Source organism: Lissotriton helveticus, chromosome 1_1, assembly GCF_964261635.1.
Source record: "Lissotriton helveticus chromosome 1_1, aLisHel1.1, whole genome shotgun sequence".
Lineage (NCBI taxonomy): Eukaryota > Metazoa > Chordata > Amphibia > Caudata > Salamandridae > Lissotriton > Lissotriton helveticus.
In genome coordinates this window covers 1,345,589,876-1,345,661,964 of record NC_136057.1, presented here as the reverse complement: position 1 = coordinate 1,345,661,964, position 72,089 = coordinate 1,345,589,876, and positions in this window count along the sequence as shown.

The following is a 72,089-nucleotide window of genomic DNA, read 5'->3' as shown; positions in this document are numbered from 1 at the left end:
CCTCAAGGAGCGCGGTCTCGGTGCTACGATTTGAACGGAAGCCAGACTGGGAGTCATGTAAGATCTCATGGGTCTCCAAAAAATTGGAGAGCACCGACTGAACGTGCTTCTCCAAGATTTTTACGAGAGCCGGCAACAACGAAATCGGCCTATAATTGGCTGGGACCTTCGGGTCAAGACCCGGTTTTTTAAGCAGCGGGATAACCATTGCCTGCTTCCACACTGGCGGGACCACTCCCTGACTCAACGAAAGATTGAGAAGAGGGTTCGCCAGTGGATTGATCACTTCCGCCAACTTACCCAAGAGCTTAGCTGGGCAGGGGTCAAGTGGAGACCCAGATTTCAAATTGCCCATAAGCGCTAAGGAGGCTGGGGCTGGCAGAGATGGAAACACAGCCAATATGGCGCCCTGCGAGGCGGAAGGGAACATGCCAACCTCGGATGTAAACGGCCTAACGGGTGCTCCCGATGGAAAAGAATCCTGTATGCGTTTTATCTTGCTTGTAAAAAAACAAGCAAGGTCCGCCGCCCAGGATTCTGAGGGCGCCTCTTCCGATGTGATGGTCCGAGGGGAAATGAATTCTCTGACAATGGTAAAAATCTCCTTGCTGGAGTTTGAGGCCGCTTCAATTCTCCCCGCGAGATAGGCTTTTTTTTCAAGGCGGATATCCCGGTGGTAGGCCTTAACCACAGCCTTGTAGGCCGACCTGTCCGTGCTATCGTAGTGTGCCCGCCAGGCCCTTTCGGCTACCTTACACTGCTGCCGCGTAGCCCACAGTGCAGTGGTAAACCAAGGGGCCGAAACCCGCTTTGATGTCAGGCGGGGGGGCAGCATCGGGGCCAGGTCATTAAGCCTATCAGAAAGCCATGCTTGCAGGGCCTCCAAATCTCTCTCCAGCTCGCCGGAGAGAAGACAGGGGTGATCCGAGGCAGCCTGAGCCAACATCTCAGGGGTCACTCTGTTGAACGCTCTGAACGCTCGTCCCCGTTGCTGTGGGACAGGGATGGACGACCTGGCGGTGCCACTGATTGCAAATTTGGCAAGCCAATGATCCGACCACAGGACCGGGAGAGTCTCTTTCACCACCAAAGGGGATGTGGAGAAGACCTGGTCAAGAGTATGCCCCTTAACGTGAGTCGGGCCCTGCAAATGGGGGATGAGACCCAGCGGAGTCATGGCCTCGGAAAGTTTTATAGCGGCGGGGTCAGATGGATCATCCATCCGAATGTTAAAATCCCCCGCTACTATACAATGTTCTGCTCTCAGGGCCAGTCCCAACAACACCGAATCGAGGTCTGCAAAGAACGTTCCGAGCGGACCAGGGGGTCGATAGACCAAAAGTCCCTTCACTGACTGGTGCGGCGCTAGCATGATTGAAAAGGCAAGCGACTCCGAGCCGCGGATGTCCTCCGTAGGCAGGACGGTACACAACGTGCCCTTCTTCACCGCCAGTGCGACCCCTCCGCCCCTCCCCTTGGCTCTATCCTTCCTGAAGATGTTATAATCAGGCGGGATTGCCATCACCACGTCGGGGTTAGAGGATTCTCCCCACCAGGTCTCGGTCAGCATTAAACATAGTGGCTTCTCTGTCTCGAGAAGCTCAAAGATGTCTTGCGCATGACAGCACGCCGATCTGGTGTTAAGCAGCATGCAGGAATACTCTGCGCCAGTTATGTTACTAATAGGGGCAGATGACAGCGCCCGGTTAGGACGCCAGCCACAGCAAGGGCAACGAGACTTACCCCTATGGCGACCGGGGAAGACAGAGCAGCAGCGGCTCTCCCGATGGTTTAGAGAGCACAGCTCCTCGAACGTGTACCGCACAATAGGTGCACCGGCTTTGCACATGCTGGAATAGCAGAGCCCCGCCCGCCGACCGAAACGCCACCGGGATGCTGACGGGCGCAGACGGGCAGGACTCTGGCTTGACTCAGGCGCGAGTCAGGCGCCTCCGCTGCGCGTCACCGCTGCGCGGAGGAAGCGAGCTTTAAGTGCAGCCTCCTCGTTCTCCACACGGAGAACTAGAGCGCTGAGTCAGGTGGCGCGCTGCAAGGCAGCAGCCCCAATATGGCGGCCCAACTTCCTGCCCTGAATAATTATGCCGGTGACAGCGCTCCGCTTCTGCAAGCGGTGGGGGGGGCACAATTATGGTGCAAGAATGTGGGCGCTACCGCGCTGTTAAAAATCAGGTGAGAAATCACATTTTTTACAAACATACAAAAACGAGTAAAAATGCCAATTTAAAAGCGCTGCGCGCCTACTGCAGCCTAGAGAAGAAGGCGCCAGAGCGAAATGAGGTGTCTCCTTACCGAAAGGTCGAGCAGCTCCCACCAGCTCGCCTTAAGTGCAGCCTCCTCGTTCTCCACACGGAGAACTAGAGCGCTGAGTCAGGTGGCGCGCTGCAAGGCAGCAGCCCCAATATGGCGGCTCAACTTCCTGCCCTGAATAATTATGCCGGTGACAGCGCTCCGCTTCTGCAAGCGGTGGGGGGGCACAATTATGGTGCAAGAATGTGGGCGCTACCGCGCTGTTAAAAATCAGGTGAGAAATCACATTTTTTACAAACATACAAAAACGAGTAAAAATGCCAATTTAAAAGCGCTGCGCGCCTACTGCAGCCTAGAGAAGAAGGCGCCAGAGCGAAATGAGGTGTCTCCTTACCGAAAGGTCGAGCAGCTCCCACCAGCTCGCCTTAAGTGCAGCCTCCTCGTTCTCCACACGGAGAACTAGAGCGCTGAGTCAGGTGGCGCGCTGCAAGGCAGCAGCCCCAATATGGCGGCACAACTTCCTGCCCTGAATAATTATGCCGGTGACAGCGCTCCGCTTCTGCAAGCGGTGGGGGGGCACAATTATGGTGCAAGAATGTGGGCGCTACCGCGCTGTTAAAAATCAGGTGAGAAATCACATTTTTTACAAACATACAAAAACGAGTAAAAATGCCAATTTAAAAGCGCTGCGCGCCTACTGCAGCCTAGAGAAGAAGGCGCCAGAGCGAAATGAGGTGTCTCCTTCTTCTACTGTTTCTTCGCATTCTTTTCATCCTCTGCCTGAACATGAATCCATTAGAAGATTGGAATTCGTTAATAACTCCTTTGTTCAGCTTCTGCACCAACACCAACTAGTAGTGAACACGACTAACTGTTGGGTGTGTGGTCTTATGCCTCATACTACTGATAAAGGTATTCCTTACCTGGTCCTGCCATTCAGCTACAATGGTTCTGTGTGGGCATACCGAACGATGTTCATCTATGCTCGTGAAGTCTACCCCCTACGTTCTGTGAAGGACAATCCAAAGAATAGTGCTCTAGTTAAGGGTATAGTCGATATGATTAGAGGAGTTAGCTCCAATGAGACGATCTCGAGAGATGAGACACTAGCGTATATTGGATGGAACGTGACTGGATATGGAGTTAGTCTGAGTGAGAACCAGCGAGAGAAAAGATTCTCTCCGATTTGGATCGTACCCCAATCGGGGTCATCTTTGTCTGCAAGGAAATGGCAAGAATCCGAGAGCTCAGTTAGGGAAGAGTATCTGCACTGAGACGTATGTTTTTGCGTCCCAGACTTCCCCATCGTTTCTAGCAGCTAAGGGTACCTATTTTGTCTGTCACGACACATCATACACATGGTTGCCCCCTGATTTCTCGGGCACCCGTTTTGTCTCGTTCCTGTTGCCTCCTACCTATACAGCTGCGGCAGATTACCACAAGACGAGAATTGTTAGAGGTGTCTTCAGTAAGGAAGATACTGCAGGACAAGAATTTGGAGATTTCTTGAAGGGTTTTCTGCCATTTTGGGGACCGATGGTTAACAGCAGGAACATACGGCAACTGACGAGAGTAGTTGAGTCCACCGTAGTTGAAACTGCTGGTGCCCTTAGTAACTTGACGGCTGAGCTCCAGTCGGATCGTCTTATGACTCTTCAGAACAGAGTTGCGTTAGATGTCATACTTGCAGATAGAGGAAGGGTATGTAAACTGATTCAATCGAGCTGCTGCGTTTCATTTCAGACAATGCTCCGACAGTATACCAGGCCATTTACAAGTTACATAAGATCTCCGAATCTATACACGTGGACAAAGGAGATTAGGCGTTGATGGGATGGTTCTGGGAACTGTTATCCACCTGGGGATGGAAGATTCTGACGATCATTGGGATGGCTTTGGCGATTATTTTCCTGTTCTGTCTTTTTATACAATGCGCTCCTGCTATATGTGGCCTCTGTGCTACTACGTGTGCAAGGAGCCCTGTCCCAAGAGAGGTACTAAGCAATAGGATTATGCTTCAGCAACACCTTGATAATTTGATGAATATAGACCTGGACTCAGATTGACATGAGTGTAGGTTATTGCCTATGTAAGGGCAAAAGGAGGGTCTGAGGTTCCGTGAATCCTGAACCCGTTTCATAAAGGTTGCGGTTTCGCTACGAATTTGGGTTTAGTGAACCGTAACCAGTTAGTACGGCAAGCATGAGTGTTTTCGTCACATTACACCGATGGATTCACTACGTATTTAGGGATTCGTTCTGAACCCTTTGGTTCCATTTTGTGTTTGGCAGCCATTTTGTGGCTGCCCTCACATAGGCCGATGACTACGGCCGAACGAGTCTTTAGCACACGTACACTTTAGCTGACTTCTGAATGACCCGAGCGAGCGACCCCCTTGCCTGAAGCCAAACTTGTTAGGCCAGTTCCTTTCCCAGTAGCTGATCAAGATTGAGAATCAAGGCACAGAACCTTCATAAACCTTTTATTACACACAACTATGTCTTATCTTACTCACACCTGTCTCTGCTCCTTTCTTTATGGCCTGTTTACGATGGGGATGTGCCCGTTTTTATGATGGGTTCGATCGACCTGTCTGATGAAGAATGTTGGGTTTGACCAATGATCGATTATGGGCTGGACAACTGAAAAGTGGGTTTTACCGTCATACAATACCTCTGATCTGGATGCATGTGATTGGACAGTTTGTAAAAGTAAAGTATTTGTCTGGAATGTGATTTTTGGCATAAAAAGGGATGGCTTGCTTTGTAAAATTGAGCAGTCTCCTACGAATATACAGCCATTGTACTTCGTGGACCTCTGTTTCTGGTTGCAGCCAATAAATTCGATCTTTGACGTCACCAAGAAGATTCCGTGTCTCTGTTTGCCAAGACAGGTGAACTCGGAGACATCGGGCGTTTCCCCTGGCGCCGCCGGGTCCTAAATAACCTGGTTCTTCAACTTGATGTACATATATCTTTTTACTTTAATATCTCCAAAACTACTGAACATATTTGCACCAAATTATGAAAAGCACTCATTCTGGGCCATGATCTAGATTGCTATTAAATTTGGTGTCATTCGGTTCTGACGTTCGGGCTGTAGTCGTGTCTAAAGTCCTTATAAGAAATTGCATGGGGAAAACACATTTTGGAACCCCACTTTTTCTCGGCCCCTGCTTGACGGATCACCCTAAACCTTTACAGATAGCAGCTAAAGTGATTGGCACACTAGTTTTGAAAATTTTGAGAAGATTCATCAAAAGGTACCAAAGTTATTAGCAAAACAAAAAATGCCTGGCTACAAGAGCTGTGCTGTGGGTGTCCTGGGTGGGAACCAGTGCATCCACTTAAAAAAAAAAAATGAAAAAAGGCTGTCTTATGCCAGCATCGCAATGGGTGCCTGGATGGGGTGCCAGCCGGGGCCTTAGGGCTCTCACCGTAGCACTCACCGTTGGCATATATTGTGGGTGGACACCGGGCCAAACTCTTCAAAACCGAAAAATCAAATTTGTCAGCTCCCTCTGGCAGCCAGTGTGAGTGCTGGCTGAGGAGCCGGCTGGGGTTGCACAGACCTTCGGGCTCACCCTGCAGCCAACACCATCTGGCAATGTTATGGGTGGGCACGAGGCACACAAAAAATAATAAGAAAATAATATACAAAGATTAATAATCCATGACCCCAGAAGAGTTTACCATATTTTTTAAAATATTCCAAGCTGGAGCTGTATGCACTTCAGCTGGAGTGCACGTACCTCTTGTTGTGGGTTCGATGGTTGCACTTTGTGGCTTGAAAAATGTTTTAGAAAAGACCCAAAGGCCTGTTTAATGTTTTACTGTAAACAAGTAAACTAAAGAGGGTTTGGCCCATAATCAGTAAGGCTAGGCGTGATCATCAGATCACCGGTGACACTTGATGTGACGAAAAAATGTTTTTTTTTAATTTCATTTCTTTCAGTTTGAAGAATTCATTTTCTCATAAAAAATCTATTTTTTGAGGGTTTAATCGGTTTTCACAAGGACAACATATCAAACAATTTTCCAACAGACCACAAACTTGATTTGACAAATATTACATATATTTAACATCATAATTATAATGTTGGACAAAACCTGTACATGACATAGACAACAAATTCAAAATTACCAATGTATAAGCTCGAGTTCAGTACTTCAAAAAGAGAACAAATTTAAAAACAGAAAAAATTATAAATAACTAGGGGGAACAGAAAGAGAGAGCCCAAACAGGTTGAGACTTTTTTTTGACTGGATTTTTTAATAACCTTGATATTGGCAGCAACCAGACAGTGTACTATTCAGGGTACCCAACAAAATGTTTTAGGCATATTTAACAGTCCTTCACAAAAGTTTCAAAAAGTGGGGGTTAGCCTGATAGTATATTTCCACACACTTGTTTGGTCACATAGCGGTCGACTCGTTTCGAACCCAAATATAAATTAATAGGGTTCTCCTCAGGACCTAGAACTCATAAAGAGCTCTTTCTCGAGAAGAGCCAATCTCTTTTGTTAAAAGACTCCTAAGCCAGTCTTAGTATTCTAGTCTACATATTGTATGATAAGAAGTGATTTTGTGCAATCTTTTCTGGGCAGAGTGCCAACTTTGTCTTAGGCAATTGGGTTGGTTGTTCCTCTAATTGAATTATGCCAATGCGAGTGGAGCTGCTTGTATGTTGATTTTATGATGACTTTATGAGCAAACTTTTTGAAATCATGGGCACAATGTTTCAATGTTGCGTTATCCCTTAAGCTTCTTTTGTTTAGCTGTGGCGCCCAGAACCATTCGGTTGTCGCTCCTATTTTTTTTAAAAATTGTGAAGGACTGTTAAATAGCCTAAAAAATGTTGTTGGGAACCCTGAATAGTACACTGTCGGGTCGCTGCCCATGTGAAGGTTGTTAAAAAATCCATTCAAAAAAGTCTCGACCTGTTTGGGCTCTATCTTTCTGTTTCACCTATTTATTTATATTTTTTTCTGTTTTTTAATGTGTTTACTCTTTTTGAAGTACTGAACTTGAGCTTATACATTTGTAATGTTGAATTTGTTGTCTATGTCATATCCAGGTTATGTCCAACGTTATAATTATGATGTTAAATATATGTAATATTTGTCAAATCAAATTTGTGGTCTGTTGAAAAATTGTTTGATATGTTGTCCTTGTGAAAACCGATGAAACCCTTAAACATTTTATTTTCTCATGAGAAATCAAATTCTTCAAACTGAAAGAAATTAAATAAAAAACATAAATTGTTTCGGTAACATCTAGGGCCCAATTCTGATGCGGGTTGGAAAGCTTCCCGACCGAATCGGTTTGGAAATGGTTTCCGACCCACTCGGATTGGGAGAGTCCAACTCACCAAGTACAATGCATCCGGATGCTTCCAGATACGATTTGGTTGGACTCCCATTGACTTCAATGGGAGCATATGTTCCTAACCACATCGTAATTGGGCCCGCGGTTGGGAAGACACGTTCCCGATTTGATTCGGAAGGAGCAAATGCAATTAGGAGGCCTTCCTAACCGCATCATAATCAGGCCCTAAGTGGGAATGCTTTCCTAACCGCATCAGAATCATACCCCAAGTGTCACGTGTGGTCTTATGAAATGATGAGTAACTAAATATTAGTACTGGCATGTGTGTTGTTGTGTGCCTACTTTAAACAAAGCAGTACTGAAAATATGATCAATATTATTAAACATTGCAAAGTGTCAATTTATAAAATATATATTTGATTATAGTTATTATTGACTTTTTGACATAGCAAATAGGTCTGTTTTTATATATGTTGATGCACTGACCCCAATAAGCCTGCTCAACTTTTGACAAAGCCTTTGCTTTTTTAGTACATTTCTGTGGTAGCTTACCGTAAAGTAAGTTGTCCATGCCGTGCACCATTGGCCAGGCCCTGCGCCCAAACCCACTGGGTGCATTACCCAAGGCTGTCCACGGCTGGAAGGTGGGTGCCCGCAGGGAGTTGGATGCAAGTCCTGGCCACAGGCCAGGCTCTGCGCCCAACCCCATGTCTCACACGGTGATGGAGATCTTACTTTACGCAAAAAAAAAATAGAAATTCACTGAAATTACAAAAGGTGACAGTGACACTATAGTTAGGAATGCTAATAATATGCTTCTTTACATTTAAAAAAACCTCAGAAATTCATTGAGAAAACAAAGGTTAAAGAGATGTTATAGTTAGGAGAAAATGGCAGTTAAAACATACTGTTTTAAACAACATCACACATGACATGTTCTATGACATCATTGATAACATGACTGCAACATCTGACATGACATCATTGATGAAAACACTGCGCCTGGTGGAGGGTGCACGTTATACTTATTTGAGGTAACAATAACTAAGCAGGACCAAATTCACAGACTAGAAGTCAGCTAAAGCCAAGAGCTAAAAAACATAATAACTTTTGCTACAGAGCGACTCTCAGACAGCCACCTCCTGTAGGATGTGTTCAGGTGGAATAATCGGTCATTTGAGATCAGAGTAATTTTTGGTTTGCTGGAAGCAGCCCAGGAATGCTCACTGCTAAATCTCAAGCAAATCCCTTATCCATGTGAACCCTATTCCAGCCTGTGCTGCAACCTTTATTAAAAGTTACTTTTTTGCATGGATGCCAAGCCTAGGGATTGTACATAGACCTCTGGAGAAAAACACAGGGCACAGTTCAGTTAAACATGTTTTCATCCCTGGTGTTTAATTACAGTCAGGTGAAAAATGGACTATTGAGACGCAAACTCATTTGTGACTTTTAGCAAGATTCTAAACTTGTATTCTTGTGCTAAACATATCTGTCTGTTTGTGTAGCCAACAGGGAGCAGTTTGCCCATTTACCTTCAGAATTATTGGATGAGAATGAGCAAAACTGTTCCTAGTCCAGCAAGTTATAATTTACCGACTCATTTATTATTATTTAGCCCCATCCAAAAGCCCTGAACATCCAGGCATGGGAGTCAAGAAAATGCCCCAAAGCATGAAATTCTGTCAAATTCTGCACATAACCTTCTGTTCCATAGTTGGACAGCAGCAGTTCATCACACCACATTATTTGCTTTGAACTTATTCTGATCACAGTCCTAGGAAAATGATGAGGTATCAGCTGTGACGATGCACTTGAAACCCCCCTATGCAGGGGTGGTCAGCTACAATCCTCACTGTGCCCCAATCTCAAAAATCACTCTACAGCACATTCCTATATCAAACACAACAATGGTAAGGACCAGAGTCCCAGCTATAGGGCAACTTGAAAGAAAAATATCACACCTAGCATATACATGGCCATTAAGCAAACCAATTACTGCATTGTCTTTACTACAGCGGAATCCCAATTCAAGTGGAATTGGTGTTACAGAGAACAGCAGCACCTTGGATGTCTTTCTCAAGGCTGCACAACAGAACTCATTTCGATTTGAACTTGAAAATTAGGGAGCCGTGTGTGATTTGGTAAATTGCAGGGGTCCAAAGTTTTCCTTAGGAGAACACTGTCCTGGTTGTCAAATGGTGGGGTTGCCTAATACCAAGACTGGCTAGTCTTGATTACGGTGCACAGACATAATATCGACTCCAAAATATCGTTTGGACATAATATCGACTCCAAAATATCGTTTGGAGAAAATATCGACAGGACAGAATATAGACAGCCAAAATATCGTTTTTAAGGTAAGTGAAGTAATATCGTTTTTAAGGTAAGTGAAGTAATATCGTTTTTATTTTTAGGGCTCAGGGTCAGTTTTGGGTTTTTGGGTAAAGGGGTATTTTTAGGGTTCAGGGTCAGTTTTGGGTTTTTGGGTAAAGGGGTATTTTTAGGGTTCAGGGTCAGTTTTCAGTTTTTGGGCAAAGGGGTATTTTTAGGGTTCAGGGTCAGTTTTCAGTTTTTGGGCAAAGGGGTATTTTTAGGGTTCAGGGTCAGTTTTCAGTTTTTGGGTAAAGGGGTATTTTTAGGGTTCAGGGTCAGTTTTGACTTTTTGGGTATTATTTTATTATATTTTATTACTATATATATATGTTTAATAAATATGAAATAAAAAATATTTATTTAACTTTCATTAATTATTTAATTATTATAAGTTAATTTAAGTAATTTAAAGTATATTTTAGTAATTAATTATTAATATTCATTTAATTTAACACTGTTTTTAGTAAATACGATATTTTTTACAACTATATTTTTGTAAACGATATTTTTAACTCGATATTTTTGTACTTACCTGTTTGTAGATAGAAACTCGATATTTTGACTGTCGATATTTTCTCAACGATATTTTTGATGGTCGATATTCTGTCCGTCGATATTCTTTCAGTGATCCCTTGATTACACGTCATGCTTCTTTCTTTCATCACATATATCTTTATGCGAGTCTTGCTGGTTCTTTTCCCTTTATCGCTGTTTTTTCTAGTTTGTCCCCCCCCCCCTTTTTCTCCCATGTTTGCCTTTCTCTCTTTTGCTCTGCTGAAAAATAATCCTGGTTCTCAAAATGAGTGACGGTGTCTACCACCTGAAGCTACCAGCTCAAATTAAGCAAAGACTGGAGAAAGGGGCTCCTCTGCACATGAATAGGACAATAGTGGTGCTGCTGCTAATGAAAGGGATCATATGAGGCACAGAAGGACGGCCTCTTGGGGGGCATTGAGTGACAGCTATCTGAGGGAGGGTAATGGGAGAAGAGTTTGCGGATGGACACTCATGTGCTCTAAGCATTAGGAAATGGGAGGTGTAGGGAGAGTATACAAGTGAGGCAGGGAGAGAGATCCTGGGGCAATCGGTGATGTTGGGCCCATAAAACAAGGGTGATATGCAAATAAGTCGTTGCCCAGTGATCTGGAAAGAGTTTATATTGCCCATGTGACTTATGACCGTCCGGGATGTGATCAACATAGTGATGGACTGAAAAGAGTGGATGTCTAATATTTGGTATATCCACTGAAGTAGAGGAGTTGAGTTTTGCTGACGGGGACTGTACGGTTTGATAAGCACTTCAAGCCATAGCAATCAGCACATGGTGAGTGAGAAACACGGGTTACTGTAATGTCCAACTCAAAAGCACAGATAAAGGGGGACATTAAGAAGGTACAAATGGGGAGGTACATTTGAAGATGTGGAGCAGTAGAACAGAACATTTGAAGGGACAGTACGGTACACCTGTCAGGAGGGCATAAAGGGGTCATAAGGAGGCAATGAGGTAATTGACACCTGATGCCATAAAGTGGGGACAAATGTCCCTAGTGCTGTTTGCTCTACCACTTTTGTCCTATTTTATCCTTTCTAGATACACTTCTGTATTTCTCCCCCAGTGGCCTTTCTCATTCAAGACTACTGGATCATTCTGCCCATATTTTTTAGTTGCCCCTTGATCTCCGTCTCTAGTGGATTCCTTGACTTTGCTAGTCTCTGGAATCTCCCAATGAATGCTATACTCACAGCTGAGTTTTAAGCCTCCTCAACACGCTAAAAGGAGATCACAGGTGGCACGGATCCTGTATTCATGGGCACAAGCCTTACCGGCACACAGGGAAAATACACTCCTTATCATTTACTTAGTCCATTATAAATGGTGTATTTCACTTGCCCTTCAGAAAGTGTGGCATGTATATACTTATGTGGGACAAAACACAGCTGGGCCCTCGTGTGAACCTCCAGAAGCATAATGCCTGTAGGCACAACGGACCTTTGAATAATTATTCAGTAGATCAGTTTGCATGAACAAATGGTAGTATCTGAGAAAGGATTAGTCCTGACACGTGTAACCTGCCTGGGATTCTTGAGTTAGACATTTTATTGTATTTGAGGTATCAGGACCGGATGTTGAATACAGATTCAGATAGACATCTGTAGTCCCCTTATGACTGATTGCTCCCTTAGCAAGCCCATGAATGTGTCCACTGCTTAACTTGTTTGAGGACTCGAATTTCAATCAAGGACAAGTCTCCTGCAAAATAAATTGGTTTTGCAGTTTTTTCTCTTGCAAATCCTATATTTTTACAGATTTTTTAATAAAAACAAAAGTTTCTAAACTCAGCTAAGCTTTAAAATTTTATTTTGAACTCCACAGGAGTGATGTTCACTAACTTTGCACAATCGTGCCCCAAACGTTATGCACCCTTCAACTTGGACACAATCAATTTGTTTGTTATGGGCTATGGTGAGTTGGTAAATAATTATTTTGTGCTTCCTTTCACATTCAAGCACTAAGTCCCAGCTGTTCCTCTCTCAAATGTCCCTTCGCAGAATAGGATCACGCACTGGCACTCATCCACTCTTACGTATATGCCTTGGATGTATGACGTTACAACGCATACTTTTACAACGCCTACCTTTACATCGCAAGTTTTACAACGCATACCATTACAACGCATAATGCTTTTGGGCGCTGGATAGTGAATAGTTTAATTTACTATTCCAACTCCAGTCCCCGTGGATAGTAGGGAAGGTGTTGGATAGTACATTAAACCTATTCCCTATCCTAGAGCGCCCCCAAGCGCTATGCGTTGTAATAGTTTGCGTTGTAAAAGTTTCGTTGTAATGGTAGTTCGTTGTAAAAGTTTCGTTGTAAAGGTTGTTCACCATATGCCTTTGGCCATATTGTTTTGCACTTTCTCTATCACTTCCCGACAAAAACATGTTAAGATCTCAACATTACTCACTCGTGACAGTCCTCAGCTGCACGAGCAACAGGCATGTTAGCAAGCAGATGTATAGCCTCTCCATGCCTTGGAGCTTGCACTCTCTGCTATCCTCTTTAAATTAAATAAGGCTCATTGTTAAGGCTTTCCTGTGCAAATATTTTGCAATTGAGTGCAACTCAAAAGTAAGGCTTTCAATAGGATTCTAAAGATTGCAGCTGGAATAATGCTTCACTAATGTAGGCCATTTTCCCAGAAGACTGCTTGCAAATGTACCCGCCCCCACCCCTTTCTTTGGAAAAACTCCAAAGCTCATGCCAGCAACCTCAACAATATTCTTTCTATGCAAGGTAAGAGAAAGTTGCATAGCGTCCCAACTTTCTACATTAAGGCCAAACACTTCCAGGATCATTTCCAATTTGGATTTAGACAGAGCTCCACCACAGAGGCTGCCCTGCTACAAATGGTTGAGAGCACACTCCGCTTCCTCGACTATGGCAACTCCTACCTTTTTGTTTTTTCAAACCTTCGATACAGTCAACCATAACTTGTAGTTTACCTTTTTTTTTTGTAAATCTTTTTATTGATTAAAAACAAGAAAAAAAACAATAGCAGGTACCTTACATCATGGAATAAACAGCAAAATATACACATATATGGCAAATGAAACGGAGTTCCCCAAGGGCAGAAGTGGAGTCAGGAGAGATTACTGGCGCGCGGCCGTATGAAATATAACACGTATAGGTCCAATCTAATCAGCACTGTTCACAAGCCCGCCACCCATAAGAACAGGATTATTTAAGTAGGGCAATTTCGAGTGGCAGGAGAGTGTAATATAGTGAATCAGTGGACAAAACTATGACCGCAACCCGTACGCAGCAATAAAAAGCTAAACATTGTTGAGATCTGTACAAATGATACAACCCCTAGGACCCGTCCACCCACCAAGTGAATTACCCATCAGGAAGGCACCCAATATCAGGATGTAAACAGGATATTAGACATAAAAACGAAAACAACGACAATACAACAACAAAAAAACTCCCCCCACCCTGCACATGGCTTCCGCCTAACCCCAACTAGCACTGTGCCTGTCGCCCCATCGAACTAATTCTAAACGAAGAAAATGGAGGAGGGCATTTCCATATGGGCTCCCAGTCCCCCCTCCCCCCCCGCCAGAGACAAACAACCCCTGCAATGGAAACAAAATACGTTGCAGAAAACTCAAAGCAAATCAGGGGAAGTTGTAAAACACCACCCAACCATCCGTAGACACAGCGAAAGCAAATGCCTCATCTGGTAAGGCCACAATAGCAAATCCAAACACTCAGTCTCAGCCTTGGCCCTTCCGATCTAACATGCGAACCCCTCCCGGTCGAAACACTGCATACACAGGAGAATCAATGTTCGAAAAGAGTTCAGAAAACTTCAGTCCAAAATGAAGCAAATATGTCGAGTCTTTGAGAACACCTTCCGAACAGAGAACCTCCCTCCCCAGCGTACAGTTCCAGTATTGTTTCACCCAAGACCGCAATGCAACTGCCAGGGGGGGAAAAGATGTTGTCTCGATCTGTAAACAGTTATCAACAGGAGTCTCCGGGAGGGGAACGCCGATCAATTCACCCACAGTCAGCGGCGATATTAGGCTTAGCATTCCATTCGAAGCACCAGGCTCGCAATTATCCAGTACGCTGACTGAGGGTTCCAAAACCACTTGCTGCACAGGGTCCTTGTCCGCAGTTAAAATGACCATCATGGGAATCTTAGTTAGTGTAAGCTCTTGCAATGGAGCAGGGGTCCGGTCTCCCACGCTCTGTCTCGGACGTGACTGCTATCATTTTGTGTACAAGGGCGTCCACATGTGAATGAAGCGCCCCAATGGCTGCCAATACAGTCGTCAGCGACGGTTCACATTCCGTCCAGACCATCTCTCCTCGCTCAGTATCGACCATGATCACTTCCCCCAGAGAGCCCTGTCTCTCCGGGGAAACAGGCAAGAGCGGAACGGATGGCAGCGGAGGGCGACTTATCGTTAATCACGGCAGCTATCTGCACTCCTCTACCGCGAGCGAAGACCCCGACCCACCGGACACCAGCGGAGGGTAAACTGGGTCCTTGGGACAGGGACCTCCGCCCACAGCCACACTCGTGTCACGTCGCCACTCCTTCGATGTTAACCAACCAGAATGACCGCCATCAAATCGGGTAAAGACAAACTCCACAGCGGTAGACCTCACCCTGGCTGATTCCCACAGCCGATGTTGTTCACCTGGAACCCGGCTGGGCCAGTACTCGATGCCCCGGCTTTCTGGCTGGGCTAGGACACAAACTGAAACACGACGTTACTCCGTCTACCAAGCCGGTAAAATTCTCGGGATTGCGGCTTCGGAATGTACACCGGTTCATCCACACGGAGGTCGGGTGTAGACACAGGATTGATGACAGGATCATCTGGCAGGAGACCGCGGTTTGGCGGAGCCGGGAGCCTAAGCGGCCATCTTGGTTGCTAGCGTAGCTCCTCCCCGTTGTTTACCATTTTAAAAGAATAAATGTGCATCGAGGAAACAGTTCTAAACAGGCTTGCGTTTTATCTATTGAACTGCTTCCAAACAGTTAAAAAAGGGAGCTCACTTTCTAGAAAAGTCAACCTTCTACAATGGGTTCCACAGGACTTAATCAGACTCTTTTTAACCTTAATCTGGAATCGTGTGGTGAGATCTTCAGAAATTCTGAAATACTAGATCACCAATATGCATTTAATTTCCAGAGCTATTTTATGATTTCCTCCCCATACTATATTTACTTGCTCGCTAATGACCACCTTAAAATAAACCCAACAATAAGACTTCGTTTTAGTCTTACCAAAAACAAAAACCAAGCCCATCAAACCAAGCATGGATTTTCTCATGTTTTCACCTGGGTTGCAAACCTGGTATTAGAGATAATGGCAAATCCTTGGTATTCATCCTCTACAACCGGCAAAAACTAATCTCTGCAGTGGCCAAGAGGATGTACTATAAACTAAGGCTACTTTGGGGCATCAAGCCGTTCATCCCTGATCATGACAAAGTCCATAGTCCAGGCACTGGTTATCTCTAGATTGGACTATGGGAACTCACCTCTCTCTGCACTTCACAAATTTCACTGCCCTCTCTTAGAGCTATGCTCAACATGAACACCTGCTTTCTTTCTAGGTGCAAAAAATGTAACCACATCTAACCCTTCAGTGGCACCCCTTCGAAGCAAAAGCACAATTTGCAACTGCCTGCATCACTCACAAAGGCCTACACAATGCCACTCCCCCTTCCTGGTGAGGAAACTGAAAATCTATAATGCCCATTGCTGGTCCACACCGTAACCTGTTTCCTCTGACTGCACGGGTTGCATTTGCCAAGGCTTGTTGGTGCTCCAGCTGGACATCGACCCCTCCGCACTCTACTTCCTTCATGGGACAGCTCACCTCCGGATCCTGGTCATCCTTGATGTCTCCTGGTCCCCTTGGCTGCAGAGTCAAGCATCCCTTCTTCGCACCTGAAGCACCGTCATCGGTGGTCATTCGACTACCCAGCCCTGGTCACATGCTGTGACCCAGGCTCTGTCCCCTCTGCTTTCAGGTTCCTCTCACCTCGAATCCAGGCTTGGATTCCACCGGACATTCTTCGCCTTCCTGGGAGCAGTACTTCTTTGCAGCTCTCCATCGAAAATGAAGTTGGTTTCCGACACCCCTATGCACCAGCTCCTCTGGGATAGGTAACACGGATACTTTGGTACTCACTGGTGGGTTGGCTCTAGAACCTCCTATGTTCCAAAGGGTTTGCTTGAAGTCCTCATAGAAGTGTCCTTAAATTCTAACTTTCTAACCGCGACTTTCCCAGAGTTGTACGGAGCACTCAGTCGTGTTTCCTCACTGCACCCGTCCTCCGTAGGCTCCCTGTGTCACTCCTCTGGGTGGTTCCGTGGGGTACTAAACAAAGAAAGGTTTTGAAAGAGGGTCCTAGGGAAAATGTAAAGGCCTGCACAGGATTGTATCCCCAGTTTCATTTAACAACACATCAAGCTAAATCCTTGGGTCTAATAAGAAAAGAGAACATGTGAAGGAAGCCACTGACAATATCACACAGACCGAACCGTGGGATAAACCCTTTTAGGACGAAATCCCTAACCCACCTAAGGTGGCGTGCTTTATCATTTGGGATTCTCCTCTCAGAAGAAACCTAGTTCCTCCGAGGGCTACAACCCCCTCTCTGAGATGGGGGAACACAGGCATGTTTTGATTTCTACACTGCACGGATATACTAAATCCACCCAATGCGAGACAGAATGTGAGTAAGGGCACAGCGCAAAGGAAAAATATTGTGAAGGGAGTGATGTTAAAACTAGCTAGAGAGAACACAACACATACTTTATTCCTATGCTCCCACTGCCAGGATTAAATAACAGTGCACTTGCAGTATGGATTTAAACCGCACGTGTCAGACGAAATAGTGTGGTCAACATGTTTCAGCCGTAATGCTGATCTGACTGTATGCTTTCTTAATGATGTGCAAGAAAACGCTAAAAAAATTATTTAAAGAAAAAAAACATATTTCAGCTGTAATGACCCATAGTATGTCAAGGCTTTCGTCAGGACCTTAAAATGCTACTGCTAAGTGATATGTGAATGCAAAAAAGAACAAGCATTTACAATGCAACGGTCTCGCCTTTGCAAAAGTTAGAGCTATTGGCATTGTAAATGACATTTTTATTTATGTGTTGGTTTTGAAAACAGATAAATAAATGGCATTTTGTCATTTACAATGCCAATAGCTTAATCTCTCGCAAATGCCGGTATATCTCTCGTAAATTTGGTATAATGCTAAACTTGGATGTCCAGTCTTACCAATCAGGCCCATAATTAGTTTCTGGCTATATATAAGAAAGTGAAGACCCTAGTGAGGGAGAGCCAATAGGTTGCTGTAGAAAGACCATTTAGGATTGGTTATTGGAAAAAGCTTTACTTTCATGAGGCCATCAGTAGGTGTTTAAAATATCGCACATAATCATCTCAAAGAGTAAGTGCACCCCTCCCAAACACTGCTCTACATTACCCACAAGAGCCCCCTTTCAAAACAAAAATTGGTAATCTTGTAAGTGTTAACAGTGAACATTGGACTGGGCAACCATACGATCAGGGCTTTAAGTAGGCGGGGTCTTGTCGGTGCTCAGCACCAACAGTTCTTAAAAGCTGTTGCCGAAACGGATTTTCAAAACAAAAATTGGTAATCTTGGACTGGGCAACCATATGATTAGGGCTTTAAGTAGGCGGGGACTTGTCGGTGCTCAGCACCAACAGTTCTTAAAAGCAGTTGCCGAAACAGATCCCTATCGCTATCGGGCTCTCCATTTTTACCCTTGAGGTGGGGGTAAAACAAAAAAAATGTTATTCTGCAATAGTAGCACCTGTCACTGCTTTTGAAGTAACTTTAAAGTGACTAATTTTCAGTTTTTAATAACGCAAACATGAGCAAAAGTTACACTACACAAGGACGTGTTCATTTTTTGAATGACAGGATGTTGAGCGGATGCCAAGCTCGAACCTGCAGCCCTACGCCCACAACCTCGCCTACAAGAGCGGAGCCATTTTTAATATTCTATACAACGAAGTAATAGGTGTTTTAAGCCACGCCATTAATTATAACAGCCACGCCCCTATGGGAGACTCCAACCCCCCAGTTTTCCCATCCGACTTAAAGCCCTGCTTAAGATCTTTCTAAAACAAGAATAAATTACATAAATACTGCAGCCAGAACACACAATAAATGACTAAGTATGTTTAACTTATACTTAACTTAAGTACGCAGACAGTACCACAGAACGGGAATATGGCACATTTCAACGTTTGCTGACTGAAGCGCAATAAAAACAGGAATAAAAAAGGGAAAAGGAAAAGCATGAAAATAGACATGCTCCTCTTTTACTCTCAATCTACTACTACTGAGTTAGTGCCAGAGATGCATTTACCATGGATCCCATTATACATACGACAGAGGAAAGGGTACAAAGCTCTGACTTCCCAGCCAAGCGATTCCTGGAGAATCTAGAGTACAAAGGAACTAACTTGGTTATTAAATGTGTGGACAATAGTTTCAGACGCCTGGGACCTCAGTGGTAACAAGACCGGAAAACCTGGTTGCAAAGCACAATAATCCATTCATCAGCTTATGAATGAATACATGTGATGACATCTTCAACGAGCTAAGTATTAAGGCATGTTGCATCAACCAGCACCATGAGACAAATCTTTATAATCATCTTAAGTATACTACTCAGTTTATACAATTGCTCAGGTCTTTAAGTAGCCCAGGTTCTGTCTGTGCTCAGCAAAAAATCAGATGCTGAGATGGGTCGCTATTGGGCTACATTTTTGCATTCACCTTCAGGGTGGAAAAAAATCTTAGCTCTGCAGCAGTACCAACCTTCACTGATTCGATGCAACTTCAAAGAGAGGCAATATATTTATTTCTGCCTCATCATTTCAGAACTGAGGCCTTTTCAATATTCTATACAACGAAGCCATAGTTGTGTCTTATTAATCTTATGCAACTAACAACCATTGGCAAAGCCAATAGTCCTGGTTTGTTAGATGTGTAATGGTACGTGTTGTATGAAATATCTGGATACAATGACAGAAGCAGCAAATTACCAAAAGCACAGATTTTTAATTTCCGTGTTTTAAGCCACACCCTAATTATATCCACCACGCCCCTTTGAGAGAACTCCCCCCATGTTTCCATCATACTTAAAGCCCTGAAATTGCTACTCATTGACACATGTGCACGGAAGCAACATGTCAAGCAATCACGAAATAATGTTTGATATTAATTTACAGCAAGTACAAAAATTAAAGTTGCCTCGGTACCCCCAACAATGCACACTACTCCAACCCAAAAATATATCTGTCAAAGTGTGCGAAAGGAATACAGACGGGCTCCAAGCAACATCAACACGTATATCTATTAAACGCCAAAGAAGCTGTGCTACGGCAAGGCGAAACCTAAAATTAGGTCTTAACTACATATATAGATGTGTGTGGTACACATATCCCAGCATATCAGACTATAAACTGTGCGCCTCCAGTGGCTAGTAAGTGTCTATCGTAAAAGAAAAGGGTGATCAGCTGATGTTCTGAATCGCACAGTACCAGTAGGTACGGAATACACGCTTATCCAGACCACATCACAGTCACGCAACCCATGTGCTCAACAATTGTAACTACTTAACATTAACTGAGATTTCCCTTGTGATTAGATATACGAGTCAATATTGATGGAGCTCTTGTCAATAACTCTTGCTTTCTGCTGCTGGCAAGCAAAACGCTAGCAGACACCTCTGACACACCCTCGTAGAAAAGTGATTTAAACCTCCTACCCATGGTTTTCCCCCGCTTGTATGACATTCTGATCTCAACAGAACCGTGAGTGTTTTTAAATGTTCTGACAGTGAACTGGTCCTTCCCATGCTCCTCCCTTTGGTATTCACTCAAACCTCCAACCCACCTGTCGGGCGGCAGCTTGGATGTGTCTCCTCGGGCTCCCGCCTCAGCTGGCTGCGCTTCGCCCTGACACTCCTGCAGCTGCTGCGGCAGCTCGTCAGAACTCATGCACGGCTCGGCCTCGCCACCCCTCGGCCTCTCCCGGGCCCGGCTCCTTCTTGGGGCAGCTCACTGTGCAGGAGCCCACGAACGCGCGGACATGAGCAAAGCTTTGGGTGAGCTTGATGGGGGCTGCGCTGTTCTGGAGCGAGAGGGGAGAGGCAGCTGCCTGGGGTGAGCGGTGGAAGAGGACTGTACTATCTAGTCACCCCGAACCGAGTTCCGCCATCTTGGTTCAAGTCACGGATACCTCAGGCAGCGAAAGCTGGGAGGACCGGCCAGGCGAGCCTATCCCACAGTGCAGAGCGCTGTATGCTAGCTCTCCAGATCATCATAGAGTTTCGGTTACAGTTCAGTAAAACTGCACTGCTAAGGTTGCACCAGGGTTGGTCAGCATTTTGAATGGTCGCCGTATTTGGGTCAAGCAAAACTGCGTGCTTTTAAAAAATATCCTCTTGGGTTTGGTGCTGACCGATAACCGGGGCCGCTCTAGAACCACTGCTGAGCCCCCTCGTCGTTCCCGCGCTGCTCCTCGAGGCAGCGCCTCCCTTCACTGGCTGCGGGGTGGCTCTCCCTTTACTCTGGGAGCCTCGCGGCTGGACTTCTATCTCTCCTCTCACTCCCAAGGGCTCTCCCACGCTCTTGGAAGCCCTTGGGGGGAGGGAGTTTGCGGCAGCAGTATCTCTCCGGACACGGCAGCTTCCAGAGGAGGCGGGGTGGGCTCCCGGCCTCTTCCTGTGGTCCCGCAGTCCCGCCCTCTGCCTGCCTGACTTCCGGTTCGGGCGCCGTGCGGCGGGGACAATCTCGGGAAAACTAGATAACAAAAAATGCTGCTTACCTGTTCACAAATCAGTAAATCCATCCCGGCAACAAAAAATCGCGCAGCACATCCCGGCAAAAGTCACGATACAAATGACCAAAACATGCCTGAAAAAAAAAAAAAAAAAAAGTCAACGTCCAGAATGACATGACGAAAAAAGGGGCGGGACTTAAAAAAAGACACTGAAACGCCCATGAATCACATCAAGCCGGGGAAAAAAGTAATTGACACACATCTCTCCCAATGGCTAGCCTCCATTTACGAAGCTAGCCAATGGAAGCGAGAGGCGGGTTAAAGCCCCACTGTTGAAGTCATAAAATCTTCGGCTCCGCCCACTGCTCCTCTCACTCCCCGGGGCTCTCCCACGCTCTTGAGAGCCCTTGGGGGGAGGGAGTTTGCGGCGGCAGTATCTCTCCGGACACGGCAGCTTCCAGAGGAGGCGGGTTGGGCTCCCGGCCTCTTCCTGTGGTCCCGCAGTCCCGCCCTCGGCCTGCCTGACCTCCGGTTCAGGCGCCGCGTGGCGGGGACAATCTCGGGCAAACTAGATAACAAAAATGCTGCTTACCTGCTCACAAATCAGTAAATCCATCCCGGCAACAAAAAATCGTGCAGCACATCCCGGCAAAAGTCACGATACAAATGACCAAAACATGCCTGAAAAAAAAAAAAAGTAAACGCCCAGAATGACATGATGAAAAAAGGGGCGGAACTTAAAAAAAGACACAGAAACACCCACGAATCGCATCAAGCCGGGGAAAAGAGTAATTGACACACATCTCTTCCAATGGCTAGCCTCCATTTACGAAGCTAGCCAATGGAAGCGAGAGGCGGGTTAAAGCCCCACTGTTGGAGTCATAAAATCTTCGGCTCCGCCCACTGCTTCGCAGTGCGATGGTAGCCTCGACCTAAAAATGAAATACGGAACCAATGGAATTTCGGGTTCCTGTCCTCAGTAAGGTGACTGTACCTAATGGGAACAGATACAAAACCATATGATAAAGTCAATGGCTAACAACACACAGAAATAAATGACACATGTAAGTGGGACCAATAGATTCCTCTCCTTACACCATGTATGTTTGGACAAACAATTTAACCGACAAGTTCTTACCCGTAAACGACAGGCTAGAATGATTCACCTCAACCTGGTGACAGCTCAGGAAAGGGGGCACCGCTCTATAAACAAGTGTGGAGGCTGCAAAGTGTCAAAAACATAGTTGTTTGTGCGTGTACTCTCACACGCCATTTCAAGAACAAAAAACGAGTAAACAAAAAGAGAAAGATCTATGTACAAAACCCCAGAGTTCAGTCAGAACTTCCTACTTGTTGGTCTGCTAGCAAATACTAATCACACATGCAAAAGCAACTGTGTGATACAGTATGTTTATTGTGACTTCAATAAACATTGAGGATGGAAGCAATGCTGTCTAGATAGAGAGAAAGACATGCTATCTCTCGCTTTCCTAAATGGAAAGAGGCTTTGTAAATCAAGGTCTTAGGGGTTAAAAGATACAAAATTATCTCGTGCCCCATATTTACTTCATTACAGTAGCCCAAATCATTTTTTTTAAAAAGGGAGAGCAAAGGTATGGTTAAACCGATAGGTAAAGGTCCCTGGAGCTACGGGTTCTAATAACAAAAGACATCAAACATATATCGTTTATCACCCGCAACACTAACCTGTCCGTCAGTACTGCCCAACACGGCATAAACCGGAGGTAAAAGTTGCCTGCTTGGGTTGCGCTTTTTAAATGAAATCAAGTGATTCAACACGTATCTGGTGTGTACTCCTGTTCGGTCTGAGCGCATGCATGCGGTGCTGTTTTACTGATCTCATGCATGTGTGCTACAAGCAGGGCCGGGATCCGAGTTGTAAATCAGATTTGTCTGAAAACTCGACCACGTGTGTGGCAGAAACTCACTACTCTACTGCACATGCGCACTGCAATCAATGCCTATGGAGACATGGCGTTGTGAAACATAGTATAGTTATCTAAGTGTTCAGGATGCATACATATCTTCAAACGAGTGCAGATAAAACAGCTACAATTGGGTGCTGAACTTCAAACTGTAACAATAAATAATATATTAAAACAATGTCTGAAGTCAGTCCTGATCAATAGCTCTCATTTGCGACTGATCTTGAAGAAATTGTTCCTATCATGTAGTGATGGCTGATATAGCTGGAAAAGAACATATTACTAGTAAACGTCCTATTTAGATGTGACATGGCATACAGTGGTATCAGTGCTGGCACCACCAAAGCTCGGTAAATAAGAGGGTATCTAGGAAATACCGGGCATCATCATATATGGCTCACTGGTAACTTGTGTGAATGCAGCCAACACTCCTAAATGGTGCCTTGGGGTCCCTGTCATTCTCTGTGCTCTAGGCACTCTGTCTATTGAAGTTGTCATTGTTATAAAAAAAATTGTATATGGTTCAGTCTCCCCCTGGAGCCCGCTGTGTATTTTGCTACTTACAAATGTTCTATTGTTACAGTAGTGTGTGCTTTATGTTCTAATCTCGTGTAGAGATAAGTAGAGATAGTTATATTAATAAATACATATTTTTATATAAGTACTGTGTGGTTCTCCTTTCATTTAGTCATTCAGGAGGTGATATTCTGGTAAAACAAGCTGCTTTACATTCCTTCAGGATTAATCCTGAAGGCTGCAGTCCATAGCTACCACTAGGATGGCTTTCAATAAGGTAAACTTTGACCTCATACATCATAAGGGTCGTGTGACCTGGTACAAGGTGCCCACTTTAATTAGTGGCCAGCAAATACCAACCCACCTTCTCACATTGGTGTGCAGCGATTGGGATTCAAGCCTGCATTGATTTACCAGATAAATCTCATTGGCTGATTAACTGAAAAGCACTAAGTATTAGGTACATATAGTACTAAGATTAGAATAAGCAAGTTCTATTGAACTTGGAGTTGGGTGAGTCAAGGGTCTAGCACGCCCTTTCTCCCATTCAAGAGAGTTTAGTCTCCACTAGCTTAGGTAGGTGCCTACACCACATAACACTAGTATGTCTTCTAGAGAAAAAACAAGTGGTTCTTTGCCAACTAGGTACAATTTGCCTTTCTTTTTAAGAATTGAAAGCCATGTGTGTATCTAGGAAGTTGAGGACAGGGAGAACACCCTATGCCTCATAGAGAGATTACTTCTATTTATTTATTTTAGAAGTTTTATATAGTGCTGGCTAGACCCAGAGGTATCAGAGCGCTTTACATGAGTATGAAGATAGTAACAGAAGAGGACAATATTTAAACAGCATGGAATGCCAACAAGATAACAAAAGTGAAACAGCTTGAACGTATGCATATCGAATACACAGATAGATAGAGCAATAGCTATATACATATATGGCATGCAAATGGGAGAATAAATTCAGGTATACATTCAGGAATAATTAAATATACATATTAAATACACAGATAGAGCAATAGCTATATACATATACGACATGGAAATGGGAGAACGATTTCAGGGCACAGGATAAGACCCCCAATATTTATTGAGGAGGTGTTTTTTGAGGTCTTTTTTAAAGCAGGTATAGGAAGGGTTTTTGGGGAGGGCATTCCAGATGTTTAGGGCATTTCCAGAGAAGGAGCGGCATTGTGTTGATTTCTTTTTTAGCAGGGATGGGACTAGGAGGAAAGCATTGGTGATTCTCATAGGTCGTGCACTGCCCGTTTTGCAGAGTTTATTGGTGAGGTACGGCTGTGTATTTTGATGGAGGACTTTGTGTGTAATGCAAGCAGTTTTATAGGTGGATCTGCCTTTGATGGGGAGCCATTTTAAAGTTATGAGGGTTGGGGAGATGTGGTTGAAACGTTTACAGTCGGTGATGAGCCTGACTGCAAGGTTGAGCACAGATTTGAGTGGAGCTAGGTGGACCTTGGGGATTCTGGTGAGGATAGCATTGCCGTAATCAATTCGCGAGAGGACCAGTGACTGGACTACTAATTCAAAGTCATCCGTTGGAATAAAGGGCTTAATATTCTTGAGATGCTGGAGAGTGAACAGGGCTCCTTTAGCTGAGTTTTTGATGTGAACATTGAGAGTTAGGCTATTATCGATGGAGATTCCAAGAGATTTTACTGAGTTGGACAGGGAGCGTGAGCAGTTGAGGGCATTAAGGTCAGAGATTCAGGTTTGAATGGGGAGAGGGTTTTTTTAGGGGAGAAGAGAATGATTTCAGTTTTTTTAGGGTTGAGTTTCAGATGATTTAATTGGAACCAGGATTGGATCTTAGAGAGGGTGTTAAGGTGTATGATGTCCGCGTGGGTTTGATCTTATAGTAGAGTTAGGTATCCTCGGCGTAGAGGTGGTAGTTGATTCCAGCTTGTATTAGAAGGAGGGTGAGGGGTTCCATAAAGAGATTAAAGAGAGAGGGAGAGAGAATAGATCCCTGGGCGACTCCGAGGGAGACCAGAGTGGGGTTAGATAGACAGTCGTGAATTTTAATTTGCTGTGTTCGGTGTTGAAGATAGGAGACAAACCATTTGTGGCAGTACCATTTAGACCGAAACGATCTCTGAGCACATTAAGTAGGGTAGAGTGGTTTACTGTATTGAACGCTGCAGAGGTCAAGGAGAATAAGTAGGCAGGTCTCGCCATTGTCAAGGGCGTGGTGGATGTCATCAACAATGTTTAGCATGGCAGTTTCAGTGCTACGGTCTTTCCTGAAGCCTGATTGTAGGTGAACCAGTAAGTTGAAATTTTCTATGTGTTTGTCTAATTGGAGCAAGACACATTTTTCAAGGGCTTTGGAAAGAAGGGGGAGGTTAGAGATGGGGGCGGAGATTGTTAAGGTCATTGGGGTCGGCATTAGGGTTTTTGATAATGGGAGTGATTTGTCCAAGTTGAAGAGAGATAGGGACACATCCCGTGGCAAGGAAGGTGTTGATGATTGTGGTCCGGGATGGGGTAAATATCTGCTTTAGGCCTTGTACAAGGTTAGATGGGATGGGGTCTTTAGTATGGGAGGGTGGTTTAAGTTTAGCCAAGATGTTGAAAACTTCGAGCTTGGTTACAGGGAGGAAGTTATGCCAGGGGGCATTGTTTTTTAGTAGTGAGTTAGGGTGGTTGGTTTCAAGGAGTGTAGTTGAGGGTAAGTGAGGGGAGTAGATTAGGGAAGGTGAAGTAGTGGACATGGGTGAGGGATGGTTAGCATGAGGTACAGTAGTGGGCAAGTTTTTTGAGGGATCAGGGGTGGTGGGAATGGGGGATGAGCTTTTGGGGTGATGTCAGGTGAATGTTGGGAGGTGGAAGGGTTCTGAGTTAAAGGGAAGAATTGCTCTATTTTAGCGATTTCTTTTTTTTTCTGAGAAAAAGTCGGTTATTTTTTCACATCTAGCAGTTGAGGCCTTCGGATTTGGAGGTGCGGAGCATGTTTGGTTACAAATGATGTTGAACAGTTCTCTGGGTCTAATTTTGGCCCAATCAAGTTGTGTTCGGAAGAAGGATGTCTTCTCATTAAAAATGTGTTTCTCGGATGTAGATCTAGCTAATCTGAGGAGTGCCCGATGTGAGTGAGATGGATGCTGTCTCCATGTTCTTTTCATCAGTCTTGGTGAGCGTCTTTTGTTGTTGAACTCTGAGTTAAGATACCCCTTACACACTACCTCACACACTATGAATCCCATAGTGTCATTCTCCCATCATTGGGGTCTTCCCGTCCCTCTACGGGGCGGGGCATGCTTCAACCTACGAGTGACGCTGGAGCACTTATATTTTTTGACAATAGGCTATGTGATGTGATGAGGATAGTGGTATCTGTTAGAGAGTGTAGGGACTAATCTGGCTTTATTCCATACCCTTCAGCAGCTCTGTGGATGTGGAACTGCTGAAGGGTATGGAATAAAGCCAGATTAGGCATGCGGTCACTAACCAGTCAACTAATCACCCTAAGACGCAGGCTCATGAGGTCCTATCACCACGCTTCAAATAGACCATATTAGGTCATTTTTCATGATAATTTTTCATGATAATGCCTCACTAAGGGCCAACTCAAGCCCAGAGGCTAAACCTAGCAGCCGATTTTTGCTGTTAAGTTTTAGGACCATAGGCATTTAACATTTAGTTTAGAATTGAGTATTTTTGTAGGGATCAACAGAGGTCCTGATGAGTAGGCAGGAGGGGTCTGCCTATGAAACATGTCATGTCGATAAAGTAGACCACACTTGTAATTCTACTTACTAACCCCCTTTTTAATGTTCCCAGCTTGCGAAGCCATTAAAATTAATTTTTTCGACCAGCCAGGGAATTTTTACCCTTTTTTTACACCACCATTCACGTAAATAGGTCCCTACACTCTCTAACACATACCACTATCCTCATCACATCACATAGCCTATTGTCAAAAAATATAAGTGCTCCCGCGTCACTCCTAGGTTGAAGCACGCCCCGCCCCGTAGAGGGACGGGAAGACCCCAATGATGGGAGAATGACACTATGGGATTCATAGTGTGTGAGGGGTATTTTAAAAACACACAGTGCCTTCATTCTGCCACCCGCAGAGAGGCCTAATCTTCACTTTGCAGTGTTTCCACAAGTTTAGAGAATATACAATATCATATAAAATTAGTCACCACTCACATTGATAGAATCCCATTGTTTACAAGTCTAGTTCAGGAGGGTGATTCTATCATTTCCTCTACACTTCCCCAATTTATTTTTTGGAACTCTGAGTTAAACCTTGATTTAGATGGGATATTTCTTTGATTTTTAAGTTTACGGGGGGCAGTTGGTCAAGGACAACAGTGACTGCTTTATTAAAGTGTTCCGAAACTCTTTAGCGTTTTGTGATAGAGGAGTGAGGAGAAGTGGAGCTTGGAATTTAGACTCCAGTTCATCAGGGGGGATAAGTTTTAGATTTCTGGTCCATTTCTTAGGTTTAATGATTTTAGTGTGGTGGGGGGCGGTGCTGTGGTAGCAATGGTGAACAGTATGAGGTGGTGGTCGGACCAGTCAATGGGGATGATATTGGTCAGGAAGGCCAGATCCTTGTTGGTAATGATAGCGTCCAGGATGACCACTTTGGTGTGGGTTGGGGAATGGCATAGTTGTTTGAGGTCATTCATCTCAAGAAGATTGATGAGGAGGGTGGAGAGTTGGAAATTGAGGATTGTGTCAGAAAGTCGCATATTTCATCAATGAAGGGATGAGGATCTCCAGGAGGGTGGTAGATGTTATGTAGTCGAATTGGGAGGGAACCTTGTACTTTTAGTTCAGCTTCAAGGTATTCGAAGGTGGAGTGGCCATAATTGTTAACAAGGGAGAGATGCAGTTCGTTTTAGAAGATTATGGCTGGACCACCCCCAATTCTTTTGGGTCTATCTTTTCTAAGGATGGAGTATCCGGGGGGGGGGGGGGTTGGGTAGGTCAAGTATGCTCGTTGAGTGGCAATTGAGCCAGGTTTCCATGAGGAACGCAATGTCCATTGATTCGCTTAGATAGTTTCAAAACTTTCAGTGGCGTGTAGGACGGCAGATCTACAGTTCACAAGCATGCAAGCGAGGGGTTTGGGGTTGATTTTGGTGGGTGGGCAGGAGTGGATAGTGGTGAGTTGCGGGGGAGGTCTGGGGGAGACGGGAGAGGAGGGGATTCTGTTAGTCCCCAGGGTAACGGGGATGTTAGAGTAGGGGAGTAGAGGAAAGTTGATTTGATGAACTGGGATGGTGAGAGTTGCTATTGGGGGAGGACAGGAGTGGATAGTGGTGAGTTGAGAAGGAGGTCTGGGGGAGACTGGAGAGGAGGGGATTTGGTTAGTCCCAGAGTCACTGGGATGTTAGGGTGGGGGAGTAGAGGAAAGTTGATTGATAAACTGGGATGGGAAGAGTTGCTTTTGGGGAAGGGCAGGAATGTTTAGTGGTGAGTTGAGGAGGGAGTCTGGGGGAGATGGGAGAGGAGGGGATTCTGTTCTCAATATAACAGGAATATTAGAGTAGGGGATTGGAGGATTGTTGATTGATGTACTAGCATGGTAGGAGTTGCATAGGTCGGAAGTGTCTGACTTAGAGAGATGGCTCCAGGTGCGGTAGGGACTATGAATACGGCAACGGGGAAGTAGTTCTCCAATGGTTTTAGCTAGTGGGGTTTTTCAGCTGGAGTAGGGAGAGATTGCAAGGTTGAGGGGTGTTCTGGTGCTAAGGGAATTAAAATCATCTCTAAGTCGAGAGAGTTCAATCATCAACTTAGAGAGATCGCGTTTGGAATAGAAAATGTAGTTTTAATGGGGGAAGTGAGGCTAAGGAAGTTATCAACGATTATTGTTTCAGGGTTTCGGATGAGAAGTTTGTGTTTAAAGTTTTTTTTAGCGTTTTTATAAAGATTGGGGGGGGGGGTAAAGAATTGTCCAAGAGTTGGGACCATGTTTGGAGAGAGTAGAGTCATGGGGAATGTGGGCGTCTTTGAGGGGGGCATGTTTGGTCAGTAATGGGATTGAGAGAGTTGGACAAAGCAATGAGGGCAATGGGGTGTAAGGCAAGGGGGGGTGAAGACTCCAGGGGAGGGAGGAGGGAGGGGGAGGACCGTGCGGGGGGTAAATAAAGAGACTGGATGAGGGGAGGGGGAATCCTGGAAATGAGTAGGAGGATGAGTGCAAGGTCACTGCTAGAGGGGTGGCAGGTGGGAGAGTTAGGTGGGGACCAGGCAGGAGTTCACAGTCAGAAGGCGGAGGAACAGAGGGGGTCAATAAAATGGGGGCCATAGAGGGGACAGGACGGCGAGTTTGTTAGGTGGCGGAGAAAAATTAACAATCCTCATGGACATCAGAGAAAGGGGGGTCGATGGAGGGAGAGTAGAGGGGGAATGTGCTGGGTGAGGGAGTGTATAAAGAAAGGGAATTAGCAGTATGTGTAAGTATGGGGCTATATATTTCAAAAGTATTCATATGCAAAGATAATAGTTGAGATTGCATGCATATATAATAATGAAATTATATTAAAGGGCCTAGTGGGTCATCAACGGTGAAATGGTATTCAGTATAGAGACAGAAAGTTACAGTGTTAAACGAGATTGTTATCAGCAGTTAGAACCAGATAGGTAAAATCAACATTGGACATAGACATAGATAATAATTAAAATACATTAGAGGGCCTAGTAGGTCAGCAGCGATGAACTAGTATTCTGAATATTCTGTAAAGGGAGCAGTGTAGAAATTACAGGCGTAGAGGACAATAAACTATGCATCAGAGGGCCTTAGAGGAAAAGCACAATATGGGGTGATGTTCTGGAACTAGGAGGAAATCAAGTTGCAGAGTGACCATGCCTGGTAATGGGAGCTGGTAGCGTCAGATTACAAAACAACCAATGTAAGATCAGAGGTGATGTCAGAGTATAAAAACATCCAATGTAAGGAACACATATTAGGTACTGGGCTAATGCTCAAAGACAGGTAACAAATAATAACATCAACATTGAGTATACAACATCAGATTATAAAGAACAGCCAATGTAAGGTCATAGATAATATCAGAGTATTAAAAACATCCGATGTAGGTGATGACATGCATGGACCTAGAAGATGTATGGAGGGCACATAACCAGAATCCAGGGGCTTCACACACTACTCGACTTACCACAATATTCATACACGTATAGATTATTGGTTGGCCTCATCTTCAGTGTTAGATAATATTCGAGCCTGTAAAGTCCTGTCGCGTACACTCTCGGACCACTCACCAGTACAACTAACATTGGCTACCCCCAAGAAAACTATACCTCAATTTACCTGTCGCTTCCCGCCGTACTTATACAAAAAACAAAAGAGGGACCCTGAACCTAACAAAGATACGGGAAAAGGGAACAGCCCACCAGGGGAGCAAATATGTATAACAACATGAAAATGCAGTTACCAATAATATAAAGGACCAATAGGTTCCAATAGTAACAATTGCCCACAGAACAGCTGAGTATATTTAAATCATGTTATTATCATTTATTTTTTGCATAGAAAAGATTCATACTTAAGTGGATAGAACAATATATATAAAATGTATGTAGCGTCAGCCCAGAGCTACAAGAAACAGTAAAAACATTTCTCATACATCAGTCACTCATACAGTCAATCACAAACACACTCATAAATCAAAACATCCATCTAGAAACAGCCAACTAAAAAAACTCTCAACAGCCAAACAGACAGAAGCGCCGACGCGCGTTTCGGAAAAATGCCACAGTGGGGAATTCCTTCATCAGGACGCCAATCATTCAGGTATATATGGCCATCAAAATCCTCCAAAGTTCCAAGAGGGTAGAGGTAAGTCAATTACAAAATTTCTGGGCAGACAGCAGCATATCGCAGCGTATCAGAAAGGAAATCTTCTCAACGCTTAGACCATAGGGATGGTAAACGGCAAACCTCACAAAGAATGAAGGTCAGAATCGTTGCAGGCGCAGAATAGTCCACCTCTAGAATTTTTTTTGAAAGAGCAGGAATTCAAAGGGGATGTAGAATCACGGCGATCCGGAAACAAGAAGTAAAAAAGTATTTTGGACAATGTCCTCTTTTAGTTAACTTTCATGTACATAGGCAGGACATGATGAGGCATAAGGGTAAAGAACTTCAACCGATGTAGCCACCAGAGTCGAGAAGATAAATCGTTAAAGAGCCGTCCTCATACGAAATAACGAGGATCTCGGAATCCGAGCCACACGTGCACCCCTCTACGCCGTACTCACTGCTGGATCCTGTCTTTAAGGGGGAACTAGCGGAAGCAATAGAAACTTTCTTCGAGGCCAATATAGGCTCGGTAAAAGGTTTCCAAACAGTTTGGGATGCCTTCAAGGTTCATATAAGCGGTATAGCAATGACCAAACACTCTGGGGTATTGAAGGCCATAAGGCAGAGACTGAAGGACTTAGAGCGGAAGCTGAAACAAATAGAGGACTAACAGGGGACAGACAGGGAAGAGGGGCAGGAGGACAAACTAAAAGGCCTACTAGAGGAATACCATGAAGCGTCGGATAGTGAGATTAAACATTTAGGCAAATACACAACAGCTCACACCTACGAGGAGGGGGAAAGACCAGGCTCCATTCTGGCCCAGATCCTGAAGGCAAAACGCGGAAAGACACTGATAACGCAGGTGAGATCTGCGGAGGGAGACTTGCTCACGGAAGAGATATTGCGGAGAGATTCCGACAGTACTATGCAGATCTTTATACAACTCGGTCAGAGGATATGGAAGAGGAAATGCAGGACTACCTAGAGCATATAGCACTACCCTCCCTCTCGGATGTGCACAGAGAATTCTTAATGCTCCCAATAGAAAAAGACGAAATACTAGAAGCCCTGGCGGGCATGAAATAAAGCAGTGCACCGGGGGCGGATAGCCTCACCGACAACTTTTATAAAACCTTCATAGAAATCTTGCTGCCCCACTTAGCCACGCTCTTCGACGATCTATGTGTAGAGGGCGCCATGCCGAGATCCATGAGGGAAGCGATACTGGTAGCGATTCCTAAACCGGGGAAATCGCTGGAGAAGTGCAGCTCATACCACCCATTGTTGCTCTTAAACGTGGACACTAAATTATTTGCAAAAATTCGGGCCAATCGCTTAGCCCCCTTGTCTTCTATATTGGTGGCACCAGTACAGGCAGGATTTATACCTAATAGAAATCTCACATACAATATTCGCACAATCTTTGGCACTTTGCAGCATGTGAGGCAAGATGTTAAAGCGGTGGCAGTATTCCTAGATATGGAAAAGGCATTTGACTCGGTGGAGTGGGCGTTCATGCGTAGGGTACTGACAAGGATGGGATTGAGGTCGGTCTTTTTACAACTAATTGGCACACTATACCACAAACCCACAGCTAGAGTACGCATAGGTAACTTAGGGCCAGATGTAGGTCGGTCGGTAACGGCCGAAAATCGGTATTTTTGGCCGTTACCGACCGGTATATGGGTGACAGGTATGTAGGGGGCATTATTTTAACGAATCGGTAAAATTACCGATTCGGTAATTTTACCGATTCCGTAAAATAAAAAATCGGTAAATTTACCGATTCTGAGGCACCGAGATGTAGGTGGGACTCTTCAGAGTCCCAGAGGCCTTACAGAATCGGTATTTTACCATCAAATCCAATTTGATGGTAAAATACCGAATCCGGTGTGCATGCACATGTGTGCATGCACACCTATGCCATGTGACAGGCAGACCTGCCCTTAGGGCATGTATGCCTGCCACATGGCACCCGAGCCTGTTTTGGGGGGGCCAGAGGGTGTCAAAGTGACACCCCCTGCACCCTTGTGCAAATCGGTATTTACCGATTCGGTAAATACCGAATGGGTAATGCCCATTTATTCCTATGGGCTTCAAAGCCCATAGGAATGAATGGGCAATACCGATTCGGTATTTACCGAATCGGTAAATACCGAATTCTTCAGAATCGGTATTCCAGCACATCTGGAATACCTACATATCCACCCCTTAGATTTACCTATTTTTAATTACCGAATCGGTAAAATTCGGTAATTAAAAATTGGTAAATCTATTTTACCTACATCTGGGCCTATGTCACAGACCAGTTTGCCATCACTAGAGGCACAAGACAGGGCTGCCCGCTATCGCCACTGCTGTACGCCCTAGTCGCGGAGCCCTTGGCATGCGCCCTTAGGGAGTATCATGGTCATGAAGGCATTGGCTTCCCGACGTATAACATAGTTATATTGACACGCTGCTGTATGTGCGGCAACCTGAGCAGAATCTGACAGCGATGCTTAGGAAGTGGTGCATTTTGGGGCTCTATCGGGACTAAAAGTCAACTGGGCAAAGTCCATAGTTTTCCCGCTGATCCCGGTCACGGAAGAATTTGAAATGGAAAATCCGCTGCAATGGACCACCCACTCAGACTGATACTTAGGGATTAGACTGCATACAGACTCAGAGACGGTATTGCGGGAGAATTATGGCTCAGCCATGGATAGACTGGAGGATGATGTAGAGCAGGGGTCTCCAACAAGTAGCTCGAGAGCTAATGGTTGCTCGCCAATATCCTCAAAGTAGCTCTTAGAGGTGAAGCCAAACCCAGTGTCTCACTGAGACCCTTACAGTGACTGCCAGCCAAACCAATGATAGGGCCTCATGCTAACACTCAAACACTCATTGTATCAGTCTATGGGGCCTGCCATATGACCATCTGTATCCAATATCAATCTAACTAAGTCACGCAGAGCTTGACCATGTTGTAGGCCCTACTCTCCTAGGCGCACCAGGTGTGTGAACAATGGACCATCAAAGTACTGTGCCGCAGTAGCCTAAGCAGTCACCAAGGCTGTCCCACCCAAGTGTGGGACTGTAGGAGCCTGAGTTAAAATGCATTAGAAAAGGTGTGCATGATCAGTTCAAGAACTGAGGAGAACAGGGTATGATCTAGAGTAAAGACAATTAAAAGCCTCATCTGCAGCCATTTATGTGTGGCCTGTCTGACATTGGGTCCCACCCTAATAAACAGTGTTGCTTCCCGGAAGCTACACCTGGTGTTAAGGACTGCCAAATGTGTATACTAGCCCCCTTCTTAAGGATTTTATGTCTGGCACAATTTTGTCTATTCACGGGCATAATAGTGCCAAATACAGAATAATGGCCATTCTTGACTATTTTGGACATTCTTGGTGTAGATGTTGCATACTGGCCGCGCGCCTTCTCCACACTCCCGAATTCACTTCTTCAGGCAGCTTGTTATAGATGCTCCATTGGCTGCCAATAGATCGTCAAGTCAAATGTAAGGCCTTATGCTATATACATAAGTGCCTCTTTCAAACAGAGCCTTTGTATCTGAGAAATCTTGTGTCGTGGTATATACCCAAACGTTCCTGCCTTTCAAGTCAACCTGACTTGGCAGTGGTTACGAGAGTCAAGAAAACTCATCAAGGTGGTAGGGCTGTTGTGTTTTTAGGAACTAAACTCTGGAACACCTTGCCACAGATGCTGAGAGCCTGTAAATCATTTACAGCGTATCATAAGCTCCTTAAAACCTGGTTGTTCCCACCAGTCTAGTTCTTCTATCGATTTTGCTTGGTTTGCATTGTATTGATGTTGTTGTGAGGAGGCTAGCGCTGGAAAACCTTTCTTACGATAGCCATGCACTTAAAAATTACAATTACATGACTGGCATCTATCAGTGACATATAGTAAGAGCATGACTGGTCTACCTTGAACTATCTCTGACATAATGGTGATCATCCTAGCAGTCATTTTGTTGAGCCTGTGCACAATAGTGACCCTGGTCTAATGGTGGGCATTATTGGCTTGATGCAGACATCTATGGCATTATGGCAACTATGCATGGCCTGTGATTCTAATATATGGGCATTCGATGCAGTATCTGCCCATTTGCGGTATTTGTACATGTGAGTTGTTGATAAAAATGACAAGCTGGCTGTATTTCATAAAAATGAATACAAATATTTTAAAGCCAATAGTTATGTTTATTTTTTTTACAAAAGGCTTTCTTTCTGTAAAATTGAGTTTGTTTGTCCAAAATGGAAAGCTCAATGTGATTGAAAAAAATATGTGTAATCTCAGAAACTGATATGCTGAACAGACAAAAGGTTGCAATTCAGGAACACATTTAGATGTATTACTGTGTTTATGTCCATTTTGCCATAGAGAATGTGATGATTTGAATGTTACTTTAGTAGTCTGGTGAAGACATTTAATACTGTAACATTTTTCCTGACATTTTTGCTGGTAGTCTTGCCCGGAATGCTTGTGTGGTCACTACTGATAATCCTGCTTAGGGAAGTCATAGTGTAATGCTTACATACATTGACACTATTTTACAGTGATAAAATGTGCTACTAGCTCGGGAGAATGTTCCTTGAGCAGAAGTAGCTCTCACTACAGAAAAGGTTGGAGACCCCTGATGTTGAGGCATGGTGCAAGCTCCCCATGTCCTTGTTGGGAAGAATATCAATCATGAAGATGGTGGTTTTGCCTAGGATGCGGTTCCTATTCACTAATATACCAATAGTACTATCACAAGCCTTTTTCGAAAGACTTACCCAATTGACGCTAAAGCTGGCATGGGCGGGTAAGCAAGCAAGGGTAAAATGGCGGGTCCTTATATTACCCAATAGTATGGGAGGCCTAGGAGCGCCGGATTTTGAACTCTACTATCGGGTGACGCCGTGTTCACACTTACATACATGGATCCACGGTGAGGCAGGTATACCATACTTGCGCATGGAAATGCTGTTCACTGCCCCACACTCACTTCTGGTGACAATCTTTGAAGAGCCAGACCGTAGAACCAGCTTCCTTAACTCAATGAACGCTACCAAACATGCATGGCACTGCTTATTGCAGCAACAGGCAGGAGCGTTACTATACATGCCAATTATGCCTATAGAGTGGGCTCGCCAGCTGACTCCGTGCAGGGACAGAGGAGTCATCAGAGCTCTGCAAGCGCTGAACAATAGGGTTGCGGGAGACCTCTTTCAAGATGGGGTAGCAAAAACCTGGGAACAAGTGGAGGAGGGGGCAGAGATGGCCACACAACTACACCGATTCCAGTTTTACCGGGTGTGGCGGGCAATGCTAGAGCAGTTCAGAGAGGATATGCAGGAACCTCCAGCAATCCCTGAACTAACATATGTCATTAAATCCAACCTCCCCCCAGTAAGATAGTAACCAACATCTACAGAATAGCGATGATGCACAGAGCATACGAATACACGTCAGCCCGGCTAGCCTGGCAAAGGGACTTACAAACAACAATAGATGACAAGATGTGGCAGTACTGCTGCTCGAACACACGGCGTGTCTCGCTTCATGGCAAGCATAGGCTTATTCATTTTAAATTTCTTAACAGAGTCTACTACATGCCAGAGGGGTTCTGTAGGTATGGACTTAGGGAAGAGGCGAAGTGTGAGCGGTGCCGAGCGCAGACTGCGGACTTCATACACCTAGCTTGGTACTGCCCAGGTAGCCTTGCATACTGGGAAGATGTATTTAGGGAATTAGGAAGGATAGTGTAGGTGGAACTGGCTCCGGATCCCCCAATAGCTTTATTGGGATACCTCAAAACACTGCCCAAGGCGATACACAGACTTGTAGATATGGGACTGCTACTAGCAAAAAGGGTAGTGGCACTGCGTTGGATGAAGGGCCCGGTACCAACAGTGAAAAGATGGTCCCATGATATGCTGTACTGCGGTACACAGACGGAGAATTATAGTGAACTGCTCCCACCACGTAGCAGACCTAACAATTTTTGGGGATTGTTTAGGACATATAAATAGGGGGAAGCTGGGGAGGCGAGTGAAGTCACGGAGGTGCACACAGGGGAGGCAGGTACGAGTGCTGGTGAAATGGCAGAGGGCTAGGCCGATGGACGTTGTGACAGGACACCCTACAATAGGAACAGGGAACATCAGCCCCGGGAAGCGCGTACGATGGAAGTGGGAAATCATGGTCACCTGGACTGGACTATATTGTAAATGGTGGAAGTCGCTGCCTGCCCATGTTGGGTTGTTGGCTTAACAGCTGTGTAACCAAGAGATTCATGGGAAGGTTTTTAAAGGAGGGATTGCGAAAGTGTGCTACATGGCGAATGAGTACTGAAATGTTGTTATGTACTGAACTTTTATAAATAAAATAATAATAATTTAAAAAAACATCCGATGTAAGGAACACAAAATAGGTATTGGGCTAATGCTCAAAAACAATTAACACATACAAACATCAGGTACACAGCTTCAAGATCAATTTGCGAAAGCATTTTTTTTATATTGTCCCAAATGGTAGACCATTTATTTTTGAGAAGTGGTTGTTAGGAGTGCCTTGTGTCCATGAACTACAGTGGGAATACGGGGGCCATCTTGTGGAACCACCAGTGAAAGTGGAAAGGAGAGGAGCACACAAAATGGTTGGGGGTCCACGGTCAAACAGAAAGCGATAGAGCCAGTCCTATCTCCGATTCAGAGAGATTAGTATTCAGGCGAGTTTTGTGAATATGCCTACTATGGGATTTCCTAGGCCATTTTTGGAAAACCCCCAGTGATAGGTGAAAATAGACGGGAACACAAAATGGAGGGTAGCCCACCGACAAACATAAAAATAACAAGCACTGGCATAGCCAATAGGTCTCGCTTTTGGGAACTTATAAGTGTTTAGCCATGCAGCACATTATCTTGGGTACTGTGCCACCTGGAATTGAAGAGATATTGGTGTTTTGCAACACCTGACTTCTCTATCAACATTGCACAGCTTGATAAAAAATCTTGGTAACAAAAATGTTTCAATACACAATAATACATTAGTAAATTCTGTAAATAAATCCCACATTATTTTTAAATCAATTATTTCAATCAAAGGTCCATACTAGGATCATATAAGATGTTAGTGTTGCAGTTTCTGTGCTGCAGCCTCTGTATATCCCTGATTAGGAGGTGCTAATAAGTTATATTTCGCGAGAGTAGCAAGTTTGATAGCCGCACATTCCAAATACTTTGCCCAGCTAGGGTAGTCGACAGCAGCCGATGCTTAGTTGCCAGCAGATACTTTATCAGGGGCTCACTTGACCTGTCCTTAGGGAATCCAGGAAGATACGTTTTTTTTAAAGAGGCATTATTTATTAGTTGGCACCACAAACAACATAATAGTTCAAGATAATGTTGAAACGTGGAGACTGGTATAATATCTTAGTTGTGTTTAGTTCTTTAATTGTTTTGGCAAATTATTTCTCAGAGAGAAGTGCGAAAATTGACCGGCACATTGGAATACAGTGGGATCAGACGAGTTTCCTGTTGTGATATGTCTGTTGTGTAGATGGAATTCCTGATTAAAGTAACCTTGTTATTTAAATACTTCATGTATTGGGATTTCACACAAATCACTCCCAGCGTACACTTTGTCGTAGCTAATTTTAAAGTTTATAAATAAATGTAATTTTTACTCTACACATACATATAAGTTGTACTTTACCAACAATGTAGTTTATTCTATTGTTCCACTGTCCATATTTATGCATCCAGGCTTGTGTTGTTGTTTTTTTTAACATTTGTTAGTGTGCATGTTTGACACTCTATAAGCCTTCGTTCCTATACAGAGAATTGCTACTGTGCACAGAGCTGTTACTGTACAGAAACATGTGATCTTTTCTGCCATCTACTCACACACATAATTATTGCGATACTGTACACACATTAGTTATCTTGTATAAACTGGCTGTTGTGTCTATACACTGTTGATCCCACCCATGAGAGATATTGGCATGAGTGTGCTGGAAGCCAAAGTTCTCCATGGCAGTGTGACATACCTCACCCTGCCGTCACATGGACTCCACGGCAGTTCTTATGGGTGAAAGGTAGTTGTGCTGGGACAGTGGCATGTATTTACTGCACACATATTTCTAATTAAGAAAGAAACACTTTAGGTGTGACATTAATACTCATTAAAGGTATCAAGAGAGAATTTTATGGAAAGCATGTAGAACTTTCATCCATCTTGCGCAAACTCCCCTTGTATACAAAGAACATGTACAGCATAGACAGCAGCAGCAGAACAACACAAACACACAACAGCAGAAATTATTCTTCGCCCATGGAAATGATACAGCATAGACAATAGCAGTGTAGTATCTGCCAAAAAGTGTATGTACGGCATGGGGATAAGAAATGAAACCTTCTCTTACACACACTCGCACACGTGCAGACTTCCTTTGCACACACTTAACAGATGCAGAATGGGCAATGGCAGCATTAGAATCTGTGAAATGTGAAGTTGTTGGAACTGCGAAGTAAGTTTCAAAGAGATGTTGGATGAAGTGCATTAAAAATCCTTAGCTGAAGGACGAGTCTTGGTGCCGTCTTGCAGTTTTGGAGACAAAGTGAGGCTTACAGTAACATATATAATTTTATTTAGCAAATCAACAGAGTGTAAATGTGAAGACAAAATGGCGCAGTGACTCATCGGAAACATAGCTGAGCACCAGTACAACTTCACATCTTTGTAGCGCCAGGAAGGTGAAGTCTGCACATCAAAGGATGGCTATATAACACAGGTGAAGAAAACAGAAGACTTGAGAGTAAGAAGTGCAAATGGCAATCGTACATCAGCAAAGCTTTAAGATGAAGGGTGGATGTCGACCAGAATGACAGAAAATAATGGTGAAAGTCAGCAGTATCCCAGATCTTCGTTAAGAATGCACGTGGAAGGAATAACAATGTTAAACATTTATTATGAGGGTTCAAATCAGGATAACGTGTGTGTGCAGTTAACGTTTAGGGCGCATGTTTTAATAGATAAAAAATGGAAATTACACTGAGAGAAATGCAAAATGACAGCAACCAAAGCAGGCTGTAAATTATTGGGAAAAAGGCTGCTGGCCGGGGATGCAGGTTGAGGGATTATGTAAAGCGGAGGGTGTGAGTGAGGGAGCGGTGATAGACAGGCATGGGTGTCAGGAAACAAGCAGTCGATAGAGAAAAAGACATTGTGAAGCACAGAAGGACAGGCACACTGGATATATTTGTAACGTGAAATGTTTAAAAATCGCGGGAAAGCATTCAGTGGGCATGAAGCCCATTTGTGCATACATTTATAAAAGATCTGTAAAACATGTTGCAAAGGTGCAGGAAACCTGCGACTTGACATAGGACATAAAGGGAAACAAGTATTTTGAAAAACAAATGGCCTCTGCGCGCGCCATTGTTTCCAAACGCCTGAGTCGGCTAGAAACAAGCGTGCGTGTGAAAGTTCATTAAAACAAGTGTGAGGGACAAGCACTCATGCTGCCATTCGCCTTGTGGGAGTGAGCAGCGGCGGCGCGAGAGACATATGTTAATTACCACGAGTGCCGCTGCTTGCTCCTGCAAGGTGGATGCCAGCACAAGCACGAGTGTGGGGAAAAGGAGCAGACCGATGGCTAAAGGCCCTCCTAGAGCAGCGCTTGCACGCTGCCTAGGCGAGACCTAAAAATGAAAATACAAATGTGCTGCATAAAAGCTGAGGCTGGCACCACCACGTGCAAGAATAGAGCGATCCATCAGAGATAAAGCAGGTGCACATCGGGGGTGAGGCGGCCAAGAAAGAGCCAGGACACCCTCCCTGTGCAGGCCGAAGGGCGCAAGGACAAGGCATCAAGGAGGGGGAATAAGAAGTAGAGGGACCCACTCAGAGTCTGCGTTAGTGATCGTCAGGCCAAAGGACACAGGAACAGGGCCAAAGCCAGTGGAGGCAAGGGGAAAAACGGACTCCAGGCCCAACTCCTAGACCGTGAGCATGTGAACAACAGAGAGGACACAGGCAGGGAAGGACTGGCACTTCACACAGGCAGGTGGGCCAGGGCGCCGAACGGAGCGAGGCTCCAGGTCTGCTTTTGGGAGGGGGGAGCCAGCGACTGTGAGCAACCCAAATGTAGCCGCAGCAGAAAGAGGCATGGTTGGCACGTCATCTCCGGCAAAGTGAGCAGGCCACCATCACTCACCCGACCACAACTCAGCTGAGGGTCCCAGGGAAAGGCACACAGCCGAGGGGATGGCTCGTCCTTACCGAAGGAGATAAGGCATCCAAGTCCGCCTCCAACGCCCGGTCCACTACGCCAGCAGGAGCCAGGAAAAGTCGGGGGTAGACCAGCCCTGCAGACAAAACCCAAGACACCAGGGGCAACGTGGGCTCAGAGGAAGAAAGGCGGTTGCAAGAACACTGGCCTGGGGAGCGCAACAGACCTCACAGGCTCGAAGCTGTGCTAGCAATCGCGGCTGCCACGATCAACACTAAACAACAGAGGAAACAAGGCCGCCCACCCCAAAGGAGCATGGGATTTGCCACTTTTACTGTCAGTCCCAATTCTTTGGGCAAGTACAGACAGGAGCCTCTGATCAATGGCCAGAAAGCTGTGGCCTATAGGGACACAGGGGCTAGTGTCACCATGGTGACAGGGAACTTGGTACCACCCCCTGCAGCTTTTACCTGAGTTTAAGTATCAGGTGACCAACATTGATGAGATCAAGACAAATCATCCCATGGCCACAGTAAATCTCAGCTGGGGAGGGGTCACTGGCCCAAAAAGAGTGGCAGTATCCCCAAACTTGCCTGTAGATTGCCTCCTGGGCAATGATATAGAAACGTCAGCCTGGGCTGAAGTGGAACAGAAGGCCCATTTAAGAATGATAGGCCTCCATGAGAAAGTTGGTGAGAACCTTAGGGCCTCAGTACAACCTCAGGGAAAGTTTGGAGTAGTGAAGCCTGAGACAATGGCCCACTATGCTCCACCAGAGAGAAAAGGGAATGAAGAAAAGTATTCTTTCCCCCAGACAATAGGTAAGGGTCAGCTTCCTCAGGGAACTGATCCTACCCCTTGTTAAGGAACTGCCCCAGAGGTGGTCAAGCCTGTCCTGGCAGCACCACTGATGACTGGGGGCCCATCCAAGAAGGTACCCAGTCTAGAGCAGGTATCCTGCCCCATCTACCTTGCCTCAGTCAGCCTAGGGCTGCAGAGGTCAGTGATGTCAGTGGACCCCTAAGGGCCCACTGTCCAGAGGAACCCCCTCATCAACAGATTAGGGACACCCAGTCTAGTAGCACTAGCCAGGTGAAGATTCCTCAACACACTGAGGGATCCTTCTTACCCTTAGGTAGGGACATCCCCCAGCTGGACTCTGTTGGTCAAAAGCAAACCTGGGGCCATATGGTTCCAAACCTACCCTGGCCCTCCAGTGTTACAACCAAATGGACTCAGCCCCCAGCTGTAGGTAGCCAGAGGTTGACCCCTAGAGCCAGATATAACTCAGTCATGTAAAGAAAAGCCTCCATGGTGACCAGTGCTCTGAGGATCCAGTGACCAAACTTTATTAGGGACTCACTTCTCTACTCAGGCACCCCACCAGCCTTTATCTATGCAAAAACACCCTACAGGTAGTAATCCCACATTTTGGAGAAAATCCAATACCCTTAAGGGTAGGGACTCCTTAGTGGACCATAAGACAGGGGGTATATCCATGCTAGTGCAGGATCTTCCTTATATGGCCACTTAGTCAATAAAGTTTCAACTGGATATGGTTAGGTTAGCCGTATCTCCTTTCGTTGGGGGGAGGGGGGTATATGTAGGAAGGTAGGATATGACTACATGGTTACCCCCACTTTTTTCCTGTTTTTTTACTGGTTTTTGACTAGTCTGACTGGGATCCTGCTAATCAGGACTCCAGTCTATCTGCTTTCTCCCTTAAATTGTTATGTGTGTACTTTAGGTATACTACAGATTGGATACTGAGGTATCCTTATCAGTCCCTAGTATATGGTACACCATGTACCCAGGGGATAGGTACCCCAGAGGCCTCCCATGGGCTGCAGCATGTATTATGCCACCCCTGAGAGGCCATCGAAAATGGCACGACAGGTCTGCTACTGCAGACTGTGTTAGATGGTGCTTGCACCACTTATTGAGATATAGGTTCAGTATATCTATCTAAATCACTACACTTAACAACCTGTCAGTCACCCATGTGGCAGGCCTTATCAATCCTGAAAGCAAGGTGCTGAGTTTTACGTGAGAGGGTGCCCCTGCATGAGCAGAGCCCCTCTGCAGCCTTCGGAGACCATATCCGGGGTTGTCTGTGATGCAGCCAGACTTATATGTTTAAGTGCATTATAACCTCGCGGTAAATGCTAACTTTAAAACGGCTGCTTAGAAACATCGTATTTGGTGTCAAACATCTTGGAATCATACCTCCACACCAGTAACTGGTGTGTGAGGTATGATTCCACCCTTCTAGAACCACTACTATGGGTCACCAGTCTACCCGGTACCAGCTTTCTCGACTTGGGCAGCACAAAATGGATGCTGCCAGCCACAGACACGATTCTGCTGTCCTGTGGCTGAGCCAAGCTCAAGCAGAGGAAGGCATGACAATAGGAATCCTGTCACAGGGAGGAGTGACTACCTCCCAGACAGGATTTAGTGTATTGGGGCTGGGTGGGTGCACTCTGAGAGTGCCAGAAAGTCTGCACTGGGGGCACATTTGGTGTCCCTGCTCAAACCAGTTCTGGGAGCCGTTGGCTCCTGCTCTGGCGTGAAACTGGACAAAGGACATTGGTGTAGCCACCCCTCTGTCCTGCCCGTCCCCTAGGAGGGTCCACAGTATCCATCCAATCCCTTCACATGAGTATAACGTGGGTTACCGGACTACAGGACTTTAGATTTTACCTGGACAAGATTCTGCTAAGAAGAAACCAAGTACTTTGACTGACTGCACAACGACTACAGAACTGAAGAATCTCCTTTGGAGTAAAGGAGTTACACCCCTGCAGCAGCAGGCACCTAAATGCATCTGACCGGCTTGTTTCTCAGACTCCGAAGATTTCAGCAACACAGGAGGTGGGTTCCCGAAGGTCCCTGAGGTAGATCTGACCTCTCAGCGATTCGGAGACCAGTGTCCCTCGTGGGGGCCGTGCAATCCAAACCCCTGTGCACCGCGTACATATGCTTTTTGGTGATCCCTGAGTTTGTGCATTGGACTCTGTGTAGTCCTGACCCCGAGCAGTATTTTCACTGAAGATATCTGACCTCCACTCACGGAGTGCTCTGTGGCCCAGTATTTGAGGTCACCTCGCGATCCCGGTCCGTTGGCCAGTGGTTCCTGGCGAGGGTCACCTTGTCTGTTCCTGGGCTTTTCTGGTTGCTCAAGACGTGCCCTAACTCTCCATTGTTTGGAGAGTCCCCTGGACCTTGCTGGTCCACACCGTAACCTGTTTCTTCTGACCACGTGGGTTGCATTTGCCGAGGCTTGTTGGCGCTCCAGCCGGTCATCGACCCTCAGGGCATAAGGGTTGTGTGGCCTGGTACAAGGTGCCCACTTTAATTAGTGGACAGCATATACCAACCCACCTTCTCACAGCTATAGCAAATATGTGCTTCCCATTTAATCTCCCTGTTTTTTTTGCTTTTTGCTTACCCTGTTTTGAACTTTTACTGTGTTGCACTAACACTCGCTCACTGTAAATTCAGTGACAATGGATTGAGACCGCAAACTGCTGAAACCTGCATTTTTGGATAAGGCTACTGCTGTACAGCTAGAGTATGAGATTCTGGGATGATTACACACTAATACATGAGCACAAAAGTGTGCACACATGCACGTACTGACCGAGTGATACTACCATTACACTCAGATCGTTTTCTGCACGCAAGTAGCCAGATGCAGAACAGATCTTTCAGGTTTTGGTGCAGGGGTAGGCCTTATACTGTAAATGGGCATTCATAGTGTACATCTGTAATGATTATTGAAAAATCTGTGTGCTTTATTGACTTACACATTGTGGATGAAATTTTGGTGACAGCCCAGTTTTGCCGTAAGTAGGCCATGGGATAATAGTCAAGGATCAATCTTAGGGTAAAAATGTACCCGAGTGCAGATCCACAGTCAGTTTAGTGATAACTGTATTCCTTATGGCGCTTGGAGAATTGTCATATTTCCCTTGCTCAGCTCACCTCTGTCCCCCCCATACTGGGCCAATTCATTATTTTGTTGGCCTGTGTGAAGAAATTCTGTTTAATATATGGTGTGGTGTGGGACATTACCACCTCACCATCTAAAAAAGTCACAAACCTGTCTTGGTTCACTTGTAAAACCTTAGCTCAATCCTGGGGAACTATGGCTTCAGGTAGTCAGGCTGTAACGAGGGAACTAGTGCAAAACATTTAGAAGTACCAAAGCAATGGAATAAGAAAGAAACACAATGCAAAAGTAATCAGACACAAATTTATAAAAAATAGATCTTATTTTTATAATTTTTTTAGACACCAAAACGAACAAAATCCATCAGACGGTGCCAGGCATGAATTTTTAAGTAAATGGTAAATTGCAACTTTTCAGTCAAAATGCAAACAATAATTGGCAACTACTGCAGTTATCGGTTACTTTGAAAACATTTTTGTATAAAGTTATGTTCAGGTACTCCGGCCCGCTTGGGTGACCAGTTCCCGCAGGGAGCAAGTCAGGGGGGCAAAGTTACCTTGCAGTCAAAGCACTCTCCAGTGCAGTTCCAGGCTCTATGGGCAAATACTCATTGACCTCAATGGAGAGTGGTCCTGATGCTAGGCATGTAGGATGCTGAAGATGCTGATCCGGTCGACAGGGGTCTTCCTGGCACCACACCACAGTGGGGTGAATATGGACACAGAGGTGGTTGAAGGCCAGTCAAAAAACAAATGCTACCGATCTCTGGTCACAGCAAAACTAGCGGTTCGCTTAAACTGTGGCTAGTGTCCATCTTGAGCGACCAAACTGCACTTTGAGGACCTTCCCGGGTTCAGCACACTCAGGTGCCACTTTTGATTGTCAGTTTCTATGCATTTATCCAACTCCTATCGCTATCATCCGAAGTGTATTTTTTGCATGTTGGTGTGTGAAGCCTGCATAGTAGAGAGAGAGTGAGAGTGTGAGGGTGCGTGCACGTTCCCTGTGGGATCTATTCTGAGTACCCAGGCCTGGCCTTTCTTAGAAGATGGGGCTGGGTTTGTTTTCTCAGAGAGTGGGAGGGTATTACTGACATTTCTGAACTTTGAGGAAGAAGGCCTATACATTGAAATTAAGGGAGTGGAGACTGGGCTTCTTGGGCTGCTTGACAAAGAGCTGCTGATTAGTCTTCCTGAACACTGTAATTTGGCAGCTGGTGGGAGTGAGTGGTGATACAGCAGACTCTGCTCTGCAAGGTGAGAGTAACTTTTATGTGTAAAAAAGAATTTGACATCCTTACGCCATCAAATAGCCGCATGCCAGTTATCTGTGGGGTCCTCAAGGCATACAAAAACACATTTGATCCACCTTTGCACCCTATGGTATCTACAATAGGTGCAGCATCTGAACCTCTGTCCAAATACATTGAACTGTTATTATCAATTGCTGTGCCACTCGCTTTGCATATGGTTGCCTGATTGTGCTGCCCAGTTGATATTGCTTAAGGAAGGTCGTGCCCCAATCTCGTCCTGTTTTCACTTGTGGCTTGCAGCCATCTTGTTGTTTGTTTGTTTGCCTCCCAGCCCGGATCTCCCCCCCGCTCCCGCCTCCCAGCTGCTCCTCCCTCGCCCCACCCCCCTCCACTATCCACTTATGACAGATGATTTCACGCGCAGCGTTCACGCCAGCGGGCGCGCCCCATGCGCGCCGTAGGCGCGCCAAAGGTAAGCCCGTCTACGCCCGTCCGCGCCTGGACCGCGCCCAGCGCCAGACCCCCTGGCCCTCGCAAAACCCTTTCCTCCCGCATTATATACGACGCCGCAACGCTCTCAGCACTTAACCCCGGCCCACTCCCAAACTGCTACCAAGCCGCTCCAGGACACACCCATGGACCCTTCACCTGCCGTTCCTGCAAGTTCGACTGCATCAGGACCCACACCAAATCCACAAACTCCAAACAGATCTCGGACACTAACCACCTAAAGTGCTTACTGCTCAACACCCGCTCGGTCCACAGACACGCTACTGAACGCTGGAACCTACTCGACACTACATCGCCGGACGTCGCCTTCCTTACAGAAACATGGATGAACGCCTCTTCAGCCCCCGACATCGCCATAGCCATCCCGGACACCTACAAGATCATTCGAAAAGACCGCACCAACCAAACAGGAGGAGGTATCGCCATCGTCCATAAGAACACCATCCGCATCACGACCAGTTCCGACGATAACCTCGCTACCGCCGAACACCTTCACTTCCAGATTCACACCGACCCCAAAACCACACTCAGAGGCACCCTCATCTACAGACCACCAGGACCCCACCCACAATTCAGTGAAGACATCGCTGACTTCATCAGCCCACATGCCATCCCATCCGAGAACTACATTCTACTGGGAGACCTCAACTTCCACCTGGACAATAAAAACGACAATAACACCGCCACCCTCTTGGACAACATGGCCAATCTCGGACTCAAACAACTCGTGGACACCCCCACCCACTCTGCCGGACACACGCTCGACCCTATCTTCACCTCCAGCAAGCATATCTCCTTCGATCACACTACAGCTCTCCATTGGACGGACCACAGCTGCGTTCACTTCCACTACAGAAAATCCTCGACCCATAACCCCCCACAACCTATCCCCCGAAGAAATTGGAACAAAATCACCACTGACCAGCTCTGCTCATCGCTTCAACAAAATCCCCCTGTCAATTCATCGGACCCAAACCAAGCAGCCACCAACCTCACAAAATGGATCACCAACAGCGCAAACGAACTAGCACCCTTGAAAAACCATCTAATCAAGCAAGGTAACAAAAAAGCCCCCTGGTTCAACGATGACCTAAAGAAATCCAAGAAGTTATGTCGTACCCTTGAGAAAACCTGGAGAAAAAACCCAACCACTGACAACCTGACCACCTTCAAGGACGCCACCCGCAAACACCACCAATTAATCCGATCCACCAAGAAATCAGCATTCAAGGATCGACTCGACAACAACGCCCACAACAGTAAGGAACTATTCAACATCGTCAAAGAATTTACCAACCCCACCGCCGGCACCAACGACATCACTCCCTCTCAAGACCTCTGCAATTCTTTATCCTCTTTCTTCCACAACAAAATCGTCGACATACATAACAGCTTTGAAAACCATTCCGAAGAACAGTCCACTCCACCCACCTCCGAAACAAAACAGCACTCTCACGACCTTTGCGACTGGAACCCAATCACTACTGAAGACACCATCCGCCTGATGAACTCCATCCACTCAGGATCACCAACTGACCCATGTCCCCACCACATCTTCAACAAAGCAGACTCCATCATCGCACCCCATCTCCGCGATGTCATCAACTGTTCCTTCAACTCCGCTACCTTCCCGGAAAGATGGAAACATGCCAAACTCAGCGCACTTCTGAAGAAACCCACAGCAGACCCCTCAGAACTCAAGAACTACCGCCCCATCTCACTCCTCCCATTTCCTGCCAAAGTCATTGAGAAAGCCGTCAATAGTCAGCTCGCCGCCTTCCTTGAATCCAACAATTCCCTCGACCCCTCACAGTCCGGCTTCCGAGCCAAACACAGCACCGAAACCGCCCTCATCGCAGCTACAGACGACATCAGAACGCTACTGGACAACTGAGAAACAGTCGCCCTCATCCTACTCGACCTCTCTGCCGCCTTCGACACAGTCTGTCATAGCACCCTCATACAACGCCTCAACAACGTCGGAATACAAGGAAAAGCTTTGGACTGGATCATCTCATTCCTCGCCGGAAGAACCCAGAGAGTCCGCCTCCCCCCATTCAAATCAGAGGCCACCGAAGTCATCTGCGGCGTACCACAAGGATCATCACTCAGTCCCACCCTCTTCAACGTTTACATGAGCCCCCTCGCTTCCATCGCACGACAACACAACCTCAACATCATCTCCTACGCAGACGACACCCAGCTGATCCTCTCCCTTACCAAAGACCCAAACACCGCCAAAACCAATCTACACGAAGGAATGAAAGAAGTAGCCGAATGGATGAAGAACAGCCATTTAAAACTAAACTCAGACAAAACGGAAGTCCTCATCTTAGGATCATCCCCCTCATCTTGGGACAACTCATGGTGGCCACCGGCCCTGGGCGCAGCACTCATACCTACAGATCACGCACGTAACCTAGGATTCTTCCTGGACTCCTCCCTCTCGATGGCCAGACAAGTCAACGCCGTCTCATCTTCATGCTTCAACATCCTACGCATGCTCAAAAAAATCTTCCGTTGGATCCCCGCCGAAACAAGAAAGACAGTCACCCACGCACTGGTCACTAGCCGACTGGATTATGGAAATACCCTATACGCCGGAACCACTGCCAAACTACAGAAAAAAACTCCAACGCATCCAAAACGCCTCAGCCAGACTCATACTGGACATCCCCCGTCAAGCTCACATTTCCGGTCACCTGAAAGACCTCCACTGGCTCCCCATCAACAAGAGAATAACGTTCCGTCTCCTCACCCACGCACACAAGGCCCTATACGACCTAGGACCCGAATGCCTCAACACAAGACTGTCCTTCTACACACCCACCCGCCAACTACGTTCATCCAATCAAGCCCTCGCCGCAATTCCGCGCATCCACAGATCCACCATGGAAGGAAGATCCTTCTCCTACTTAGCGGCCAAAACCTGGAATTCTCTCCCCACTCACCTCCGCCTTACACAGAACCACCTCTCCTTCAGAAAGCAGCTAAAAACCTGGCTTTTCGATAAGTAATTCACCCTCCCTCCCTCAAGCGCCTTGAGACTCTCTGGGTGAGTAGTGCGCTATATAAATTCTTGAACTTGAACTTGAACTTGAACTGTTCCTAAAACCAATAGTTAGCCATTTACCTGTCTACATCAAAGATACAGCCCACCTTCTCTCTAAAATAGAGGGTGCTTCATCAATGCCAAAAGAGAAATTCTTGTGACTATGGACATTGAGGCCCTCTATACAAACATGCCCCAACGACAGGCTTTAGAAGTTGTTCAAGACATTTTTATCAAGGACTGAAGACCATCACGACTGTTGGACTTGGGCCTTTTTTGCAGGTTCACCCCCAGACTTTTTGCCTTTAGCTTCTGGCCTGGTGGTAGTAATTTTAGGCCTCTGCTCACTTTAGCACTGTGGGCCAGTGTAAAGTGCGGGCACACTCTGAGTGCGTGTGCTGAGAGTGGCCTGCCCTCCCATAGGAATGCATGGGGGAGATGTGTGTCCATGGTAGTTCCTGATAGGTGGGGAGTGCAGGGTCGAGTTTTGTATGTGCTAACTCATGGGAATAAATGCTGCGCGATGGTGTGCTCAGATTTCTAGTGGAGAAGTGCCACTTTTAGAGTTGGCATTTCTGTGTGCTGTGAGATGTGAATTGCCTGTCTGGCTTGTGAGTGACAGGGGCTGGCTGGTGTGCTTGGCTCCAGGAGCCAGGTTGAGTCTTCCCGGTGGTGAATAGAGAGATCTGCATCTAGATGGGAGGGAGGAGTTGAACCTGGGACCTGAATAGGGCTGTGCCTTCCCTCCACAATGCTGGCTCCACCTCCTGTGGTGCGTCTGATGTCCCTGGCCTGTCTTGTGAATAGGGAGAGGGGCTGAGCAAGACAAAGTGCTCCAGAACCAGTTACATCTGGTTCTCCCCTTGCCTGCACCTTTGAGACAAAGGATTTCTGTGAATAAAAGAAGGGGTTGTGACCCCATTGAAATGTTCTTGTCTTGGACTGGAATCTGCCAGGGGAGTGCTGCTGCTGGGGCTCAGGGAAAGACTTGTCTCCCTGGGCCCTGCCCTGCCCCTGGATGCCTGAAGGACTTCTTGGGTACCCTCCTGCTTTACTGGAATGATTCCTGGCACCCTTTCACCTTTCTTCCCAGCCCACAGGACCTTTGGCGGCATGGGAGTGCTTTGCTGTACTTTTAAAATGCTGGCCTGGTGAGCGCTTGATTTTCCCCTCTGGGAGCGCTTTATTTTAACCCTGCAGCGCTGGGCTGCAGCGTGTGCGAGGTATTCCCCCTGTCTGGGGATTCCCCACTCCCGTTGTGCCTTTACGGCAGGTGCCTACCCCGCTTATGTTTATATTGAACTGCAGGTGCCCACCCTGCATTATGGCCGCTTTTATATGTTTAATCAGAGGGAGCCTACCCCTCATTAGCTGCGGGTATTTTGCTGCCCGTAGCGGGAGCCCACCCCGCATTTATTGACTTTTCCTCCGGGCTGCTCCAGCGCGACCCGGAAGACAGGCGCCCTCCCTGGGACATGGGCGGAGCCTGGCGGATTCCCTTTCCGCTTCCCCCGGCCCGGGGGAAGCCGTGCCGCGCATTGCTGGACTCCCGTGTGGAGAAGGAGACCAGAGATGCTCCCCGCCGTGCTGGGGGGCGTTGACCGACGAAGCCTGTCTGCGCAGGGCTCCCGTGAGAGGAGGGAAGCCCCGCAGGCCGGACCGAGCGTTGTGAGGAGCCCCGCCCGAGACGAGTAGCCCGGTGAGTTGAGAAGGGCTTGGGGGGGCTCCGTGGAGACTAATGTTGGTGTCTGATAACGGCACAGTGGCAGCTTTGCATTTAGAGCAGCCCCGGTTGGTAGCGGGCCGCTCCAACCTCGTGATGGCATGTTTATTTTAAGAGCCAGATGGCTCCAACGTTGCCTAAAAGTATGTCCCAGAGCGTAGATGGTTCCCAACATTTGGTGATCAGTCCTTGCCGAGGCCCACGATTTATTTGGGGGGCATATTTGTTTTCAGAGCCTAGATGGATCCAGCCCTAGCCTACTCTTTATTTACAGCATCAGTGCGCTCCACAGTGTTTGGAGTGCTTCATTTACTTTCAGAGCCCTATGTGGCTCCCACGTTTGGAACATTTCTGTCCTAAGGGCCAGTGAGAGCCCATGCTGTCTTTTTCTTATTTACAGCTGCCCAGCAAGTAGTGGGCAGCTGCACCGTTTAGGTATTGCATTCTTTTAGGGGGACATGTGCTTTTGAACCCAGGAGTGAGACGCACTCCTTCATCCCTACCTTGGCCTACACAGCTGCGCAGCACTTAGTGCCAGCTGCAACATTTAGGCCTTCATTGAAGATTCCCAGCTGCCCAGCAAGTAGTGGTACAAAAGGGGGTGGTGATGGACGGAGCATCTGAACCAATCAAACACTCACACCCAGTCAAAAGATCTGGGTTTAATCCATCACCGTTCTTTAGCCCACTCTGCCACCCCAGTTCAGACATGGCTATATGCAAATCAGTCTGACCCTGTGCCTCATGGGAACAGTCCAGCCGAACTGCCAAGCCATGCCTTCCCTGGACCGGAAACAAGCTTCCGAGGACCGGTTTCTGGCATTACAGCCGTCTTCAGCCCGGCTTGCTTGAATCCAGTGGCAAAGTGAGCAAGGGACTCACGTCTGAGCATACCCTGCCTCACTTATGGCGGCCAAAAGCGGTACAAAAGGGGGTGGTGATGGACCGGTCCAGGGAAGGCATGGCTTGGCAGTTCGGGCTGGACTGTTCCCATGAGGCACAGGGTCAGACTGATTTGCATATAGCCATGTCTGAACTGGGGTGGCAGAGTGGGCTAAAGAACGGTGATGGATTAAACCCAGATCTTTTGACTGGGTGTGAGTGTTTGATTGATTCAGATGCTCCGTCCATCATCACCCCCTTTTGTACCGCTTTTGGCCGCCATAAGTGTGGCAGGGTATGCTCAGACGTGAGTCCCTTGCTCACTTTGCCACTGGATTCAAGCAAGCCGGGCTGAAGACGGCTGGAATGCCAGAAACCAGCCCTCGGTAGCTTGTTTCCGGTCCAGGGAAGGCATGGCTTGGCAGTTCGGGCTGGACTGTTCCCATGAGGCACAGGATCAGACTGATTTGCATATAGCCATGTCTGAACTGGGGTGGCAGAGTGGGCTAAAGAACGGTGATGGATTAAACCCAGATCTTTTGACTGGGTGTGAGTGTTTGATTGATTCAGATGCTTCGTCCATCACCACCCCCTATTGTACCGCTTTTGGCCACCATAAGTGTGGCAGGGTATGCTCAGACGTGAGTCCCTTGCTCACTTTGCCACTGGATTCAAGCAAGCCGGGCTGAAGACGGCTGGAATGCCAGAAACCGGCCCTCGGTAGCTTGTTTCCGGTCCAGGGAAGGCATGGCTTGGCAGTTCGGGCTGGCTGTTCCCATGAGGCACAGGGTCAGACTGATTTGCATATAGCCATGTCTGAACTGGGGTGGCAGAGTGGGCTAAAGAACGGTGATGGATTAAACCCAGATCTTTTGAATGGGTGTGAGTATTTGATTGATTCAGATGCTCCGTCCTTCACCACCCCCTTTTTTACCGCTTTTGGCCGCCATAAGTGTGGCAGGGTATGCTCAGACGTGAGTCCCTTGCTCACTTTGCCACTGGATTCAAGCAAGCCGGGCTGAAGACGGCTGGAATGCCAGAAACTGGTCCTCGGTAGCTTGTTTCCGGTCCAGGGAAGGCATGGCTTGGCAGTTCGGGCTGGACTGTTCCCATGAGGTACAGGGTCAGACTGATTTGCATATAGCCATGTCTGAACTGAGGTGGCTGAGTGTGCTAAAGAACGGTGATGGATTAAACCCAGATCTTTTGACTGGGTGTGAGTGTTTGATTGGTTCAGATGCTCCGTCCATCACCACCCCCTTTTGTACCGCTTTCAGCAAGTAGTGGGCAGCTGCCACGTTTAGGTTTGCGCCAAGTGCGCCCGGTGACGGTCGCGGCTTAGGCAGCAGCCCTGACTTTGTGGACAGAGGGCATTTGAGCCCCTTATAAATGGCCAGTTGGCCCAGGGGACTATTAGGTTTTGTGGGGTGCAAGGCCCTAGTGTTCTTATTATAGGTGCTAGGAAAGGTAATGTTTGTAGATGATTTATGCACCTTGATTCATGCTCATAGATGTGCTTTTATGATTACTAGGTTTTACCTACTGTTTTATCTCTCTACTGTGGTTTAGGTTTGATTTATTTCCTACTGCAGGTTATGTTACTAAGTTTATTTCCTGATGCAAGTTATGTTTAGGAGATTATGGTTTATCCTATTTTAGCTTATGAGGTTGGCGTAGAATAGAGTTCTCGCCTTATGGGATACTGTGCCTGTAATGATTTACGTTACCGGTTGACGCTGGGTATAGTGCCTTCCAGTGATTACTGGCTGTGTTCTAAGTTCATATACATTCTTACTTTTACTATGCTTTACCAAGTGCTAATTCTGACAGTGGCCCACGTGGCCCTGTCATGTGTAAATAATCCCTTGTAAATCTTGCCCATGCCAGTTGGCACAGTGTATATTGTGTGATTACTGTCTGATGTGTTTTTTATTATAATACAAAGGCTATTTTTATATAACCTAGTGTGGAGTTCCTTTTGTGGTGTGCCTAGTATGTTGTTACTGTGTGTGTTGTGCAAATGCTTTACACATCGCCACCGGGATAAGCTTGACTGCTCGTGCCAAGCTACCAAGGGGGTGAGCAGGGGTTATCTTTGGCGTTTAACTCCCAAACCCTGACTAGAATGGTGGTGTCTGCCTGGCTTTGGTGCAAGCCTTAGCCAACCAGAGATCTCCATTTCTGACAACGACCATGAGTATTACAATGCCTAGAGATTGTCCTGAATTAAGATTTCAAATTTGATTGGCGTATTATACCAACAAACTAAAGGAGTGAGCATATGGAGCACCCTGTGCACCCAGTATAGCCAATCCCCATATGGGAAATTTTGAGGCTAGATTCATCTACAACGAGATTGCTCTATTCTTTGAGAGCATACTATACTGGTACTGTTTTATAGGTGATATTTTCTTCATCAGGCATGGAGAAAACAAAGATCTTGACCAGTTTTGTCAATGGATCAATTTATGTGATAGCAATCTCAAATTCACCCTTGAAAACCAGTATGGAAAGAGTGGAATTCTTGGACGTTTGGATCGAGCACAAGAACCAACAACTCGCAGTGTCTCTTTACACCAAACCCACTGCGAAGAACACCCTCCTTCAGTGCAGCATCTTCTATCCACGCTGCCAGAAACATGATATCCCCTATAGGCAATTTCTTATGTCTCCGTAGAAATGGTACGAGCCTTGCAGAATTTTTAAAATATTCAGAAATACTTCAAAATAAACTGCTTTGTAGGGGCTATCGCAAACGACTATTCCGGGACTCCTTCAAAATGGCCAAGTACTTTAACAGAGGAACCATGTTTAGGGCCAGGCTGAGACAGACAGAGAACAAACCGGTCTGTGCCACACGTCATTCAAACCTGGATCAGAAAATCAGGCAGGTTGTTAACTCACAATGGCATCTGTTAAATATCAATGCAGAGGTAGGGTCCACCTTACATGCAGGTCTTTTTTCACAGAAGACTTTTTGGCTATTAACAATATGCTATGCGTCTTCAAACCAAATTCTGATTTGAATGCTGAGAATTACGATATCTTGTCTCACTCCTTCCTAGATATACTCAGGGCTTCATTTTAAGCGCAATTATACCCTTTTCCAAGAACTATGTACTCCTCATGTTGGTACACTGAGAACAGGTATGGACATTAGCCACCAAATATTCTGCGGATTGTGTGTATCCAACTAAGAATCTAGTTTACCCTCTTGAGGTAGGATATTAACTGGCTACCTCTAGTATCATATAGGAAGTGTACGGTCCAGCTAGACCACTCATTATTTCATTATTATCTTGTTTCTCCCTTCTAGGAACTGGACAGTTACATGCAGATTTATGGAAGGGCTCTGACTTTGTGAGCCGTTGCCCTGACACTCAGACATTATTATATGACCTGAGACACGAGATTGTACCCTAGCTGCTACTCCTATCTACCTTCACATTGCGTTTTTGTCCGGTCTTTCCACGTGACGGCATTTCTTTGGCTGTCTGACTGATTGACTTTCTCTATAAGCTAATAAGTTTGATCACAATAGGCCTAGTCAACGGGGTCTCTCACTTTGTGACAAATACACGTACATCTTGCGTGTGTTTTACCTATCACACTTATTGGTCTCTATACTCTTTGTGATGTAATGAAATGAGTACCTCACTCCACCACTGAAACATGTAAATATGGTTAATGGATTTATTTATCGAGCCATTTTTGCGATCCTGATATATCCCTTGTTTTTCAGGATCCTTCTCTGGGATTTGCTGTTCTTACCCCTTACCCCCACCCCATATCGAATCTTGGAACATTATACTTGAGCGCCTTGAGGAAGGTGTGCCCACGTTCGTGGTCCTCACCGAAACGCGTGTCGGGCATGCTTAAACAGGAGTACTAGGACCATTACACTTGATTGAGTTGCCTTTATCAATATAGATAAAGTTGAAATGTAGATGAACTTAGGATCTATATCAAAGAGTTATAAGATGCTCTTACCTAGTTATTATATCTGAACATCTTAAGTGAAGACAGCTCCATATTTGGTCCTGCTACATTGTCTCTACTCCTGTTTTTGTAGACCTCTATCGAGATATAATGCATGTTCGCAAGAAAATGGATGTGTGTGGTGTGTATGATATGACTGTAGGTGTGGCTAATAAGATTTAGTGACTGTAGGGGAATGAAGAAACATATTTTCGGTTATCTACCAAAGTGCAGTTATTTTACTTATTGATAGTAAGTATGTACATACATTTTTACTGTGATTTATTGTGTGTTAAAAATTGAAGATTTTCCAATGTAATCAAGATTATTGTTCTAATTTTTGAAGGTTTTTTGAAACCCATGGGTTGAATGTAGTTGTGAGTAGCCCCCGTTTTTATTGCAAGATATTTCGCTTATTCCTATCTGAGACAGGTTTCTCCTTTTTCTTGTTGTTTAAGATGAACTTTTAGGTGAGGCCCAGCATGTTCCCTGATTACACTTCCAGTTGGCTGATGACAGCCAGCTTCAGAAACCTCACACCTCTTTGTGCTTCTGTTGTGGGTGCTCCGAGCTGGACACAGCCCTGCTGTGAGGAGCATCACTGGACACAAAGGCTGTGTCTGGACAGCAGCCTGGAAAGAGCACTGGAAATGAGTACCAAGACTGCCCGGGCCCATCCAAATTAGGAATTTGCGCTCCAAGGATAGAGCCTTGCTTACGATTCCTCGACAGATGCGGAGGCAGGCCTTTTACGTACCTGGCGCTGTACTATTGGAATAACTTGCGTTATCATATCCACAACTGTTCTGATTATGCTAAATTCAGGAAGCTGCTTAAAACAGTCCTATTTCAATCTCAGCATTCTGTCTCGCATGTGTCTATCGACAGCGCCGAGATACCTCTTCGGTGGTGATTCACGCGCTATTGTAAACTATAACTATAACATAACATCCAGGGCTGTGATCAAGAATGAAGAGAACCAGTCTGTGCGTGGCTGCATTTTCACCGTACTCCGTTTACTGAAATCTCAAGGATTAAAGAACAACTTGACCTTGTTGGGATTCAAACATCTGACCTGCTGATAATAGGAGATATCAGTGGCCAGATTCTAACTCAATTGGTGATTTTCTTGGTAAAGATCACTGTTCCAGGATTGCGGAAGCAATATTGCAGGTTTTACTACTTACAAATACACAAAGTTAGCACTTTGCACGAAACAAACATGTTGACAGCCAGTGCTGTGCCTGCGGTTGGGGAAATCAATGCGGGGCATATTTGATGATCACGAGCTGATCCAATGTAATTAATATATGGCATGCTTCCAAGAAGACTTATACTCTTCTCTACTTAGTCAATTGCGAAAACTTTCCTGACGAAAACTTTGCGCTTCTGCGGATTCTCTCATCTGGGATGCCAGTACCGCGCTCCCCACGGGTGACACCGCCTATTTATGCGTGACATCGGCCGAGGCTTCTTGGCAGAGACGCAGGGGCAGCCGGAGGTCATGTCTGACGTTCATTCTTTGGCTGCCTTTATTCCAAGCACCGCCTGCAGTGGAGGTAAGCGTCGGGGTCTCGCGCTGACGCAGACCAGAATAGGCTTGTGTAAGGATGGCCTCGTGCCCACAGGCTACACAGGGTCTTTTTACAACGCTGTCTACATCCAAGCGGGTTTGTTGGCGCTGCACCGCGGACATAAGTGGAAACAACCTGTGGTAAACCCAGCCTATGCACAAGTATAAAGACATAAAGAACCGACTGTATAGGTTTCTAAGGATCTACTATGGTTAATATTTTTTTTTAATTCAATAAATACTTTATTTCGGTTATTTTGCAAACCCTAAAAGTACATGTACAATATAAAAAAATCTTATCACACACAGAAAAAATGTAAACACATATCGTGTAAAGTGCCACAGGTGAAAAAGATGTACATTCTTCCACAGAATAAAGTCAGAACAAATAATGAAAATATAAATAGTACACAATCACAATGAGTCATTACTGGTCCAGACAATTTCTCAGTTTAACAGTTAATTAAAAAAATTCCTTGATTTGGAGGATACTGTCACTATGCAAAAGCTGTAAATACATTAGTGCCGGTCTGATTTGTGTAAAATTAAGTTTTTTAAAAAGTGTTACCAGGTAGCGCTTTCGTGGGGATTCATAAAACTTACATTAAAATATAAAATGCTGCATATCCTGCGGAGACTTTTCGTCGCAGCCGCAGGGTGCTGCCGATTTATTAAAAATATCTGTTTTTGGTCTGATTAGCAGCTGATGAAAGAGGTTCAACCTGAACCTTGTTAGGAGAAATTTTTCATGGGAGGACAATGAGCCCGCCAGGTACGGTTCTATGGTTTCACAGGTTTTCAGCATGACAAATTTCCTCACGCTTTGTTTCTGACGCTCCACATCCTCCCTCTGGATCCTCCTATCCAGCAGGAAGGCCCGTTTAATGAGCTCCAGGTCCCCTTTCACAATTTGGCTTGGGTATTCATACAGTTCTAATCGACCAAGCCTAGCAAAATTGGTTTTCAGATATTTTAACCAAGGGGCACACATAGCCTTATCCTGACTCAAAAAGTCCCTAACAATCAAATACGTTAATGGTATATCCTGGTTCAACCATAGTTTTAGCCAACAAGTCAAGGAACGTAGAGAAAACAAGTCACTTAAATATTGCATCCCTAGCTCTTCAAGTACAGCCAGATTGGGGATGCCTACTGGGACACACAAAAGACGTTTCAAAAAGGAGTTTTCAGCTATCTGCAGGTGCTCACCACCAACATACCCCCAAATTTCACTCCCATAAATGGCAGATGCCACTGACTTTGCATTATACAATTTCAGCATAGCACAAATCGTTTTTTCCCCAATTTGGCAGCGAAATTAAAAATGGAAGCATTAACCCTCGCAGGTTCTCCTTTCTTTTTTGCAAGGTGTGGGGCCCAATTAAGTTTGGTATCTAAAAAGAACCCCAAGGTACGAGAACGTTTTAGTTGAAGGGATTACAGTGCCATCCATTTTAAAAGTGAAAGTCCTTCTTGATTGCTGGCCAACTTGCATGACAAATGATTTTGAGTTGTTAACCAAAAGATCTCTATCTGTCATGAACAATTTAAAAGCATTAAGAAGAGATTGGAGTCCCTTCTCAGTTCTTGAAATTAAAACCGCATCATCTTCGTACAGGAGTATAGGAATTCCCCGCCTTCCGACTCTCGGGCAATCTGCCTGGACATTCTGAAGCACGTTATCTAACTCGTTAATATAAAAATAAAAAGGAAAGGGGCCAAGATACAACCTTGGCGGACACCCTTTCCTATATTAAAATTATTCGTCACACTCAGATCTTGGGAGTATCTCACATTAGCTCTGGTGTTATTATGCAAATCAGCCAAGAAACCAACCAGACCACTATCCACCCCCTTCACCCTCATGGACTGCCACAGCTTTCCTCTGTTAACACAGTCGAAGGCTGAGGACAGATCCATGAAGGCAAGGTGGATGGTGCCCCTTTGCACTACAGTGTACTTACTTAGAATTAAAAAGAGATTCAGGCACTGTGTTATTGTAGAGCGACCACTACAGAAGCCATACTGGGAAATGGACATAATGTTTTTTTCCTCTGCCCATTCAGTTAGTTTCTGCAATACCATCCTTCCTAGAGTCTATTAAAGAAATGGGTCTGTAACAATGTGGACTACCTTTGTCCCCCTTCTTGAAAACCGGGACAATTGTAGAAACACCCCATGATTGCGGATGACCATCTTTCACAGCAGCATTAAAAACAGACTCTAAGATAGGTGCCCAGAAGTTGGGCTCTGACTTAAATAAGTCCGGCGGGATCCCATCGGGCCCTGGGGCTTTCCCAGCTGTTAGGCCAACAATGCCCTTGACAACCTCACCTCTATGGAAACTAATCATTTCTCCATCCTGACAAAAGGGGCAGTATTATAAGACTCATCCAACGAGCTACAATACAGTTTCTTAAAATGTTCTTCCCAAACCTCCTTAAGTATATGGCATTCTAATCCGTCACCCTGCTCCTGGGCCAAAAAGGGTTTCCTCATCACTGCCCAGAATCTAGTGCTACACTGCAGAATCTCACTCCATGCCTCTTCCCTAAGGGAATTCTTGTGTCTTGCAATAATAGTTTTATAATTTTTCCGGCATAGCTGGACTTTTGCCTTTATTCTTGGTTTCGTAGCCAATGCTAGTCTTAAATGTCTGGCTGCTTTTGAGCATTCATGATTAAACCATCCAGGTCCCTTGATCTCCAACTTCTTTGCAGGGACTGACAACAGCTTTGAAATCTTACCCGATAGATTTTGAAAAGCACTAAGAACATTGGTTGGCTGGGCGCCTTCTTGCGTACAGACCATAATCTCATCTGCACAAGCGATTTTAATCTCTTTGTACAGCAGGTCTGGGGTGATCTTTGACCATCTTAATCGCCGTCTCCCATCTGTCGTACTCATCCTACCTGTAACGTGTTTCAATCCTTCTTTGGCTAACCATGGGCCTCTCATGTGTACAGTGAGTGGATTGTGATCGCTAAATTCACTATCATCAATAATGAAGGAATCCACAAAGGACTGCATAGATGATGTTAAAAATACATAGTCAATGAAGGTTCCCCTCCCGTGACCCTTAAAGGTTGGTGTCTTGAAAAGCATAACAGGATCCATCAATGCCATTGTCGCCGTTAAGTCCAGATCATTAAGCATATCATTTAAATGTTCCCCCTCGATTGTGTGTTCTAGGTGAAAACCCCACGGACCGTGCACAGTGCAGGTCCCTAATACATTTAAAGAGGGGATCCCCGCAGGGATGAACATTAAAATCACCAATGATCAAGAGATTATGCGAACAATCCTTCATTGCACTACTAATGAAAGCATTCAATGCTACTATCTGGCTAAGGACTGAACAACAATTAATAGCATTATAAAAATTGACCACGCCGGCCATACAGTTTTCCCCCGATAAAACTAGACCAATAATTCCAGGATTGCATGTTGAGACTCTACGTACTTTGCAGGATAAAGCAACAGAAATGAACGTAACCATTCCCCCCTTATGGTTAATAATTGAACCAGTCTTGAAATGGAAAAGTCGAAGTGCTGGTACCCTGTACCAGAGTTAAGTACCTGCTTGTTTTGTTTCTGAGAAGTGCAGGTACTCTCCCTCTCAAAATAAAAAAGTGCTGGTTCCCAGTACCGGTCCATTTAAAGCACTGAATTGAACTAATCTCTGCCAGAACAACGTTCTCACTAACTGAAGACCCTCTTCTTTCACATCAACTCTGCATCTTCCACTGCAGTTTTTTTTTTCCAACTGACGGAGGCTTTAGACCATATTACATTAAGTATTACTGGTAGTTTGATACAAGCTAAATACTTTGTTAATGTAGTATTTATAAAGATGAGGACGTTAAAGGGGCTCACACGGACTCGATTATTTTGGTTGGTAGCCCCTCGAGAACAAAAGCGTCCCTTTTCGAGTCAGTTATCAGATTAAAACAAAGCTTTTATTCTAAACATAAAGGGGGCCTTGCTTTAAGTTGTGCGCTTAACAGTGTGAGGAAGTAATTAGGCTTGTGTAAAATAGTTATTTTAAATATAAACTTTTCACCTCAACGTGTCCACTTACCGGTATGCCATGTGACATTTGAACCCGCGATATGCCGCAGCTTTCAATTTTCACACCACATATCGAGAATATAAACTCGGAATTTTCACGCAATTTTGCGCAGTTCTTGTTAAAATTTCGGGAAACATAATTTTCCAATTTCCCACAAGTAGTCCTTGAGCCACAACTAAAAAGGAGTTTTATTCCTAAAAAAAGAAAACCCCTACCTTCTCTGTAATGTAAACTGTCTAATATTGCCTACTTTGAAAAACTAACGTATTCTCTCTTTTCCACGTTTCTCTCCACTACATGTGCGGGATGTACTGCCGCATACCCAACCACCCAACCACGTTTGCCTCAGAACTTCATAATTATTTCCATGTTGCATAAGTTTACAAAATACTGAAGCACACTGCAAACGCTCTACATTCAAGTACTCATGGTCTCGTTGTATACACAGAAGTTAACATCTCCTTACAGCGCATTTTAATCTCTCTTTATTGGGACAAAGAGGAAGAGAGAGAGAGAGAACTAGGGACCAATGAAATCGTAGAGTGAACGTGGCTCATTTCCAGACCTCCCTTCCGGCAGGTGAGGGCGGCCGGAGTCGATGGAAGTTCCAACAGATGTGATGGTTGCGCCGCCCCTGGATTCATCCAGCACGGTTTGTTAGGCTGCAGAGTTTAACAAAGCAACCGTGCAGCCTTACGGGCACGATCTAAATACGGCCCGTTAAGTAATGATGATATTGTTTGCATAGATCCCAAAAGCTAACAAGCATTGGCGGAGCCAATAGGTCTCGCCTATTCCACAGCTATTGGCTTTGTCAGGATTTGTTTAGCCATGCTGATCAGTGTGACTGTGGTGCAGCATGGCTAAAAAAATAAAAGAGAAAAGCGCTTCAGAGAAGCAAACCATGATTGCGTTAACGCCCCTTTTATTTTATTTACTTTCAGCAATGCTGTATGGCAACTGCGCAGCTGTACAACATGGCTCAAACACACCGACAGAGACAATTGTTCTCGCATAGGCGAGACCTATTGTCTTTGAAAATGCTTGTTTGCTTTTACTTACAATGAGAAATGTAGAACTACATGTCCCAGAATGAAATTTTTAGTTTGTTAAAGAGTGAAGAGATGCAGGGTACCACACATAGAATAAGGCTACTAAGTAGACTTTTGGAGAAAAAATAATGCGGGCGGCCGGTTGTTCCGCTAGGGCGACGGCGTAACTCACATCTTCCTCATGGCGCTGGGTCAATTATAAAGCATTGGCAGCAGTGGCGTCCGCTAGCTGGGCAAATCGGTGGGTCAGTGCAGGGGGGTGCGCGAAGAATAAAAATATGTAAAAAATGTTATCTGCAGCCTGACGTCCTCTGCCTCATTGCCTCTTCAGACAATGGTCATACAGGCTCCCAAAATCCCTTGCACCTATCCAGATGCTACTCTCATGCTGGTATTATCCAGCATGAGAGAAGCGTAGGGATTGGGCGGAGTGGACGGTTCCAATCTCCAGCAGGGACTGGAAGACTGTGCTCCTGAGCTTGCTGATATCTCCAAGCAATAGCCTGGAGATATCCAAGTGTGCATGTCCGTTTGGTCACCCTAAGATGGCCTGCCAAACCAACATGCGCACTGGCAGTGCCCTGAGCCCAACATTCCTCCTGCTCCTGATGGCCTCGCCCTCAAGACTGGCAGTGGCTAATGGGTAAAATAAACTGATAATGTAGCAGTTTTATTAACTACTTTATTATTTTATTTTAAATGCGTCTGCTGGTTCCAGCTGTGGGGCAACACTCCTCTGCCATAATGGAGCAGCTTCCCCCGATTGGTAGGAATCACTGTCACAGCGGTTCCTCTAACTGCATTTTGCTGTTCGGTCAGGGCTCCGTCAATATGAGGGCGCCCTGACCCAAACAGTTTTCTTTTAAACAGAATCCCGTTGTGGCTGAGTTCCCTCTCCGCCAACAGATACATCAGGCCCACAGTTCCTAGCAAGCAAACATTTCAGTGAAAGTCAGTGTTTACTGTAACTGATATTAAGTGAGTGTTACGAGATGTCTCTTCTTAAACAGCAAAGCATTCCACCCTCACCAGTAAGGTAATTTACAGAAGATAAACAACACTTTATCCTCCATTTCAAATGTTAGTTTTCAGGTCTGTGCTGCTCCCTCCCCTCGAACCCAGTTTAATTTCAACACAGGAGCCGACTTTCAACTAGAGAGCTTGCAATCTATTATCGGGAGAGGGTGGGGGGCTTTTTAATGTTTACCCCATTGGGTTCCTTTCCAACCCTGGCGCCGAGCTGCTACTGTGCGTCATGGCGTAGAAGCTGAATATGTCCTTGTATGAGGCTTAAGTACCTCTTCAGAATTTCCATGGTCTGTGATTGGAGTGTTTCATTAGTTTACTGTAACAATGTAGGCAGCAGGGAGACTTCCGTGACCCCGATTCATAGCAGCAGTAGCCTAGCAAGGACGCTGTGGGCCCTGTTGCAAGCAAGGAAAATGTTCACTTTGACCTCTTTTGCTGCTGGTAGCGTATGGAACAAGAGCATTTCTGGAGTCTAGTGGCCCATCAGGGACCACGTCACGGTGCCTCCGTGCCCGGTGCCTTATGCTCTTGGCATAATTTCAAAAAGGGGGTGGTGATGGACAGAGTATCTGAGTTAATCAGAACACTCCTACCCAGTCAACAGATCAGGGCTTGATCCATCACCGTTTTTTAGCTCACTGCACCATCCCAGTTCAGAACCTGGCTATATGCAAATTAGTCTGTCCCTGGCCCAGTGCATCATGGGAACAGGGCAGACCAAACTACCAAGCCAATTCTTCACTGGAAAGGAAACAAGCTTCCGGGGACCGGTTTCTGGCATTACAGCCGTCTTCGGCCCGGCTTGCTTGAATCCTGATGGTGCAGTGAGCAAGGGACTCATGTCTGAGCATACCCTTCCACACTTGTGGTGGCCAAAATAATTTCAGAAAGGGGGTGGTGATGGACAGAGTATCTGAGTTAATCAGAACACTCCTACCCAGTCAACAGATCAGGGCTTGATCCATCACCATTTTTTAGCTCACTGCACCATCCCAGTTCAGAACCTGGCTATATGCAAATTAGTCTGTCCCTGGCCCAGTGCATCATGGGAACAGGGCAGACCATACTACCAAGCCAATTCTTCACTGGAAAGGAAACAAACTTCCGGGGACCGGTTTCTGGCCATACAGCTGTCTTCGGCCCGGCTTGCTTGAATCCTGATGGTGCAGTGAGCAAGGGACTCATGTCTGAGCATACCCTTCCACACTTGTGGTGGCCAAAATAATTTCAAAAAGGGGGTGGTGATGGACAGAGTATCTGAGTTAATCAGAACACTCCTACCCAGTCAACAGATCAGGGCTTGATCCATCACCGTTTTTTAGCTCACTGCACCATCCCAGTTCAGAACCTGGCTATATGCAAATTAGTCTGTCCCTGGCCCAGTGCATCATGGGAACAGGGCAGACCAAACTACCAAGCCAATTATTCACTGGAAAGGAAACAAGCTTCCGGGGACCGGTTTCTGGCATTACAGCCGTCTTCGGCCCGGCTTGCTTGAATTGGCTTGGTAGTTTGGTTTGCCCTGTTCCCATCATGCACTGGGACAGGAACAGACTAATTTGCATATAGCCAGGTTCTGAACTGGGATGGTGCAGTGAGCTAAAAAACGGTGTTGGATCTAGCCCTGATCTCTTGACTGGGTGAGAGTATTCTGCTTAATTCAGAAACTCTGTCCATCACCACCCCTTGTTGTTAAATATTTTGTCCACCCTAAGCGTGGAAGGGTATACTCAGATGTGAGTCCCTTGCTCATTGCACCATCAGGATTCAAGCAAGCCGGGCCGACGACGGCTGAAATGCTAGAAACCGGTCCCCGGAAGCTTGTTTCCTTTCCAGTGTAAGAATTGGCTTGGTAGTTTGGTTTGCCCTGTTCCCATCATGCACTGGGACAGAAACAGACTAATTTGCATATAGCCAGGTTCTGAACTGGGATGGTGCAGTGAACTAAAAAACGGTGTTGGATCTAGCCCTGATCTCTTGACTGGGTGAGAGTATTCTGTTTAATTCAGAAACTCTGTCCATCACCACCCCTTGTTGTTAATCATGCTCTTGGCAGGCCTTGTGTTTGCCGCCCGCAGGGCTTACACTTTGATGAGGTTAAAGTACATTTTTGCAAGAACCCGTGATGTTTTCCTAATAAAACAGCCTTTTAATACACCACAAAACAAAACATGTATCTTCATTAATTTATAAATTCTCACAATCCTAACCGAACTATACCGCAATCCCCCATGAAAGAATTGTATATTCAAACTACCAGGCATGGCGTCACTCAAAACACAAATTATTTTACGTTTCAAAAAAATATTCATTCACTTTTAGTCAATGCAAAGGATCACTTATTCTCACAATCACCAATTCATCAACCAAAACACAAATACAGATTAAAAAACACCACGTATAACATTATAATTTAAGCAATAGCCAGACATCTTGGCTTTACCACCACCCATTTTCGCGCAATAAAGACACTCCACACAATTCTGCTCATAGCATAAAAGGTCACTTTTATTATTAGGACAGCCAAAGACAGACTCTGCACTTAACGTTTTATTTGAAAACCCAAAACTTGTACATTTTCCAAAACCTTTCCCCCAACTGTTTTCATCACCATTCCCCAATGATTTTCCATTATTTTGCCAAAACCTAAAAACCGTTTTAATACCAACCAAAGTTTTCCTTTCAACTTTTCTTTCCCTTATTCACCTAACCCTCCCCCCACCCCCCCAGAGAGAAAGGATATATCCGCTCGAGACAATCCTAACCCCCAAAACATGCCTAAACAAGAAACACATAACAGAAAAGGAGCACTGCCCATGCTGCCCTAAAGTGACATGTCTTGTACTATAATTTCTTCTTTTTTTTATATATATAAAAAAGACAACACAAAAAACTAAACAAAAACAAAAAAAACACCCTATTGACCAACCTAACAAGAACAAAGGGCGGGCGGGTGTGTAAAAAAACTCGCCACCGCCGTCTCCTCACTCGCTGCGAGTAATGTAATCCCTCCCACTCCCACCCCGAGCGCCGCTAAGCCCCTCCCACTCCCAGAACCACCAATCGCCTCCCGTGTGAGGCCGAATTGCGCGAAATCCCCCGGGGGGACACCGGCTCGTGCCAAGTCCCCCCGGGGACCCATTGCGCAATAAAGAGACTCCACACAATTCTGCTCATAGCATAAAAGGTCACTTTTATTATTAGGACAGCCAAAGACAGACTCCGCACTTAACGTTTTATTTGAAAACCCAAAACTTGTACATTTTCCAAAACCTTTCCCCCAACTGTTTTCATCACCATTCTCCAATGATTTTCCATTATTTTGCCAAAACCCCAAAACCGTTTTAATACCAACCAAAGTTTTCCTTCCAACTTTTCTTTCCCTTATTCACCTAACCCTCCCCCACCCCCCAGAGAGAAAGGATATATCCGAGACAATCCTAACCCCCAAAACACGCCACCCAGGAAAACCCCAAGAGTTTTCCTGCCCCACCCAACCTCTGCAATAAAAGGACAACATTTAAACTTGTGCATTAGAACACCACAAATCAACCCCCCACAACTTTGCCAACACATCACGCAGTTCCATTAAATAATAAGATTGGCCCATCTGCGACAGGTGCACCCCATCGCACCTGAACAGATGAAGCATCTCACTTGAAAAATGTTCATGCACCAATACTGTGATACCCATTGACTTACAGAAAATTGACATTGCTCTGTTCAATTTCCGACGGGCTTTTTCCACCGCTGAGTGTATTCTAGCCCCTCTCCATTGGTGTCTGTATACAAATTCAGTCCACACGACCATTGTTCCAACCCAATTATTTTTTATAACTGCTAGATCCAACTTCATTTGTTTAATCAAGGTGAGGCCTGACAATTCTACCAAGTCGTTCTCTCCCAAGTGTAGAACTAGCAGATCAGGGATTCCCCATTCAGCATACAGTTTTGACAGCAAAGGGAACAGGTCCTTCCATCTCATACCACCCACACCTTTCCACAGTACTTCGTGATCCTTCCCATACAAACCCAAACCCCTTCCACAGATTTGCTGCTCCGCAAAAACCGATGCCTATTTAACCAAGGAATGGCCCACAATCCATGTTCGTTTTTTCCTGGGGAAATCCAAGACACGACCTAATAACAAAAAACCCACAATTAACGAATATATGTAAGAGGGATGCATTTCATAAACGAACATATCTGTAACAGCAGTTGGACTTCCACCTCCCAATGCGCTGAATCTCCTCCTTCCCACAACCCAATCTGGCAGCCTCTGTTGCAGCTCCTATTCTAAAGGAATGTGTTCCAAAGCATTTAGGATTTTCCCCCACCAATGAAAGTCCTTTTCTTAGTACCGATAAAAACTGAAAACCGGACAACTGCCCCCCCTGCTCATGGCAAAAAATTTCCCCAGAACGGAAAACATCTGACTTTAAAAAGGAATCCCACTCCCCCAAAGGACAACAACCCACCACCCCACTCGCTCTCAACTGAACTCAGGTCCCAACCCCTCTTTGGTCTGTCTTTGACTGTCTCAACCTGATCCGTAAATCATCCCCATTCACAATCCGTATGTCCGATGTCTGAATCCCAGACTGGTTTCTTAACCCCAATAGTTCTGAGATCCGAAAAGCCCCGAAGAACAACCATACCATGCACAACTTGAACCTAACTAATTCCCATTTGCTGTAGCAGCAGCTAGGCAAAACATTTAAAATCCTTCGCAACAACTCAAAAGTAATAGGTTCCCTCAAAGATTTAAAAGTAACTTTGCTACGCCCAAACCCTTTCAGCATCTTCCTCAACAAATATCCCACCCGAGCTACCTTACCCAACAATAACTGGCTGTAAAACGAAATACCCGCAAGCTTGCCGGAAATCGTTGTGTGTGACAAACCCTTGTCTAACAGTTGTAATACAAAGTTTAACATAAACTGTTCATTCTCCACTGCAGCGCCATCCTGATCGTGAGCCAAAGCATAAGATAAAAATTCAGACCACGCTTGCTGGTAACTCCTGCGCATGGACTTAGCAATGTACTGTTCCACCAATGCCACAATCCTCACTCCCCCAGGTCCCAGATGGTCGAAGGAATCGCCGTCTTGCATCTGTCTGGCATTGGCGCCAACAACCGGAACTTCTGCCAATTGCAACGAGACAGAGCATCGGCGATTGAGTTGTTCACCCGAGGAATATGCTTGGCTCTAAACACAATGTTCAACTTGAGGATTTGCAACATGAAAACACGCAATAATTGTAATACTCTGACATCTTTTGCCTTTTGTCCATTAACCAAGCTTACCACAGCCATGTTATCGATGTGAAATAACACGCAACGGTCCCTAAACTCCTCTCCCCACACCTGCAAAGCCACTAGTAGTGGAAAGAATTCCAAAAATGCAATACTGCGGCCTTGATCCACCCAATGCTTCAGCCAACTCTCTGCGCACCAGCGCCCTTCCCAAAACAAACCAAATCCTTGAGACCCCGCAGCGTCCGAGAAAATCTGGACCTGCCACACAGTGTCATCCTCCACAAAGTTAATTGACACACCATTAAAATCTTCCAGGAACCTCAGCCAAATGGCCAAGTCTTCCTTCACCTTGTTGGACAATCGAATGTGGTGGTGCGGCAAGGAGGCTCCTGACAAGGCAAAGCCAAGACGTCTGCAAAAGGTTCTTCCAGCTCTTACCATTCTACAGGCAAAATTGAGGTAACCCAAAAGCCGCTGAACCTGCCTTAATTGCAACTTCTTTGCACCCAAAACTTCTTCCAAAAACATCCTGATCTCCTGCACCTTAGCCAAGGGCAGACGAGCCATCATCTCCTCAGTATCGATCTCAATGCCTAAAAAGACTAACTGAGACGTTGGACCTTCCGTTTTGTCTGGGGCCAAAGGGACCCCAAAATCGCCTGCCATCTCCTGAAAACATGCTAACACTTTGGTGCATTGCTCACTCCCCGCCTGACCTATAAACAAAAAGTCATCGAGGTAATGGCAAACAGCTTCATGTCCGGATTTGTGTCTCACACACCATTCCAGAAACGTGCTAAACGTCTCGAACAGGGAACAAGAGATGGAACAGCCCATGGGCAATACACGATCCACATAAAACTTCCCTTCAAAATACATTCCGAGTAGTTCAAAATCCAAAGGATGGATGGGCAACAACCGAAAAGCCGCCTGAATGTCACACTTGGCAAGTTGCGCCCCCATTCCGGCCAAACGAACCAAACGCAAAGCATCGTCTACAGAAGCGTATGACACCGCCGTGTCTTCTGCAGAGATGAAATCGTTTACCGAATGGCCCTCCGGCCAGGACAGATGGTGAATGAGACAAAACTCACCCTGGGCTTTCTTTGGAACAACTCCCAAAGGCGAGACCATCGGATTGGGCAGTGGACAGCTAACGAAGGGACCCGCTATTCTACCCAGCTCTAATTCCTATACCAGCTTAGCCTTAACCACATGGGGGAATTCCTTTGCAGACTTAAGATTATCAGCCCAACGCTGCAACCGCGGACCTTGGTAACCTATTCGAAAACCTACCCAAAAGCCCCAGAGCAACTTGACCGCTGCTGGCCTATCCGGGTAATCCTCCAACCAGTCAAGCATGACCTGAAGCCTAACTGGGGTAGGCACCTTTTGGAATAAGAGGTAGAAGGGTCCCCCTGCCCCTCTGCCCTCTCCCGTGGTCCCCTTGGTGGTGACTGGGGAAACCCTGGAATATGGCATGCCGACCGCCACACTGTGCACACTCATGCTTGAACTTGCAGTATTGGCGGATACAGGTACCCCTATTAAATCCCCAACATGCTCCCGTGGCAGGCAACTGTCCCCGTCCCATCCCACCCGCCCCCAATGGAGCGGGACGCTGGAGAAAGGGCCGATACTGTGTTGGAAGACCACTAGCTGTATGTATGGTAGCTGATACCTGATGCCCCGTCATCCATTGGAGCCACAGCTCCTGGTCCACCTCTCCCCATGGTTTATCATTAAACAAGCTCACTCTGGCCCTGAACTCTTTATCGTAGTTCAACCAGGCATAGCCTCCTGCCTGTAAGTGTGCCCTCCTGATGATGTCTATGTACTTAAATAGGGACACCGCCCGCTCAGGGTACCACTCTCAATAGACACTCGCATAGATTATAAAGGCGGCCATCCA